The sequence below is a fragment of the Quercus robur genome, chromosome 6 (assembly GCF_932294415.1).
Source record: "Quercus robur chromosome 6, dhQueRobu3.1, whole genome shotgun sequence".
NCBI lineage: Eukaryota > Viridiplantae > Streptophyta > Magnoliopsida > Fagales > Fagaceae > Quercus > Quercus robur.
In genome coordinates this window covers 5,372,735-5,430,993 of record NC_065539.1, presented here as the reverse complement: position 1 = coordinate 5,430,993, position 58,259 = coordinate 5,372,735, and the positions used below count along the sequence as shown (strand labels likewise).

General features: G+C 34.3%; 4 protein-coding genes across 6 annotated transcripts; all 4 read left to right on the top strand.

Annotated features, from left to right (window-relative positions):
• Positions 1-7,593: 7,593 nt before the first annotated feature.
• LOC126732431 (uncharacterized) lies at positions 7,594-13,570 on the top strand. 2 transcript variants are annotated; one of them, XM_050435276.1, is made up of 9 exons: positions 7,598-8,413; positions 9,884-10,090; positions 10,209-10,451; positions 11,044-11,110; positions 11,188-11,373; positions 11,533-11,624; positions 12,159-12,341; positions 12,427-12,563; positions 12,901-13,570. In XM_050435276.1, exons 1-9 carry the CDS (start codon positions 7,913-7,915, stop codon positions 13,085-13,087), a joined length of 1,803 nt encoding a protein of 600 aa, XP_050291233.1. In that variant the 5' UTR covers positions 7,598-7,912; the 3' UTR covers positions 13,088-13,570. The 2 variants fall into 2 exon arrangements, 1 of the variants encoding a protein (XP_050291233.1); XR_007659473.1 differs by lacking the exon at positions 12,901-13,570 and having other exon boundaries at positions 7,594-8,413; positions 11,533-11,628.
• A 6,985-nt stretch (positions 13,571-20,555) lies between these two features.
• Positions 20,556-22,406, top strand: LOC126732430 (histone H3.3). The gene is made up of 5 exons (XM_050435275.1): positions 20,556-20,750; positions 21,305-21,376; positions 21,479-21,555; positions 21,650-21,740; positions 21,833-22,406. The coding sequence occupies exons 2-5, from the start codon at positions 21,305-21,307 to the stop codon at positions 22,001-22,003; spliced, it is 411 nt and encodes a 136-aa protein (XP_050291232.1). The 5' UTR covers positions 20,556-20,750; the 3' UTR covers positions 22,004-22,406.
• A 14,919-nt stretch (positions 22,407-37,325) lies between these two features.
• Positions 37,326-40,325, top strand: LOC126732429 (putative WEB family protein At1g65010, chloroplastic). 2 transcript variants are annotated; one of them, XM_050435274.1, is made up of 3 exons: positions 37,326-37,621; positions 37,807-37,981; positions 38,219-40,325. In XM_050435274.1, exon 3 carries the CDS (start codon positions 38,237-38,239, stop codon positions 40,103-40,105), a length of 1,869 nt encoding a protein of 622 aa, XP_050291231.1. In that variant the 5' UTR covers positions 37,326-37,621; positions 37,807-37,981; positions 38,219-38,236; the 3' UTR covers positions 40,106-40,325. The 2 variants fall into 2 exon arrangements, with proteins under 2 accessions (XP_050291231.1, XP_050291230.1); XM_050435273.1 differs by having other exon boundaries at positions 37,327-37,621; positions 38,214-40,325.
• A 10,154-nt stretch (positions 40,326-50,479) lies between these two features.
• On the top strand, positions 50,480-57,439 carry LOC126732427 (lanC-like protein GCL1). Its single transcript, XM_050435272.1, has 5 exons — positions 50,480-50,928; positions 51,005-51,210; positions 52,972-53,083; positions 55,827-56,297; positions 56,716-57,439. Exons 1-5 carry the CDS (start codon positions 50,773-50,775, stop codon positions 57,055-57,057), a joined length of 1,287 nt encoding a protein of 428 aa, XP_050291229.1. The 5' UTR covers positions 50,480-50,772; the 3' UTR covers positions 57,058-57,439.
• Positions 57,440-58,259: the final 820 nt, after the last annotated feature.

The window sequence follows — 58,259 nt, the reverse complement described above, 5'->3', positions numbered from 1 at the left end:
TTAAAGCTAATATTTTGTCTTATTCTTGTTTTTACTCGTTTTTCTAGTAGCTAGCTATTAGATTGTTTTTCAGTGCAACATGTATCATGACTTTTATATGTAATAAAATCTCAACCTTTATATGTGGATTTTAGTTATTCCAACAAGTAAAATATTTTGTTGTCAAATAAATGACTTGAGATCAAATCTCGTTAATAATAATAATAAAAAATTATTAGTGCATTGAAGTAATGATAAAAAGTAATAATCATGAAATGAATGTCATTATTAAGATCAAATTTTATTATAAATAAAAACTCATGTTTTTTTTCCATTTTTTTTTTTTTTTTTTTTGCTGAATAATGTTTTTTTTCCAATTTAATTCGACAGGATGCACTCTTAATGATTTCGTGATTGGACAAGGGTTTTCAATGTAGATGGTCACTTCTAACTAATATAGGGTCTAACTTCAAAAAATAAACCTCGACTTTAATTTGTGGGGTTAACTTTCATTTAATTGTTCAGGGAACAATATTACTAATTTGGTGATTAATAGGACAAGTTTAAAAAAAAAAAAAAAAATTAATGTAGATGGTCAATTCTGACTAATATCAGGCCTTCTTTTTATATATATATATATATATTTTTTTTTTTGAATTTTAATGGATGCAAAGGACAGTTATATGTGTATAAGTTTGTAACCTGAATTAATAGTTGTGAGATAGCCAGATAGGAGATCATAACTTCCAATAGAATATCAGCGAGTAATAAAATGCTAAAATTAAAACCCCTGGAAATTTCTTAACCCTTTTACTGTTTCGCAAGGATTAATGCCAATTAGCCCAGGTAGAAATTGTTACAATAGATAAAGCCTAATTACTATATCAAAGAAAAAGTGCTAATTTACATTTTCCATGTTCCTAATAGTTCATTTTTTGGTTAATAAATGGTTTACTTTGGATATTCTGAGACAATATAATATGGTCATTTTGTTTCATTCTGTAATCATTATTCAACCAAAAGTCCCAAACCAAGTATAATACCCCTAATACACATCAAGGAGATAGAGTTGATAAAAGGAATTGGGAGATGAGAAACAGGTAATCTACCATGAATCATTGTTAAGCTTGTTACCCAACCAAAAAAAATTGCTTAGCTTGGAGTGTAAAAATAGCTAAAATCGAAGTTTGAGTATCATTTTTGCATTAAACTCTTCCAATGAAAAGCACTGCTATGTTGCATAAGACAGGACCTGTCCCACAGGAAAAGGATGCAGTATTAATAAGTCGGAAAGCGTGTACCTACTAAAGCAAAAGAAAATGACATCCATTGAAATTTGGAAAAGGAGAGATAGAGCCATGCTGGGAGCCTTAAAATAAAGATGAACTTTATCTTTGGACTTTAGGCTTTGCATATTGCTATGAATACAGTATATGTTGCTATTCTAAAGAAAAATTATTCCAATGAAGACAATTAAAATCCAACTACTCCATTAGTTTGTCCAACCAAGGGCTATTCCTTAACTTGTTGCGTGCAGTGAGCCATTGACACAGATTTTTGGCAAAGAAAAATTGCATAACTTCTGAAGATAAAAATTCTCTACAGAAGATTAACCTATTATTTTTTATTAAGTCTTTTCATCAGAGATAAATTTATAGTCCACTTCATGATATAAACACAAGAATTAAGACAACAAAGTGGTTGGATCTATAATCCACTTGACATAAACACAAAGAGTTTTTCATAATTGACCTTTGTGAATTTTTCACATGATATTCGCTTGCTGGTACCTAGTACAATAGTTGTAAACAATTCTAACCCAACAAATTGTTGGGTTAGAATTGTTTACAACTATTGCAATTCTAACCCAATAATTTGTGCTGCTGGGTTATTCTCAGACCCTCCCAAATCTCATCGGGTTAGGTCGGGTGGGTCGGATTCCTGCTCAGCCCTACCAACAATTGCAACATATGTCTGTTAATTTTAAAAGAATATATTCTCCAAATATTCATTTTCCAATCATCCAAAAAAAAAAAAAAAATTCAATCAATTATATAAGAACTTATTCCATTGATTACAACAGGAAGAAGTGCATTATTTTGTGGGAGACAACAATTGTTGTTTGTTTGAATTTTAGGGTGGGAGTGAGTGACACTCTCATGTCTGTCAACTTCATTTTAAGTCTTTTTTGGCCTTTATTAGGGTCAACCCAACAAGGGCCATTTCACTATTTCAGTAAAGTGTGTCATTTTGTTCTAAGGCTTATTTTTGTTTGGTTGCATTTCCATTAGAATATCCATAAGAAAAAACCTTGGTCGTTGAGCATCTTTTACCAAATTTCTTATGTGGGTCTTTTGGCATCCAAAGTCAAAATCGATCAATCAATCGATCAATCGATTCCATCAAAAAAAAAAAAAATCGATCTTTTCTTTCTTATTTTCATGATCAAAGTTTTTTTCTTCTCAAAATCACCAATCCGGTAAAAACTATTTCCTGCGTTACTGTTTAACACGAATTAATATATCACATAAACACACGAGACAGGACTACTCTTATGTATAGATTAATCAGTCCTGCATGATCACATGCCGAAATGATTAAAGGACAAATCAAAATGGGACACAGAATTTCTGACTTTTGGTTAACCTGAACCAATCCATTACTTACAGGTACGTAAGATTTGAAAACTCATCTGGTTCAGTCACTGCCTCACTGGTGCAAAACATGCATGTGAATGTGATGCATATATCAATTTTTTATGCACACTTTAATTCTAACCACTAATTTTAAATTAAAAAGGCTAACGTGATAAAATTCCAATATCATCTTTACACTAATTTTAAACCATATGGTAGGTGATTCTGTACCTTTTTTGGCAACACTGAGGAGAGAATGATGCCCAGCAAATCACATGGCTATAACCAAACTTAGACACAGTACAAGCTAGGATGACCCTGAATGTTAAAATTTGTACCAACTAATTAACTTATACTTAATACAAATTTACTAGCTTGGGATAATTAAGCAATAATCTTCTAGTTTAGTGGCATACTTTGCCCTCCTTTATTAAAGGAACCAACGAGCTTATAAGCTAATTGCCGCTTCAGAACATAGAAACATCACATTAACATGTAAAGTCAATTTCAGGAACCATACTACTATTGTGACAAGAATTAATCAGTATGCCTCTTCTGGTCCTCTATTATAAGGTAAAATTTAGGTATATTATTTGTACTTTATTAGTCAATACAAAAATGCATTTGAATTTAATTAGAGAATCTAATGTATAACAGTTAAGAAATTGTATATATCTATCGCTCTATTTGTTTCACAGTAAAATGCTTGCTAGGCATGTAAACATATTTTCAATGGTTTAACCAAATTTTACAATTAAAAAAAAAAAAAAACCAATAAAAATGGTGAAAAAAATTTACAAACAAAAGGAGTGTAAGTTAATTTTATCCATAATAATAATAAACAAACAAACGAATCAGTGATGACCAAATTTTTAGCCAAAACCAAAGTCAATTTTTTTCTTCATATGTTAATTATAATTTTGCATTATGTGGATTGTGGTGTAATCAATGGGAGAATAGCCGGCCTGTTCGATAATAATTTAAATAAAAGTTTGATAAGTAATAGATTAATTGAAAGTATTATTAGATGGCAAGATCGAGTGTGAAATAGTAATGTATTCTATAGCTACTAAGTGACTGGCAGGGGCTACCAATATTGGAAACTATTAGAGACATAATGAAAATTATTATCCATATGATGATTAAGCACATCATGGAAAAAATTTTATACGCTTATCTGAATAAAATTGTTGTTTAATAATTGCATACTGATTTAGCATAAAATACTTCATATAATTAAGTACCTACTGAATAATAAATGTTTTGCAACTTTTGAAGCTAGCTTTTTAATATTTTATTCATATAAACACAATGTTCTGAATAGAATAATAGGAGTATATGTTCAATATTTAGATATATACTGCAACTTTTTTTTAGCAGAAAAAAAAAATTAAAAAAATTGATTCTGGCTTGCTATATCTAGGTATTGAATCATGACTGTAATTAGAGGTTGATGCGAAATTCTTTAAATCATAATCACATGATTGTGATGCATTTTCCAGATGGGATTTTTAGGGATTTGATTTGATTTGATTTTTTTCATGTGGGTTTTATTATTTTGGAGCTTACTTTTGTTTTTTTCTTGTTTGCCTTGTTGTCTTTACTTGTGAACTTTCTCGCATTGTTTCGTGGTATCGTTCAAGTATTCTACTATTCTCTTCTCCTGGTATTGGTTGAAGGACAACGTGAAGTATGAATCAAATTCTTTATTATTGTTGGTAGTTTGTGCGAAACAATGACAGTTCCCACTTTAGAATACTCAAAAGAATTGAAGGGTTTGAGAATTAAATGTGGGAGAGAATAATCTTACATATATATAGCTTGTTTGTATGGAATTGATGTCCTATATATGCTTCGGTTTTATGGTATTGGAAATTAATTTTCTCAAGCACTTATTAATGGGTTCTAGAATTTTATGAAGAAATTATATAGCCAAACTTAATTTGGTGAATATGTAGTTATGAACATCCCAATGAAAATGTTGTTTTCTTTATCTTTTCTTTTTTTTTGACTTTTTTTTCTTGTAGATGGACTTTTTTTTTTCTTCTTTGAGAAAAAAATGATGCATGGATGGACTTAGAAAGCCAATTTATCTATAAATGTATTTTGCATCATTTCGCACGTTAAAGCATGATAAACGAGAAGCCAATCACAATACCACAGCTCTTAATTAAGTCTACCAATGCACTCATAGATCATGATTAAATTAAGTTATTTGATGTTGAATATGGTTCAAGTCTGACTAAGTTGTTTAAATAATGGAAAACGCGTACGTGAGGTCTCAAGTTTGAAATCCCAGCTCAACCCCGAGAATATATGACAAAGCACTGATCTCCTAATGGACTAGCAAGTTTATATATATCAAAAACTATATTAATAATAATAATAAATAAATAAAAAGAAAAAGTAAAGAAAATTTAGACAGAGAATTGTAGTTCTCATTGTACAACAGTAATGGTCCTCGTACATCAGAAATTACAGATACCAATTTTCTTAGATTCCCTTCATTAATCAAACTATTTTTCGTTAGGTCGAGAGTATTAAAGTTTAACTGTCATTTTCTTGTGTGCCTAATACAGGGTTTAAAAAGTAAAGACCCTTGACTTCAATTATAAATTTGTAACTATTAAATTATAATGTATATATACACACACACATTGTTTAGATTAGAGCCGACCCTATTCTAATCTTCTCAGAAACTTCATTGATTGATTAATTACAACTTCTCCAAGAACCTTATAATTGTACAGGCTTAAACTAAATATTCATCTTCTTCTCGGAAGCCTCCTTGATTGATTACAACTTCTTAATTGTACAAGTAATTTGTTTGCGACAAGAAATTAAGAAGGGCATATACATAAAATTTTGATCTTATTTAAGAAAATACAAGCTTGAAGTTGCATTATAATAAGCTCTTTTTTCCCCAATGCAACAATTGACTGTATGATATATTTTATTGAACTTCTCACCGTCATCTAATTAACTTTTGAGCAAGATTTAGGTACAACATTTATGTGCTGTTTCTTAGGTTCCCCACTTAAGATTTTACCATATGAATACTTTCTTATGAGATGGAAGTATATTTTTTAGTTAAGTAATCACACGGCTAAATATTAAGAGGAGAACCTAAGAAATAACATCTAAAATATTATATTTAAGTTTTGACCTTAACTTTTTGTGTGACATTATCTTTTAAGAATGTGTCTTGTACAAGGAGGACCACATGAGTTTTAGAGCATTTTAGCGAAAACTAATCTTTGTCTTTCTTGTGTTTGTTTCATCACTAGTGAAGTTTCATCTTCAAATTAACTCGAATATAACTTATTTGTATTCCACCCCTCCCCCCCCCCCCCCCCCCCCCCAAATGTCTTCTTTTTATATGACATTTAAAAAGTAGATCGTACTACCTCAGATATTTCATCTTTGTTGGTTACAAAGATTGTTTTGCTCCTAACACTTCTAATTAGACGATATGTTCGAAATTTTAGGTTCGTCAAAAAACAGGTCATTACCAAGTTCTGTTTGGTTTATCAATTGATGTTGTGACACTTGATGGTTTATCCTTTTACTAATCTTTAAAATTATTTTGTAATGAGGAATAATTAGCCATTAGAACTATATATGAAGGTGAAAATAACTTATAAGATGGAATATGAAAATGAAAATTGTTCAATTTGAGGTGGGGGGTGGGATGATTTTCCAAGATATGAAAAATAACATTTTTGCCCAAACTTCTAAAATTGGAATGGTTGATTGAAATTTTTGTTTGTTTGAACGATATAACTTGTTGATTATGTTGTTAATTGGGCGCTCGTTTTACAATAAGACATAATTCTTATAAACATATATTTTTTCAAAATTGTTTAGTATCTTTTGAGATGAAATAAAGAGCACGAGGAAATAGTTTTTATTGTGTGTGTATATATATACACTAAAAACTATTTCTTCTATATTATTTATTTAGTTACTAAATATTTTAGAAGATTCACATATGCATAAATAATTTTAAAAGCTCAAAGAAACAATATTCTGAGAACTTTATTTATATATATATATCGAGGTTATACATATCCGTTACTTTTGGTTGATGCACAAAGCTGGTTGATGCACAAAGCGAACAACTTTTTTTTTTGAGGAAGTACAAAGCGCACAACTTGTTTAAGAAAAAGTGCAAAATTTAGGAAACATTTCTTTAGGTAAATACATTAGGTTTACAAATTAAATTCAAATACATGAATGGACTGACCAATGAAGAACAAACAATGATTTTCTCAAAAAAAAAAAAAAAAAGAACAAACAATGTTCTTCTAAAAAAAAAAGAAAAAAAAACTTATCAAACGAAAAATATATATATATATATATATTCCAAACAATTAAATACAATAAATATATAAAGAATAAATTTTCAAAATACTAGTCATACCCTTAACTTGTGTGTATAATTAGTGTGGAAGGAATGAATCTTTCCTTAATCAGATATTGTCCATTTTGGGAATGGGCCAAAGGCCAATGCCACCCTCACGGATTTGTTCAATGTCACATTAGGGAGAGACGCCTCCCACATCGTGTGACTTTTCTAAAAAAAAAAAAAATTGTGTGACTTAAAGCAGATATAATCTATATGAGTGAGCTTATCGATCATCACATAGTTGGCTGGATGAATTTTTCGTAAAACTGTTTTGGAAGCAAACTTATTTCATTAAAAAAAGCTAAACAGAATAACAAAAAGAGCAGAAAACAACTGCATTTCAAATTGTGACCAAGAATTAGGATTTGGATTTTAACTGATTTATCTTTAAAAAAAAAAAAAAAAAAAATCCTTTAATCCAATTATCCAATGTTCAAAACCCAGACTCTGACTGTTGGATCAACCAGATCTCAAACGCATCCAACGGTGTAAAACCAAGAAATACGTTCCACCTGTTCCACAGTAACCAAAACCCACAAACACTCTTATCTGTCATCGCCACAGGAAAAAATTGCCACCGCATTATCATCATCATCATATCATCCAAAATCTCATGCCACTCCCACTCTCCCATTCCAATATCTCTCTCACGCCGCCACTGTATTTTCAGTAACAAAAACAATTTTCTAAAAAACAAAAACAAAAACAAAAAGTAAAAGTAGTGACGCGACCTTTAACATCACCTTATAAAAGTCCATCTCTCTCTTGCTCTTTCTCTCTCTTTTTTCTCATTTTCCCGATGACCGCGAAACGAAACGATTCTGGTTCGAATTACTAAGAGAAAGAAGAAGAAGAAAAAAAAAACGTTTTTTTTTTTTCTTTTCCGGTAATGGGAGAGAAGAACGACGTCGTTTTGCGAACTTTCAGGGCGTTGGTGGAAGGCGCGGACCGAAAGTTCGCGAGGGTTCGAGACGTTCCGGCGTACGGTCACGTGACGAGCCAGCAGTACTTCCACAAGGTCTTCAAGGCGTACACCAAGCTCTGGAAGTACCAGCAGGATCACCGGTCGGAGCTCGTCGACTCCGGTCTCCACCGCTGGGAAATCGGCGAGATCGCCAGCCGGATCGGCCAGCTCTACTTCGGCCAGTACATGCGGACCAGCGAGGCCAGGTTTCTCGTCGAGGCTTACGTGTTCTACGAGGCGATTCTCAATAGGCGCTACTTCGAAGGATCCAAAGGCTTCGGGAAAGATCTCGGGGTTAGGTTCAAGGAATTGAGGTTTTACGCCAGGTTCTTGCTCGTTTCGTTGATTTTGAACCGGACCGAGATGGTTAAGGGCCTCACGGACTTGTTCAAGGCTCTCGTCGATGAGAGCAAAGCTTGTTTCCGGGTAATTTTTCTCGCGGAATTGGTTTTTGTTTACTCGCATTTCGGTTAATTGAGAAAGTTGTTTGAGTTTCCTTATTGTTTGATTAAATTTCATTGATTCACATCGAATTTTTGGACTTAAATATAGCTAAAAATTGAGCATGGCCACGTTAATTTCATATACTTTCCGTTTGAGATCTTTGAAGAAATGTATTGTTTGTAATTTGAATTTCAGGACACAGAGAAATTGTTTTTTTTTTTTTTTTAGCTGAATTTTCAAGGGTTTTATTTATTTCTGCAAGAACTTCCGATAGGGTTTTCGTTTATGCAATCTGGAATTTACTAATTTCTGAATGCAAATATGTATTATTGATTTGAAATTTTATATATGTTCCAGATCAGAGGTTCCTGAAAGTATATATATATTTTTTGAAATTTAATGGTCAAGGAGTAAGCTCCAAGGTTGTGAAATGGGTATTTGTTTATATAATGTGGTGGTTCCATTATTGGACCAAATGTGGTTGAATGGTGAATTTTATAGTTATATGTATGCATAGCTGGTCTGTCCAGTTTGACTTGCTTGGTTGACAGGGTGACTAATAGATGCAGATGGGGTAATGGGTAGAGTGAGAGAGAAGTAAGGAAACATGAAAAAAAAAAAAAAAAAAAGTAAAGAGAAAGTCTCAACTCTTTTGGCAAGACTCTGGGTGTCACTAATTTGTTGGTTCTTATATGGCAATATAAAACAAATGGTCAGATTCTGTTTCATGGAAAAATCAGCACTCGAATTAGCAATTTTTTTATTTGTAGGACTTGAAAACCTGAAAGGCCAAAGAAACTAAAATGCTGTGGGCTTAAGGGTTTTTTTAGTTATTTTTATTTTTACTTTTTTCCTTTTTCTCTGTAGAGCAATGGAGCACCAACATCAAGAAATTTTGAGCATAAATATCAGTGGTAGTCTAAACTATGAATGCTTAGTTGGCCTGACTGTCTCCTTTAGCATTTATATAATTTTACTGTTGAACTAAGTGTTTACTTGGTCTGATCAATTTTAGAACTTAGAAATTGTGAGGAGAGATCTTTAGTGCTAATCTAATGTTGTGTTGCCTGAATTGCAAATTGAATGAATGAGCGAAAGTAGAACTGTAAGATTGTTTTACTAAATACCAGTGACCTTCTTAGTGGCCACTTATTGATAGGTTTTTCATAAATCAAGCTATTAAATTTATTTACTGAAAGTTAAATGTAACTTTGACGATGTAAAGTGTGGTATCTATAAGAATCAGAAATATCAGTTTAAGCTGTGTTTTTTAAATGTCCAGCTCCCGTTTAAGTTATTTGCATGATTATTAGCATGGGCTTCATTAATTCCTTCTCAATTTGACTGGTTTTTATTTAAAACCTTTATTTGAATTTTTGCTAAGTCATTGATTTAAACTACTATCTGTGGTATACTAACATGATTTAGGACATCTATACTATCTCTTGTTAGGAAACAAACTTTAAAGAATGGAGGCAAGTGGTGCAAGAAATTGTCCGCTTTATGAAAGTTGATACGGCCTTTATGAATGTCAGGCCTTTGCGTTATTGTGCCATGTTTGATTCCCATCAAGCTTCTCTTCCGTATGTGGCTCGCTTCCATGCAAAGAAAGTTCTAAAGTTTCGAGATGCACTGCTGACAAGCTACCACCGGAATGAGGTGAATAACCTTTTCATGTTTAGATGTCTCATTCTTGATTTTAGATCGGCTGGAACAAAAATCAATAATTAAACCCTGCATAAAGGAAAATTTTGACATTATGTATTGTCACTTTCAGGTCAAATTTGCAGAACTTACTTTGGACACTTTTAGAATGCTGCAATGTTTGGAGTGGGAGCCAAGTGGGTCTTTCTATCAAAAGCAGCTAGTTGAATCAAATGGGAACTGCATTTCAACTGATCATTCTGGAGCTTCTGGATTGATTGATATAAATTTGGCTGCAGACATGACTGATCCAACCTTACCACCAAATCCAAGGAAAGCTATTCTCTATCGTCCATCTGTAACACATTTGATAGCGGTGAGTTTTAAAGCCATTACTTAATTGTCTATACTGTGGCCACCTGCTTGGTTTCTTGTAGTCAACTGAGTTGTAGCTTCTGTTAATGGAATCAGAAGAGAATTCGTAAATAAATTCATAATCTCTATCTGTAGGTGGTCCATTTGCTTGCATATATAGGCTCTTTAGTAACTAAGCTCATTTGGAGATCGTATCTTTCCTTGGAGGAATGCATATGATAATGTGATTTCACCCTCCTTTAGACATAAAATATAGATGGTGTGCCCTATAACGCAATATTTGTCGTCGCATTTTTTTCTTTGCTGTGAAGAAATCTTGGATGTGGTTGTCTTTGACATTTTCTTGTAAACAGCTGATGCTATCTAATGCAAAATTTTTGTGTATTAATACTCATATTATCAGTATTTAAGACTAAATAGCTTGGCAATGTCTTAATCAAAACTTCACAGCACTGGCTTATGTAGCATCTGTAGCCAGTTTTACTGCATGATTTGTGAATACATGTACTTTTTATACAGTACATATTTTCTTTATTTATCTCATGGCTTTTTCATTGTTGAGGCTGATTTTTAACTATGTGGTGCATGGGCAGGTTATGGCTACAATTTGTGAGGAGCTCCCTCCAGATAGTGTTATGCTAGTATATCTATCAGCCTCAGGTTTATATCACTTATATATTTCTGGAATAATAATTAACTACTCCGCTTTTTAGTGACCTCAATGATCAATCATGCAGGGAATGCTGGCCATAGTAATAATGTTAGTCAGATGGAAGGATTTCAGAAATCTTCAAAATACAAAGTTTCTTCTCAGTTCTCACAAGAGCAGAGTAGCTCTATGTCTGAATCTAGTTCTAATGATAGGGGAGAGTCAACTGGCTATTATGATAGTTATCTGTGGTTTGGTTCAAGAGGAAACAGTGGTAGGTACCCATACTGAATCCATGCTTGGTCCTGTTTTTATTAGGAGCATTTATGCTTAGAAACTTGTTAATTATTACCTAGTTTCCATGCCATTTATATTTGGGAGAAGTTCCCAAACTATTTGTTTGTTCTAACACATCTTTTGTTGTATTTCTCAGTTTCAAATAATCTTTACCCTGGTGATATAATTCCTTTTACCCGAAGACCTCTTTTCTTGATTATTGATAGTGACAACAGCCATGCATTCAAGGCAGGTTTGTCAAAACTTTTGTATGACTTGATAGGCTATTCTAGAGTGGTATTTCTGTTCTAAATCAGATTTTGCCACTTAAAAAAACATATGTTTTATGGTTACTGTCACATCTAAACTACTTATTTGATATTCGAGTTAAGTTTTGACATGTTATTAATGGAATTCAGATATTAGCAAAGGAGGATCTTAATGTAACAATAACTTCATCATGGCATTTGTAGGGCCCTTTTCACTAAAGGATGTGTTTGGGGATAAGCTTTAAGGAACAAGTACTTGCAATGCCACTAGAATGTTTATAATATTTCACTCATGGATCATATCTTCTAGGATTACAATATTTACCCCTAAATTCAATGTATGCAAGATTAATCATAACGTACATATGTTTTTGAAGCATTATTTGGTCCTTTTAATGATTTAAATATAAGCTTTGGCTATATAAGTTTTGCATTGCAAGATTTACTGTTTATGATTGTATTTGGTTATCATCTCTGTCAAGTTGCTTACATGTGAATGACAAATGATTTGCAGGTTTTACATGGTGCAGAGAGGGGAGAGGCAGCTGCTCTACTCCTTTCACCTATGAGGCCAGCATTCAAGAATTTATCTTATGTTGATATATCAAAAAATGGAAGTCAGTTTACCTTTTTCTTGACCGCTCCCCTACCAGCATTTTGCCAAATGGTTGGCCTCCACTCTTCTGATATTAACGCTGTAAGTTAATTACAATACTTTTTTGAATTCTTTTAAGTTGATTTATTCTGGTTATTCCAATATGTTCATGAGGTTATACTTTTAGGATGTTTACAATGATGCTGAAAACATACTCTCCACTGCGTTCTCTGAGTGGGAGGTAATACTTTGTACATCCACTAGCGTGAATATAGTTTGGGCACAAGTTTTAAATGATCCGTTTATTAGGCGGCTAATTCTAAGGTACTTGTCTTTCATTTTAAGCATACTATCATTTTTTTATTGGTAATTATTGTTGATGCCAAATATGAATATGAATGACCTTGATTGGTCTATTGAGGATCTAGAGCCTGACCTCATTGTTTTGAGAGCTTTCAGCTTTGTTGTTGTAGTTATTGTTCAAGCCTAGCATTGGTCCAATTGGTCTGACAAGAGGACCTAACTGAATTTGAGCTCTAATTGTTGATGGGGCATCCCATATTGAAAAGAAAACAATGACAAATGTCTTCTTTTTTGAATCTTGTTATTTATTGTTTTAGATAATTAGTGAATGGTCATTTGATGTTGGTTTTCTCCACAGATTCATATTCTGCCGATCAGTGCTTTCATTCTTCTGCCTTCCAGAAGATAGTGATCAATATGTACCCGTTTGCCTACCCCATCTACCTAGTTCTATCTCACCAAAATCTGAAGTTGTGCGGTCTTCTGTCCTCCGGCTTGCAAAGCACTTCAGCGTTGCTGACTGTTTTCACTTCAATGACACGTAATCAGGACCAAAGACGTTGAAACAAGCTTGTAAAGTTATGTTACAGCCCTCGGGCGCTTTAATAGTTTCTGCAATTTAATGGGACAGTGAGAATTAGAAGCATACCAGGGGCTTTTCAGGGGAGTTCAGGGGGAATATAATTGGTTAGTGAGGCTTCAGCTGCCAATTTGGAGATTATATGTCCGAGCGTGGTTGCTTCCGCATGTTTTATTGCCTGTGTGCAACCCACAGCTTCATCAGTCTGGTGGTTTGCTGATATTGGTTGGATGGGTGTTTGATTATTTGTAGGGTGTGCTTGAGCATTGCGGGTTAATTGATAGAGTTTCCATTTTAGTGCTAATTGTTTATACCATTGTAAAAGAAAATCAGGTAGTCAAAATGATATAAATTCCACCTTTTTTTTTGGTTGAAGTTGTTACAAATTTTCTGGAAGAAGTTGCTGACCAGGATGTTAACGTATCTAATAATATATTAAATTATTAAAGAGTACCTTCTTCAGAATTTGAGCTACTTTTGTATCCCATTTTATGGGCCTGGCTTTCATCTTCTTGTAATTCCTGATTTATTAATGGGCTCAAGTAGGCTGGTGTAGCCGCGTTGGAGTGTCTTATTCAGACAAAAACGTTTTAGTTCCAAAAAAAACTAATACTGGCAACAACGTTTCTGCAAAGAGTAACATTAGGGCCACAAGTTTTTTCATAATTTGTTCAAATAGCAAGTTGTGAGTGGTGAAGTTATGGACCTACAATTTTTACTCCACCTTCACAACTTGCTAGGTGAGCAAGTTGTGATCTAGAAATTATCCTTACGCAAAGGTTAAAGAAAGGATTCAAAGAAGATGCAACGAGCCCAAGCAATGTGATCTATTAATAAAGTATTCAATAATTCATATGGACTCCTTGATTTCCCTCTCTACCTCTCTCTCCTTCTCTTTTGGGACATTTTTATCTTTTCATTTCTAAATGCAAACTTGTGTGGTTTAGATTTTTAGCTTGATTATTGTATTGAGAAATGATATGTTTACAATATTTTTACAACAAATCATAAGTGGCAGGTTGTTATTGATTGTTATTGTTATGGCAAAAAAGTAATTTTAGTGTTAGTTTCAAATTTGAACTAATAACAACTAACTACTTGTGATTTGTTGTAAAAATGTTGTAGACGTAGCACCTCTCGTATTGTATTTACTATTTTCTCCTCTTTTGTAAAAAAGTTACGGACTCATATGTCTTGGGACATATTGCAACTAAAATCAATGCCATCAACACTCTCAGACTGAGAAAGTAAGAAGCCAATCCTAATTTAAGCCCACCCTGGTTCTTAAACAATTAAAAACTAGAGCAGCCAATGACCAATTATGAATCACATCATCCCTCTTGTCAATTACAACTTGGAAAAAGGGGAGCCATTCTCATTGTGTTGCCCAAATATATGTGCTCTTCTAGGTTTCCAACTATAAAGCCTGTCATATGCCTAACTAAATTTTGAGGAGTGTAGAAGTGTCATTAGTGAGACAATTTTTTCAAAAGAACCAAATCCCTCAAACAATTTCATTAGTTAGCAAGGTTTTGAAACTATTTAGCAATCTAACAAATTGAGTCTGTTAGACTTAATTTTGCTCTTTGAAATCAAGCGAGGTGGAGTCGAGTTTCAATTGGAAATCAAGTGTTTCACACTCGAGTTTCATACTTGAGAGTGAAACACTCAAGTTCCATAGTAGAAACACCAACCCAGTGCAAGGCGGAAACAAACTTCTCAAATCTCCCTACAATAGCAAACCCACGCCCTCTGATCTTCTGCAAAAACAATAAACCCAAACCCAAACCCAGGTGAATCCAAAGGGACACCGTATTTCTGAGAGTTGAGGGAATACCTTTTGGTTTGTGAAGGTTCCGAGAAGCGGCAGCAAGGCTCCTTCTTCCTCATGCATTTGGTTTTCACGTTTGGTTTCCTTCATCTCTATGTTTTTCTTGTCTGGGTCTTTTGATTTGGTTTCCTCCAGCTCTATGTTTTCTTATTCTCTGGTCTGATGAAATTCGTAGTCTGGCAGGGAAATCAAGTCGTGGAGACTTGAGTTCCATGGAACTCGACCTCTTCACACTCAATTTAGCACAACAAAATCGAGTTTTCTACACTCAATTTGTTAGATTGCTAAATAGTTTTAAAACCTTGCTAACTAATGAAATTGTTTGAGGGATTTGGTTGTTTTTTATTTATTTATTTTTTTTAAATCTCATTGGTGAAGCTTCCAAAAAAAAGTAAATATAAAATTTTCGCCTTAAGAATTATAAAATGGAAATAATTTTTAGGGGTGTAGATTATGCAACCAACCATACATGATAATATGATGGAAAATGCTAGAACCACAATTTACTCATATAACAAATTGTGGCAAAAGTTGTAATCCTAACATTACTATAATACGATCACTTTTAACAAATCTGGAGTAGGAGCACCAACATACACCTTTCCACACTCATTTTTACAGGGAAAAAAAATTCAAAACAAACTCCATTTATGGTGCGGCACAAATTTTCCTCATAGTCGTTGAAGGAAAAATATGATCAAAGCCCATTTCCGGAGTTTTTGTGCAATGTCAACTTGGTGGGGGGCCAAATTTAAACTCGGGGCAATCCATGTAACTCATATAAGGCAAAAGTAAAACCCACTCTCTGCGCAGTTGGTTGGTCGAATAAAAACTTCGTAACATGGCATTTAAGCATAGAAAGTCAAACCTGTTGGCTTAATTCGACAGGTTACTTTGACAATCAAATTAGTGGTTAAACTGTCGATAGTTTTTAGTTTAACTGACCTTCGTTTATGTTTCTAACAGAGAATTCCAAGGTAAATTCTCCACTCTCCCAACTATTTAATAAGCTACTAGCCTACTGCAAAGAAGTGGTTAAACTTAAAAGTCCCGTATGTTTTTGAAAAGCAAAGTTATGACAATATTTTTTTATTGTTTTTAATTGCTATTTTTTTTTTTTTTTTACAAAACTATTTTGACATGTGATAATAACATCATATACTATATTAGCTTTATCATACTTGTTTCGTGCAAGCGGTAAGGCTTTTTTTTTTTTTTTTTTAGTGTGATAATTTTTCACTCATTATAAATTAAGGTTTACACATTTTTCTAAAAAAAATTGTACATTTAAAATTACTAATACGACCAAAAGTGTCATAAGACTAACTACAAAAAGAGCATTAAAACAACATTGAAATCATAAGTCATGTGATTTATTTAAATAATATACATGGATAGTTTATAATTTTTAACATAACGAATTAGAAAAGATATTTCCAAACAAGTTTGGAGCCAAATTTTATCCATTTTAGAATTTCAAGTGACTCACTAATTATTAAGATAGTTTTGATGATATTTGTAATTTTTTTTTTTTTTTTGTCTTTTACATTAAAATTTGAAGTAATGTGTGCATCACGTGTATATTACTAGTTCACATGGACATACTATTGCTGGAGTATAAATTGACTACAAGCCGCCAATAGGTTATCAAGGGGTCAATCTCAATGCTCTAGGTTTATATAAAGACCTTTTGATTTCTGTCCAATCTTCACCCATTAAATCCTTTCTTGAACATATTATGGGTCTGTTTGGATATAGCTAAAAAATAAAAATAATGTAACAAAATAATTTTTAAATGTGTGAATAGTACAATGAAACTTATTTTTAATGAAAAAAGTTGTTGAAAAGTGATGATTGTGGGTTCTGTGAATAGTGCACGAGTGCATTGTTCACGGGAAAAGTCAACATTCACGGCTATTAAAAAAAAAAAAAAAAGGAGAGAGAGAGAAAAATGCGACGCGGAAACGTAGGAAACGCGAAATCCAAACCGCACCTATATTCACAAGTAATATTTCATTCATAATGCCCTAGGAGGGGTGGCCCAACGGTGTGGGATCTCGTGTGCATGCTCATGGTCCCATGTTCAAGTCATGGCGGGTACCATGTGGGGGGGGGGATTTTCATGGCATGCATTGCGCCCCACACTCTAGCTCTCTTGGGGTGTTAGGGTGAGGTCTGTGACGCCCCGGTCACAGTAGCTATGACTCAATCCAACATTCCCTAGCGGGGAGTGCCCTTATTAGGTCACGCCTTGGGGGGTAAGTCACATATGTTCGCCCCCACCCCCCCTTTTCGATTATCAAAAAAAAAAAAAAAATTTCATTCATAACAATTTTACAAACAAATCCTAGGTGACAGTTTATTATTGATTTGAATGTGGGTCCACTATTGACATTACCTTTTTACTCACCAGTAATAGCTTGCGGCATAAGATTTGTTGAAAAAATGTTATGAATGTAACATTTTTCTTTATTTACACATGACTAAAAAAACATGCATGTTACATGATGTTTAGTTTTGATAATCAATATTATTATTAGTTTTGGCGTAAGTGTTAATTAGATTATTGCAATCTATTCAAAATTAACTTATAAATATTAGACTTGTGGAAAACAAATGTTCATATTTTCTTTAAAATCTATTAGATATAATCATATTATTATATGTGTGGGGGTAAAATTCACCAGTCAATGTTGGGCCATAGTACTTATACTAGGCCCAACCACAATAAGAAGCGGAGACACGGGCAGAGGACACCTCAGCCCAATCATGTTGGGCTGGGCTTGCTTAGGGGCGTTCGAGGAGGAGTACCTCCTCGGACGCACCAAATGGGAATCCGATTCACACCCTTTACATGGTGAAAGGTTATCCAAGATCAAGGAAGAATGCAGGACGTTCGGGGGGGGGGGGGGGAGGGCAACCACAACTGCCGCATTAAATGCAAGGAAGCTGCTTTTCCAGCCGCATTAATGTGGAAAGGACAGGAGAACAGAATTATCTTGGCCAGTGCAACTCACAGAAAAGAAGGAGAATGTCCTATGGGACAGGCACTCAAGTAGAGGCCCAGATGATTAACAAGTGTAGGGTCATTATCGTAGGAAGGATGCTATATAAGAGAAGAAAACCCCCATGGCCAGGGGATCGGAAAAAGGTGGAAGAAAAGGGGAGAAAAAGAGAAAAGGAGTTGAAGAAACAAAGCATAAGATACAGCCCCACGGACTGTTATCCCAAGAAGCTTAAAGGAATATCCCCACGTCCAAATGGTTGCATGGCTTGCTTATAACTACGTTCACTCTGTCAATACCTAGTTCTGTAACCTACTCTCTATAAATTCATTGTTGAGGGACTTTTGGGCCAGAATCGCTTGCCTATTGGGTCTGAGCCCCAAAAACCGCCCCTACAATATGCATATAGTTTTTTTTAGCATTTCGATCAATAATTTTGAAATGCTATTATCACCTTCTGCATATTATATGATTAAATTTCATTATGCTTTAACAAATGGTATGATTTGTTATAAACCTAATTCTTGAAAGGTTAATTGTTTATATCATAAGGTCATGGATCAAAGTAATACAATTTTTTTTTTTTTTTAGAAAAAGATCAAACTAATACTTATGTCAAAGATGCAGGGTGATATTAAAAAAAAAAAGAAAAAGAAAAAGAAAAAGAAAGAGAATTGCATGCTGCAATGTTTTTTTTATTTTTTTCTTTTAATATTTTTAAAACCACTCTAAAGTGGCTAGCCAAAATTGGAAGCTTAAAAGCATTCGATTGGCCATTCGATTAGTTCAACTAAGACTAGGCTATCCTAATTACCTTACTATCTCAACAAATAAATAAAAAAGGCTATCCTAGCCAACAAAGGGGTTAAGTGTATTGGGCAAGCTTGCAAATAGAAGGGCGGCACATGTTAACCGTTTGATTTGTTTGTGAATAATAATTAAAATAATGAAAATATAGAGAGTCATATACAATTGGAAGTGAAAATTGAATTAATAAAAGGGTAAAACTAATAAAAATTATCGCATTTGATTAAAAAAAAAACACGAAGATGCAATTAAAATACATTGTGTATTTATTTTTTTTAGGGTTTATTTGGATAGATTGTTGCCAAACTTTGTGGTTTTTCAAATTTGTGTCATGAAAATTTACAAATCGTGTGATTATGAAAAAGTATTGAGAAGTTACTTTTTCTAAAATGTGAAAATCTACCATTTAAGAATACAGATTTGACTAAAACACTTAATAAGACTTTTATAGAATAAGAAAAATAATTACATTAACCATTGTTTTTTTTTTTTTTTTTTAATTTATAGGAAGACAATTACATTAACCATTAAATCACAAATATGGTTATTTCTTTTTTCAAATACAAGATAAAAATAGTAAAAACTAGATTTTTGGATTAAATTTTATCCTTTTGGACTGTCCCCTTTTAAATGCTTCAAAGAGAATCCTAGCTTCTATGCACTAAGAGTACAAAAGAAGTCAAATTATCCTTTTTTTAACAATCTCCCATTTTCACCACCGCGTACTTTTGGTGTGGTGGTCACTTTATAAGTTAAGTGCTTATGAGGTATGAGGGGTAAAGGTCATGGTTTAAGTCTTCAGGAGAGAGTTTCATACACATGTACATTTAGATTAAGTTAGAATATAAATTCTATCTTGTATAAAAAAAAAAATAAATAAAAAAAAACCTCCCATTTTCACGTGAGAGAGATTAAAAATATTAACATCCATTGCTATCGTCTAATAATATCTCTATCACCTCCCAATTTAATAAATTCTTAAAAAAAACAAAAAGTTATTGCAAAATAATTTGGGTAAATTACAACTTACCTATTTGTAGTTTGACCAAAATTTAAGTTGCCTACTTGTGATTTGAAATTTGATATTTCACCCACCTGAGGTTTGACTGAAATTTCAATTGCGTTCCAATTTAAGTGTTTCATTGGATTCTTTTTGAACTTTTATAATCTGGTCTTTTTATATTTTTTTTTTTTGTGTTTTTGAGGAGAGAAACATAAAAATGGAGAAAAATTGCATATTTAGCCATATTTTTAACAAAAGTGGATTATAAAACTTTAACTGAGCTAACCTCGGGTGGATAAAGTGTCAAATTTCAAATCACAGGTTTTGGAGGAGAGAAACATAAAAATGGAGCAAAATTGCATATTTAGCCATATTTTTAACAAAAGTGGATTATAAAACTTTAACTAGGCTAACATAGTGTCAAATTTCAAATAACAGGTAGGCAATTTAAATTTTGGCCAAACCACGGGTAGGTAAGTTCACTAAGTTATAATTTGTCCAAATAATTTTTAAAAATTTCTAGCAAGGCCTGGGCCCGGAGGTGCTTCCTGAAATTCCAAACAATCAAAGGGCTAATTAGCAAAATGTAAGCCACGTAGGACCACGTATCAAAAACGCATTAACCTTCCTAATTAAACTCCCAATTAAACCGCAACTAATACCAAATTGATAAAAAAGTTTAAGTTGCTTCCACCAATAGGAATCGAATATTAACATCTCACGATCCGCGACATCAATCCAAAACAGCATCCTCACCGTCCAAACGGGTCGAGAAAACACAACTTGTGGCGCTATCTGCCGTCCGATATTGAACAGAGAAAACACACGGATACTAAATTCCAACCGTCGGATCATAAACTCACACGCTATATATAGTTCCCAACCTCTTGACATTTCAAATCTTTGGTTGTTTCGTAGAGAAAAAGAGAGAGAGAGAGCGAAACGCAGAGAGCCGAAGAGAAAGAGAGGGAAGCTAAGAGAGGTAATTATTATTTTATTTTTTTGTTTTCAATTTTTGAATTTAGGGTTTTAAGTTCTGTGTTTAGTTTGAATGGAAATTTAGGGCAAATTTCTATAGGTTCTGATTCTTTTACGTTTCTTTTCTTGTTTCGCGGTTATTATATTTGAATTCTAGGGTTTTGAAATAGTTTGATTTTGAAAGGTATAGGGCTTTTGATGATTCTTTAATCTGTTGGTGTTTATGAGGTTTTAATCTTGTTGGATTTTTGTTTGATTTGCTTAATTTTTGAGATCTGATTTGCTTTTGGATTTTGTTTGTTTGCCATGAAAATATTCGATAAAGTTTCGTAGATCTGTTTTCTTTGGCTATTTCACTCAATATGGGATTTGTAAGGACTAAATTCTGACCGAAATAAAGAAAATATTATATTGCTTTGTGAGAACTCAGAACGCATGGAAATTATAGAACTTTCTTTCTTTTTTTTCTTGGTTACCAAATGGAGAGAGAGGGGCAACATTTAATTCAAAATTGTGGTTTTGATTTTAAAATTTTTGTTTTTGGTTTGACTTGCACAGATGGCCCGTACCAAGCAAACTGCTCGTAAGTCCACTGGAGGAAAGGCTCCCAGGAAGCAACTCGCTACCAAGGTGTGTAATTTGTTGCTTTTGAAATTAACATTCTTGCTCTTTCTCTGTGATTATTGGTAATCTGAATTGTAATGTTTTTTTTTTTTTTTTTTTGATTCACAGGCTGCCCGTAAGTCTGCCCCCACCACCGGTGGAGTCAAGAAGCCCCATCGTTACCGCCCTGGTACTGTTGCTCTTCGGTGAGTCTCTTAGTTCATCTCTTATGTATAAGAAATTTGCTTTGTTTGTTGTGATATTTTGTTTGCCTAATATGTGTTTGTCAAAATGTCACAGTGAAATCCGTAAGTATCAGAAGAGTACTGAGCTCCTGATCAGGAAGCTGCCCTTCCAGAGGCTTGTTCGTGAAATTGCTCAGGACTTCAAGGTAATGTCTTTATCGAGTTGTGTTGTTGTTTGTGTTGATATGGTATTTTGGTTCTGGGTTCTTACTTCGTATTTTGTTTTGTGTTTTTGCAGACTGATCTGCGTTTCCAGAGTCACGCTGTGTTGGCTCTTCAGGAGGCTGCTGAGGCTTACCTTGTAGGTCTGTTTGAGGACACTAACCTGTGTGCCATCCATGCTAAGCGTGTTACCATTATGCCCAAGGATATCCAGCTGGCTAGGAGGATCAGGGGTGAGCGTGCTTAAGCTCAAAGTCATATGAATGAAAAATTGTGGAGGGGAAGAAATTGTGGCTGCGCACGGTGGACCGAATTGAATATGATGGGGTTTTTTTGGAAAGGGTGGTGTCTTTTGGAATGTTATCTGTTAGGTAGCAGCTAGGTAGGTCTAGAAGAAGTATTTTGAGTTTTTTTTTAGTTGGATATATGGAATTGTTTAACAGGCGAATAGACCTTTATATGTTAATCAATGCCTGGGTTTGGTGGTGTGCTGTCATGGGTTGTTTTGTTTAATGGGAATGGTGGAATCTTAAAGGGGTGTTGTTCTGTCAATCTTATTTTTTGTTTTTGTGGACGTGTGCGGTCACATTGATGGTGTTGTTGAACAAACTTATATTTCATCTAATCGTAGTTTAGTTTGTTAATTCTTATGATTTGGTATTTGCTTTGGTTTCATCTGTTTATTTTTTATATCGTGGATGAAAATTAAAGATGACAATCATCTGTTATGCAACGAAGGATGAGGGTACATGGTTGATTATTATCATTATTATTTTGTTGAATGGTTCAAGTGTTTCCGTTTGTACTTTGTACTCATCTGCGAGCACTGTCGGGAATCAACTAGTGGTCTTCTCTACTGCATGGCCTATGTGAGTAATGGCGGTACTGCTGTTTCGGGCAGGTGTTTGGATTATTATTATGTGCTTGTGGATAAGAACGCTTCTAAAGGTGGAAAAGAAGTGGAAGTCTTTTTTGTTTGGCTTCGTAATGGGTGGTGATCGTGGGTGGAGGTATTGGTCTGTGTCACGATGTGGACAGATAAATGGAGGGTGTAAGAGTAGATAGAAGTGGCTGCGCAATTGTTGCATAGGTTGTCCGATTGAATGTAACTGCTTTTTTAAGGAATCCCTCGAGATCCGACGTTACTTAAAGGTCCGTTACCCCTAAAAATTATTCCCCGTTTACACATAAGTTGGTGGACATCGGCCTGGCCGAATTTGTGTAGGCTTGGGCCAGCTTTTATTCCTACAAATGTGCAGTCCCTTAAGAGTTAAAAACAACGAGTCATTGTGTTACAGGGTCAAATTTTTCACTTAATTTTTTGCTTGTGGATTATACAGGGGCATACACACAGCACATAATATGTTTACAGAGAATCCACCTTTAACTTTTATTACTCAATCTTAAGTATGAAGGAAATCCTTTTACAAGCCTGGAGGAATACACTGAATTTTCTCAAGGTCATATACACAGAAACAACTGTTGTGGTAGTTATTGCCTAGTAATTGTTTGGGTTCTGGACATTCTGTCACTTGGAGTTTGACTTAGGACACCTTCAACTAATGTTGTCTTGGTTTGCTCTCTACGTTTCTAGTCCCTACAAAGTAGGCTTGATCATCAAGAAAGCTAGAAATTACTTGGTCTGCCCAATAACTACTCTTGCACATTAGCACATTCACAGCCCATTTCTTAGCAGGTCATGGGGCTTCTGCCCATCACACAGCAGTCCACACAGCATGTTTCCCACATTTTGAGAGGCTCAGCCCATGCCCAAGTCTTCCCCCATTAGCAATACAGCACACACAACATGTCCATATGCAGCACACCAAGTAATTTCCATCAGTCCACTAGCATTTGTCCATGCATCAACCAATACCCACCAGCCCAATGCCTTGCACATAGCATTTGATCATCATAGTAGCCCAGCCCTGCCTTGCACTCAAGCCACCCATGCCATGCACCACCAAATAGGGTCAACACCACCTGCTGCTGCTCGTCATTAAAACCAACTCTACCCACCATGGTCTTCCTTTGCCATGGCCTTGGGGCATCATGTGGAGTAAGGTGCCTCCACATGCTACCCCTTCATCCTACTCATCGATCCAACTCGAGTAGGGAGACTGGGCATTAGGGGTGCACGCGGTTCAGTCGGCTTGGTTTTTTCTCAAATTTATCACCGAACCGATAGAGATCAGTTTTCTCATAATTAAAACCGATACATACCGCTTAGGGTCGGTTTTCCGACACAGCGGTACAGTTTAATCGGTTTGGTTGGGTTAGAAACATTTTTTTTTTAGACAACACAAACACAAAACTAAAAACTAAAAACAACATCACAAATAATTTTTCACAACCAACCTGCCATACACAAAAACATATTCCAACTCATACTGATACAAATTATACTCAATTAGGAAATCAGTCTAACAATGAGAAAGCCAATACAATGAGAAAACCCCAGATTTAATTTATTAACTAAATAAAATAAATAAATAAATGAAAGCAAGAGTAAAAGGTATAATTCATAGATGCCAAAAATCAAATTGCTGAAAAATGCTAGAAACAAAAAAAACATTAGACAGATCATAGTTCACAGATGGACTTGGACAGTTAGACTCAAAGTGAGAGAGAATCTTTAAAATGGCAAGGTGAGAGATGGAGAGTGGAGACATGGAGTTATCGGCGAAGTGGCTGGCGGCAGCGAGGCGGTGAGCCGATGATTGGTGAGGCAGTGAGAGAGACATGTCAGACAACGATTCAAGGAGAGCCAGCACCCAGCAAAGCCGAGAGGTGAAAGAGAGACTGAGAGAGTTAAGAAGGAAGGTCTGAGAAAATAATGAATTTATACCTAGGGAGTTAGGGTTAGGATTGTGCACAAAACGAAGCCGTTTTCATTTTTTTTTTTTTTTTTTTTAATTTAAAAAAAAACTAAGTGAAATGACACCGTTTTGTTAAAAAAATAAAGAGAAAAACTATGGTAAACGACGCCGTTCTGAGGGATATGTATATATAGCAGATTTATCAATCGGTTCGGTGCAAGAATCGGTTTCAAATTTGCTTTCCGAATTTTGTACCGCACTGGCATCGGAATTGGGGTTCCCCTCTGTTCACCTTACTTGGCTCCATTGGTCGGCTTCAGCGGTGGTGTGGTATTGTCGGCGCTGGTCGGCCATGGTCCAGTTGTGCACACCCCTACTGGGCATGTCCCCCTCAAAGAGCCCTTAGGAGCATTATTAATTTGGCATGGGGAGCTATAAGTGTGTTGAGAAAACATGAAGCCAAGTGACTGGCCCAATGCTACCCAAGCACCCACATTTCTCATATCATCATCAGCAACAAGTAAAGCTCCTAATACATTGGTATCTTTATTGAGTTTATATTGATTATTTTTTTGGGTGTGTAGCTATTGAGTTTATATATATATATATATATATATTATGACATGACAACTGTGTTTTAATTAAAAAAAATTACTAACCCATAACAATATGCCATTGGTCCGTTTTGTTGAGTGGTAAGTTCCAACAAAATTTGCCAAACAGAACAATTCTGGAAAATTATTAGGCAAATGGCATGCGTTCAAACTTAATTAGTAAGTTGGATTCATTTTGGAAGTCGATTTTAACAAACTCGACTTCCAGGCAAAATCAACCCCCCCCCCCCCCCCACGGTAAATATATAAGTCTGACGTGGATTAAAAAAATGAAAAAAGCCAAGTGGAAGCCGAGTTTATTAAACTCAACTTCCAGCTTAGGTTAACAAAGAGGAAAAGTCACGTAGAGCGCCGAAAGTCGAGTATAGTATACTCGACTTCCAGGCTAGTACACCCACCACCTACCCCACCTATCTTAGTTATGCGAGGACGGTAAATTTTTTTTTAAATGTAACTCGAGTATAGCAAACTCGAGTTCCAATTAATTTTACACCAACCTCAACCATCTCAGATATAAACTCTTTGATACACTGGTAACACTTTTCATCTAACTCACTCAACTCTCACTTCCCCCCAGCTCTCCTCCACGCCCAAACTCTCCCTTTCGCACACATTGATCATTTTACAAATTAAAAAGCGTTTCTTCTTCTTCAATTTGTAGGTAAATATTCAAACCTTTTTTTTTTTGGTTAGACCTGGCTAATATATATACTCACTTTTTCATTTGGTAGATATATATATATATATACACATACCACTTTTATATTGTTGAAGAGTAATGTGTTGTCTGTAATAGTAATTTATTATCATCTTCATTATTATTATTGTTTTTTGCAAATGTTATTTGTGCTTTATAATGGGTTGTTATTTGGAATATGCAATGGGTTTTTCTTTGTAATGTGTTGTTATGTATAATGCGAATGAATGGGTAACATGTTATTTATTTGCAATGTGTTGTAATGTGTAATGGTTTGTTAGTTGTAAGGTGTAACGAATATTAATTTTTTAAGGTTAGCGACCATATACAAATTTGTTTGAGTTTAAAAATTTGTTTATAATTGTTTGGTAGACTATACAATGTTATCTTTATATTTGCCTTGAGGCAATATTTTGTAGTTCATATCGAATAAAGGTGTTATATTTGTCACTAACTTTTAGTAAACTTATTTGACTTATAGGCTTGTAATGAGTTCGATTGATTTATACCTATATTATGGTGGGGAGCCCTGCAGTGATGTGACTTATGGAGTGACATATGAAGGGCCTGGTAAAAAGTTAGAGATTATTTAGCTAAAAAAACGGTGGGAGATCAATTTGAAGAAGTTGAAAAAGAAAATTATGAAAGAGCTGGATTTTGACCGTCGGTTGCATGAAATAAAAATTATATATCGTGCTCCTCATGCAGTGTTCAGTGACCGTATTGTCCTTACGCCTATTGAAATAAAAGGAGACAAGTATGTTAAGATTATGTTTGATAGGATAAACTCTATGCCCCAATTAAAAGTTGCCGAGTTGTATATAAGTGTGGAGCCTTTTATAAAAGTTGGCGGTGAAGATGTGTAACAAACAACTTTGGAGGGTGGGGGGGGGGGAATAATTCCAATCATTACATACGGATAGTTATTCGACTCTTACCTCGTGCACGACAGTTGGGGGTTATACACCATCATGCCAAGATATACCAATTCTAATGGAGGTTTGCGGATCTAGTTATCAACAAGAATGTATTCAATCTCTAGGGAGGGAAGACGAAGACGAAGATGATTTTGATCATGGTAGAGATGAGTATGAAGAGATGATTGGGAGAGATGAATTTCACGAGAATATTATAAACTATGAAAATGTTGACAATGTCTGTCATAATGTTGTGGATGATCATGATGATGATGCTATAGAGTTTCAAGATGATTTAGGCGATGATATAGGTGTGCAGCCTGCAGTCACAACTCACAGAAATTTAAGGAAATACACTTGATAAATAAGCAACCCATTTCATAATAATCATCAAGCCATATTCTGATAATGAGCTAATTATTATGTAGAAAAAGCTCAGATTGATTTTTGCACCAAACTCACATTTGTTATACCCATGGAACAAAAGAAAGGTGAAGATGCCAATAGTTATATTGTGCTAGGGTTCAAGATAGAATTCAGTGTAATTTGCTGCATTAAATAAAATTCAACAATACAAATAAAGTCTGCTGCGTTGAAAAAATGCTGCTACATCAAATAAAATTTCTGCTGCAAATTTCTTCAAATATAAATTCTGTTGCATTAATTAAACATATATAATGTTATCATTTGCCAAAAGTAAAGACACTTAATTCTGTCTTTAAGTCACATGCATAGAGGTTTACAACTAAAACCTAACTACTGGTTCACCGCACATCAGACATACACATCTTCCAACCAAACTGTGGGAACCAGTTACATAAACTGTGGCACTTGACCAATTTAAATACTAGTTACATAAACTGTGGGAATCATAACAAAAGCAAAAAAAAAAAAAAAAAAAAATTGATGATCTGCTTCATTTACTATTTTTGGTGCCCTTGTTGGCCTTCTTGCCCTTTCCACTAAGTGGTTGAGTGGCTGGAAACAAAAGAACCATAAACCATCAAGAAAACGTTACAAATATATGTTCATGTTTCACCAACAAAAATGAACTTTTATTTTATCAGTCACTAAATAGTGCACTCAAGTGTCAAACAGCCACTTTACCAAGTATATATGAATGTGTACCATTAATCATAACATCCACTTTACCAAGTATTTGCATGCAGTGCACTGTGAATTAAATAGAGAGAAATGATAGAAACGTGACACACAAGACCACCAATTCATGTATGACAAGTAGCCAACTTATAAGTTTGACTTGCACTAATTTCTCAACTATCTAATCCATAATGGAAGAGATTTCTTTGTGGAAAACCACTAGCTAGTACTATATATCTTAACAATCAAATGCTAGACTCAAAACAAATAAAACTTGGAAGGCACAAGGGATATAGGAGGAAAGATTGAGAGATAAGTTAAATTACCCCCACAAAAAAAGGAGGGGCAGTAAAAATATACAAATCTCATAATTAAAGCACCTGACCAATCAAGTGACCAAACAAATTTCTAACACCTGACCAAACAAGTGACCAAATAGATGATTGTCTCGATAAAGCTGTTAACAAAGCACAAAGTATGTACTTTAAAACAACAATAATTAAAGTAATAACCCTTCAAAGTAGAACACTAAAGCAATATTGCAGAATGTTCAAACCCAAAAAATATAAATTTTCTTTAAAGAAAAAGGAAATTAGTTCATACTTACAATAAGAATCTCAAGACTGCAGCAGCCCTTACAGGATTTCAACATATTAGGCTGCACTTTCCTTGCGTTTACTTCTTTTCTGGTTGCGTCTAGTGTACTGTTTGGCCGGAACATGCTATGTTACTTGCTCATAATGTTATATTTTTAACTTTTTACAAACAAACAAATTCATGCACAAAGAAACCCAAAAAAATATATGAAATTAAAATCAAAATAAAGCACTTGGAATACCAGGTGGGAACCTGTGCCGCACCTCGGCGTGAGTCAATTTCCGTTTGGGTGCAGCGTGAGTGTTTGCATCCTGTGGCTGCTCAGCTTGGTCATGTTGCCCCTGCTCAATGTCACTATCATGTGGATGCATGGCTTGTGGAACATGTATCAAGGTAGAAGAGGTAGGACGTAATTGTGTATGACTTGGGCTGGTAGACATGAGTTGAACGTGGGGTGTTTGAAGGCTAGGGGTGGGTATAACTATTTGGGGAGAGCTATAGGATGAGGCCATGGGTGAGTTGTGGTCAACGGTGGTGGTGTGTGGGGAGGACTGGAATTCAGTATGGGTAAACCGCAAGGGAGATTCGGTGTCAATGGGAGGGATGGGTGGCATGGAAGGCTTGGTTGTGTCCTGAGGGGTGGACACGGGTGGAACAGGGGTTTTAGTGGTTGGAGGAGGGGTGGGGGCAGGTCGACGACGTGTCACTGGAGCAGCTGAGCTCGTACTGGGCCCTACATCTAGTATTTCAGTTTGGTTTGTTGCTTCGTCATTGGCTGGCACATCGATACGATCAACCTCATCCACATCCTCAAGGGCTTTCTTAATGAACTTGTATTCGCAAGATTCTTCACTGAACCACTGGAGGACAGCTAGTTAGGTTGCAAGCTGTCATTAAATCTCCATCATTATCAAGTACTACACATACATAATGTCATACACATCATGCAAAAAAAAAATAAATTTATGCACATTACCAAAATTTCCATCTTAGCGTTAGCGTGGTCGATATACAGTCGAGTGATCCTACGATACCACACCATATATGGATGATAACATGACATCACCTCCTCCATCCTGAATGCATTACAAATGTACTCATCATGATCATTCCACTTTTGAAAATGGACTGCATGTTCCACTGACCAATTTTTCTCTACCTTGCCCCTCACATCTATTTTGTGCAAATCACGATTGATATTAGCATCTCTGGGTTGTTCCTGCTTTAGACCAAACTGTCGTAGGACACGATCAAGTAGGTGGAACTCTACAAGCCAAAAACATATAAGTGGAACGGTCGACCTCCACACGTTACTTCCCTCGATGCGAAAACTAGCAGGAAGGTGGCTCAAGTCATTTCCATATGGCTCCCACTTAACCTATAAAAGCCACCTAGTAAAGCAACCACATTCAAAAAATTTCCCATAATTTGCATAACAGGTAGCATAATAGTGGGCAATGAAAAACTTTTTGAAGGACATAAGATGTTATGGATGTATAAATACAAGTATGATACCTGGTCGGGCCATATTGTGGCAATTTGATTGCGATATGCAGAAAGCACGAGTGTGGGAGCATTCTTTGTACACATTGCCCCTGCCCACCTACAAGTAGGTAACATCGCATGGTCATTAGTCGTTTACGTATAAAAATGTGGTATAATACATGATAGCACACTAATTATGCAATATATACTTCATAGCAAGAGGAATTAGTGGTAGTGGTGGACCATAAACACCCTCGGGTTTGGGCACCATCTATGGGGACATATGTGGGAACTTGACATATATCCACAATTGGACCAAAATCAATGGTTCACCAATTTGCTTTGCCTTCTTGTCGGTTACATTGCATAGCTGTCTGTACAACCGTGATAAGGCTGCACTATCCCAACTATACTTGCGTGGATTACGAAGGTTCTGCATGAACTCTAACCACATGAGATGGACCTTTTCTCCGTACTTGTCGAGAAATACCATATCCCCTAGTAGGGCTAGTATATAGCAGCGAGCGTACTGATGAACTTGAATCTCATTGGCATCTGGAGGTAGTTGTTGTCTGATTCGGTTGACAAGTGCGGGTATCAGAATCCTTTGAGCTTTTAGCACAGTTTGACGGCCATTTGGAATTTGAATTCCAAGCATTTCAGCACACACGTTTGTCCAAGTTCTTTTATTGGGCCCAACCATTACCTCACCCTTGATGGGCAACCCCATGATAACTTCCACATCTTGCAATGTGATCGTTATCTCACCATGTGGTAGGTGGAATGTATGGGTCTCTAGGTACAATCGCTCTACAAATGCAGTGATTAATGCATGGTCAAGCTGTATGGATGGGACCAAGTGTAGACCCTCTAGACCAAGCAACCTCATAATGGCAAGGACACGATCATCTACCATAGGAAATTGAAGTGTCAACTCTTTATGGTGACTTCGACAATCCAGTGTGCTAGGAGGATTTTGCAAATATTATAACAGTAGATAGAAATCTTATGCAAATATTTAGTATTTATGACTAATTAGAGTTGTAACATGAATGCATAGTACAAGAAAACTCAAGCAATTACTTGTCCCCCAAGGTTCCACAGTAACTCGGATTGATGTTTAACTTGTTCCGTCAATACACTACAATCAATGGGTCAAGATCTATCGTTATGCTACAAAAAATTTTTGTGTCACGTCAGCTATAAATAATAGGTTTGTGTAATGTGCAATATTGGTTAGTGACATTGAATAGAGAGAGACTTACACCATATATGGTTTGATATTGTGACATTGAACGAGAACCTCCAACATATAATATTTTATGAAGTAATTGTTTGTAGTTTATCAACTATTGCTCGTGAATATTTGGCTATGTGGTCAACTGGCTCTCTCCCTTTTAAGGATCTAATATTATCAGCCACTGAAAAAAGTCTTGGTTCTGACAACCAAGGTTGGAAATTTTCTAAGTTCTTAGAGGAATATATAAAAGACAATCATAATGAAACCTAACAAGAAGTCATACAGGTAACACACTACTCAAATGATTAAATATGATTATCAATTGCTTGCATTTTTAATATGATTGCTACTACCCTAACATGGTATTGCTTACATGTTGCTTAATATGGATATTTTTGTGATTTATTTGAGTTTAAATAACTCTAGTTCCTAGAGTTTTAACCAAGTATATCTTGTTACTTGTACAACTAAGAGACCAAATCAACATGACAATTTTTTTAGGGTCTTTAAAAAAAAAAAAATACTAAATTCATTCATACAGAAAAACAACATACAAAAAGCTCCAAGATTATGACAAACAGTTAAAACAAAAGGATCATTGTCACCATTTTGCCATTTTTGCTAACTAGTGAAGTGAAGATATGGGGCTTGGTGGTACTTGTAGCCATTTCCAAAGTAGTTGCCAATGATTAGAAGATATATAGAGTGTAAACATATGGTCTATCATACAGGTACTGAGGATACATATCAACAACTCAGGGGTATAATTTAGAAATTGAATAACTTTTTTGCGGAATTTGAACATAGCAATGAAATAAAATCATTTTTTTCCCTTTAAAAATGTGATTGAAATTGGTCCATCTTATCACTCACAGTGTGTTCAAGGTGACACTATATTATGAAAAATATGATTTTATCAATCAATATTTGCGAATCATGTCTTCACTTGTCTCTATTGTGATCTCAATCTCCATCTTGCTTGTGAGGAAGAAAGAGACCCACTGTTTTACCCATTTATCACTGTGCAGATTGTCATTTTGTTGCTGAACTTAAATGCATCATCTTTCAGGTAACCTGATATATATTGAATCTTATTATTGTTTTTGAAGACCCAAAATTTTAAACCATAATCTACTGGCTACTAGCGAAGATCTTTTTTATTTCAAAATTGAAATCACCCTAAGACTTGACTTACATTCTAAATTTCTAAATTATTATCCCTTTACTTTTTATGACTAACACCAAAAAAAGGTTATGATAGGTAAAATTGAAATAGCACAGTAAACAAAAACACAAAAACAAATAAAAACTAAACCCAAATCTCCAAATCACTAACCTAAAAAGCAAATCAAAACCCATTTCAGCCAATAAATAAAGAGAAAGAAATCACATTAGAGAGAGAGAGAGAGAACGGACTTGTTGGTTGAGTCGGATTCCTCACCACAGAGGAAGATGATGGACGGAAAGGGACATCGGAGAGGAAGATGATGGACAGAGAGGAACACCGGAGAGAGAGAGAAGGTTATCGAAGAGAAGGAAACGGTCTGCGATGAATCTCAAAATCGATTATGTGATACTCGGATTCCCCTTTTTACCCCCCATGAAATTTTTTTAACCTAAGCTTGAAGTCGAGTTCACTATAGTCGACTTTCAATAGAAGTTGAGTTCAGTAAACTTGATTTCCACGTGGCTTTTTTCATTTTTTTAATCCACATTTGACTTATATATTTGCCGTGGGGGGGGGGGGTGATTTTGCCTGGAAGTTGAGTTTGTTAAAATCGACTTCCAAAAAGAGTCTAACTTACTAATTAATTTTGAATGCATGCCATCTACCTAATAATTTTTCGAAATTGTACTGTTTGGCAAATTTTGCCGGTAAGTTCCACTTAGTTTAATTGGGAAAATGTCTTAACTATCTATAAACTAATGAGTGTTAAGGTGGTATATTTTTTTAGAATATGAGAGCTATGTTTTAATTTTAAAAATTACTAAGTGGTAATCCTAACCCATATGGTATGTGCTCAAAACAAACTCAATTCAAACCTAATCCACTAAGAATTCATAACAATGAGATTGAGCTCATCTAATTGAGCTATCATAACAATGAGATTGAGCTCATTTAATTCCCAAAATTGTTAAAATGAAACAATGCCTAACTTTTCAAAAAATTGAAAGCCTAAAATATTGTTGATTAGCATACGGTAATGTAGCTTTAGAGCATTCACATTGCAAAATTCTATCCCATCCTATTTTACCATCTCAAAAAGCTACTTTATCAATTATACCATACCATTTTACAAGACACTCAACATTCCAAAATTCTATTTTTTCCCATTTTATTTAAATATTCTATTTTATTCCTTTTTTTTTTTTTTTACTATTTCTCTTTTTCTCTTCCTTTTCCTCTCTTTCTCCCTCAACCTCTAGCACCGGTTTAACACACAGAGCCACACACATACACAGACCCATGATGCATCGATCAACCTATCCAAACTCATCACCACCCACACAAAGCCACACACACACACAAACACAAACCATCAAACCATCAACAGAGCCACACACACACAAACCATCAAACCAATCGGAGCCAACAACGGCCACCACACCCACCACCTGAATCACGCCGCCAAAGAAACCCACGCCAAAATAACCCACACCTCCAAAGAAATCCACCACCAATTCACAACGATCTCCACCACTAACCCACCACAAACCCATTAGATCAAAGAGAGAGGCTGAGAGTTTGGGGTTGGAAAGACCCATCAAACCACACCACGCCATGAGAGACCCATCAGACCACGTCGAGTGAGACAGTGGCCAACGGCGTCTTGGGCTTGGGCGTCATTAGGTGAGACGCGGCTTTAGCTTGGCGTTGCTGTGTGATGGTGGCCAACAATGGCCTGAGGGAGAGCAAAGGGAGAGGGAGAAATCACTGAGAGAGAGAGAGAGAGAGAGCAAAGGGAGAGGGAGAAATTTGAGAGAGAGAGAGACGTGGGAGACAGACCTGAGAGATTGAGAGAGTCAGGGAGACAGAGTGGAGAGAGAAAAAGAATATAATAATGTTTTTGGTTTTACAATAGTGCTACAGTGCGGTTCTACCTTTAGAATTGCATTGTAGCACTATTGCAAATTTTTTTTTTGCAATAGTTGACTTTTACAAGTCCGGATGGAGAGGATTTTTTGTGCTTAAATGGTAAAATAGACTAACATATGGCATATGGCATGCTAGGTGCAAATGCTCATTTTTAAAAGAAAGTGCTTTATTATAGCATTTTCCTTCTTCATTCATCTTTTTCCAAGTTCGAACTTGGAAGTTCCCACTTATGCTTGTCCCCTGCTTTCCCAACCGTTCCCAGACAGCATGCCGAAAATTCAAATTCCTATCCTGAACCTGAAGAACTCCCACTCGTCCTCATCTAATTCCCGCTGTATAGGGGGCCTAAACCTAAAGCCCACTTACCGTGCCACGTCCTCCCTCCACTCGTTAAACTGTTAAAACTTCTCTCAACCAATGATGTATACGCTTGCAAGGTTGAATTAACCCGCCAATTGTTTGATGAAATGCTAACAAAAGACATTGTATTTGGCAATATGGGTGTCTTGAAGCGTAGTTGAAGAGGTTGTTTCAGTTTGATGCCTGTGAGGAATGGTGTCTTCGAATTCCCTGCTATTGCTATGGTAGACTCGTGTGTTGTTGTTGTGATTACCTTGTCATTTTTCTATATTAGACTGATGGGTTTGCTTCAGTTTTTACTGCATGTTCTACTCTTGCATCCCTCAAATAAGGAAGACAAATTCTCGTTCTTCTTATCAAAAATGGTTTTGAATTAAACTAAATGCCTCTGCATGTAGTTAGCTTTTAGTCAAATTCACAGTCCTGACCTTGTTTCTTCCAACACCGTTACTACTTTGCATTTGCACAGCATGGCCTCTATGAGAAAGGCTCTAGTTTTGAACCAAATGGCAAGGTGAATGTGAGTATGAATTTGTTTGACTAAATGGTCAATGGCTATGGTATTATGCTTGCCTTGCCTTGCCTGGTTGATTTATATTGAGTCGGGCAGGTCAGCTGGTGAAGGCCATATGAAGCAGAATCAGGTGTCTGGGGTTCTCTTCTAGTAGCCTACTGTGTCTATTCAAATGTGGAATTAAATCAATTTTCAGTAGCTAAGTAAGGTTATAAGGAAAATCATACAGATAGATTTAACTTTTAACAAAAGATTTGTTTTGTTTTTTTTCAAAGCACATGTTTTGTCAGGATAATCTAGTCTATGTTTTGGCTTTGTAGAAGCGTTAATATAATATAGAAACTATCTTGAGAGTGTATTGATATATTTGTGACATGATGTTAGTGGATCTTTTTTTTGGTACCATGCTAAAAAAGACAGAAAAACAATACTGCATCTTAAAGAACATTATTGGTTGGATTGTTGGAATGCCTTGTTATTAAAGAATGAGTCATGTTAACGGATGTCCTTAGGGCAATTGTTAATAAACCATAATAAGAAAGTTTTAATACCACTTTCATGAAAAATATAATAACATTTATTATTTTGTCATTCTTCCAATATAATGTTTTTAAAAATACTTCATAAACCAATGTCTTTAGGGCATTGGTTAACATTTTCCTTAAAGAATATCATGTATCGATGACATTGACAATACCACTTGAATATTGCATGCATCGTTAAGCCATCTGGAAACCTCTTGCATTGGATACTTCCTGATTAAGAATTTGTTGGTCATACAGCTTCTTTGATTTGAATTAGATTTTGTCAATTATGTTGTAAATTCTATGGTGGTATTTTCTCCAGTGTGGATCCATGAGTTCACATTTTTACATAGAGGTCTTCAAGGTTCAAAATTCAGCGTGTGATATTTATTCATTTCTTGGCAGCCCCTCGGAAGAGTTAAAACTATTATTAGGCAGGTTGAGTAGAGGATTTGTTTAGCCTTAAAAGACGCGTCTCCTTGAGGCTTAATTATTAGAGAAAAAGCAGGCATGATTTTTATATTAACTTTTTTTAGCTAATTTGCTAGTTGTTTATGAGCCTATGAATGCATTGAAAACTTTATATTATTTTATTTTGGTTGACAAAATAAAATTCAACTTTCAGAAGAAGAAATTTCCAGTACGCCAAAAAGTATACAAGAGAGACCTCTCTTGCGTATGTTGAACCTTCAAACCTTCCCAATAGATTCCGGTGGAGTTTATTATAATGATTTTTATCACTGGGGGAACTTTTAGAGAGCTAATCCCTACAAAGTTTTTGCTTCATTGGGCAATATTTGCAGACAATTGTGTTTGTGTACTCACTATTCACCTACTGACGAAAGTATATTGAAGATATTGGTAAAAAAGAACTTAAAAAAAAAAAAAAAAATGGAAGAGTGCGGAGGAAATAAATTGTGTATTCATCTACGACAAAAGAAGAAGAAATTTAAAAGCTTATAGGAGAAATTGGTAAAATATATTCTCTTTAAAATTTGGTAAAAGCTAGAAAAACAATAAATCACAAAAAATTCACAATTTATAGCTGTCAATGCTATATGAGATCTCAATTGGTAATTATAATTGAATAGAGATTTAAGATTCGAATCCACATACACAAAAAAAAAAACTGTGAAAATTTTTGTGTGTATTAGTAAATAAGTCTTAAGGTGATCCAAACCCAAGTATACCACTCTATCCATTTTTGTGTATTGGACAATTTTTTATTAAAAAAGTTTAGAAACAAAAAAAATTAATAAATAATTTGACACCTAATGATGTAGTAGATTGTTAATAGTAGTTAAAAAAGTGATATCACACATGTGAAAACTAATAAAAGCTCGCAAACTCAACTAATGTGCGAAAAATGTTGCCAAATTTTTTGTGTCCGTAGCATTACTCTTTACTTAGTAGTTATTGGAACGGTCTCCGAAAGGACCCAATCAGCGGTTAGAAAGAGAAACAAAACAACGGTAGGAATTCGCACAATGTTGTCAACGTTCAGAATATGGAAGTTTTGGTCCAAAGTTGGCCAAACAAGAAACTACTACTATGTCGATGTCTATCTCTACGTCCGAATTCAAACACCAAAAACTCCCAACCACCTCTCACTTTTTCACTTTTGCCGCTACGTTAGACTTTGGAGCCATTGGTTCCATTAATGGAAAACCCGCCAACTTCGGACTATTCTTCCTAACCATTATTCACTCATCTCTCTTTTAATCCATTCCTCCCAAAAAAGCACTCCAAATTCTAGTTTTTCTCGTCTACTTTTTTTTTTTTTTATTGGTTTACGTATTTTGAATAAACAAATATAAATACACAAAAAACCAACCACCACCAAGTTCATTACGTTGCCTTAACCTTTAGTGCTTTGTTTCCTTCTACTCTGTATTCTCTCGTATGTTCTATGACAATTCATATGCTTTCTTTTATAAGGATATTGTAATCCTTTTCTTAGTTTTTCCGTTCATGCTTAGTTCATTTTTTTGTCCTTTACCTTTGGTGGGTTCAATTCAATTTCAACGCTTTTGTTGTTTATTTGAATATCTCAATCTCTTATTTCATGCATTTCTTGGTTTTTAGATCTGGGGTCTTTTGTGCTTGCTTAGTAAAAAGGAAAAAAAAGGTTCCTTTATTGGACAGCGAGGCTAAGACCATCCCTGCATCACAATATTGACAAGGGAGCCCTATAAGAGTGGAAATTAATCCTTCAGAGTCTCCGCGGCAGGAAGGCCTTGAATTTGCCAATATATCTAAGGTATTGATTTTTTAATTTTGGATTTCTATCTCATTTAAAGTAGGATTTTATTGAATTTTGTATCAATATGATGATTAAGTTTTTGTATTTTGATTTATTGAACGCTTCTCCAAGATTTTCTTTGATAAACAATGAATTTGAATTGTTAGACAAAAAAAAAAAAAAAAAAGAAAAAGATTTACCTTGATTTTGATCATACATGATTGGTAAATTTTATGTTAATTTTTGGTAGAAAAGGATTATAGAAGTTTCAAGATGCAGCAGCATATGGGACAGCTAGAGGAGGGGCTGAAGATGAGGAAGGGGCAATTATATGACATTGAAAAAGAGAGGGATCAAGCACTTGATGAGCTGAAAGAGATGAAAAAGGTGGCTGAGGAGGCCAACATGAAGCTTAGTGATGCATTGTCTACAAATAAGGTGGCACTTATACAAATGGAGCTGAATTCAGTAAAGGACTCATTGTCGATTGTGAGTCAAGAATTAAGCAACAAAGACAAGAATTTCGAGTCTTTGAAAGTTGAACTCGAGAAGGCAAAACAGTTGGAGCTCAATCGGGCAGAGAGAGACCCCTCATCAGATAAGTTCAAAGGGGAATCAAGTATTCTGAAAACCTCTGAGGCTAACACAAAAGCCTTATTGTCCGAAAGTAAGATCAGAATTCAGGAATTGGAGGCAGAAATAAAGAAAGGAAAGGAAATGGAAAAAAAAATATTTGATTCGATGCTGGCACAGACAGAACAACTCGAGCAAAACAAGATTTTGCTTGAAGAGTCAAAGCTTGAGATTGCTTCTCTCCGTGAGCAGGTGGAGAAATTGAAGGGTTCATACGGGCAAAGCAATGCATCCCAAAGTTGCTTGGAGGAAAACCTTTTGTTAAAAAAAGCATTGGAGAATCTCAACTCTGAGGTTCTATTAGCAAACGAAAATTTGGCTCATGCACAGGAGGGTGAGAGGCTTGCTTCTTCAAAGGTCAAGAGTCTCATGGAGGAAATGGAGTTGCTTAAAAATGAATTGATGCTGGCAGCTGAGGCAGAAGAGAATGGCAAGACGGCAATGGATGATTTGGCAGTAGTACTAAAAGAAGTGGCAACAGAAGCTCACGAGGTGAAGGAGAAACTGAGTGTAACACAAGCAGAGCTAGAGTACACAAAAGTGGAGGCAGAGCATTTGAAGGTGCTGTTAAAGATCATGGAAGACAAGCATAAAGAAGTTTTAGATGAATCAAGGAAAGAGGCTGATCTATATAAAAATACTGCAGAAAGGTTGAGATTAGAAGCTGAAGATTCACTCTTGGCATGGAATGGGAAAGAAACTGGCTTTGTTGAATGTATCAAAAGAGCTGAAGAGGAGAGGTTTGCTGCGCAAGAAGAGAACAGTAGACTGCTTGAATTTCTTACAGAAGCCAAGAACATGGTTACAGCATCAAAGGAAGAAAATCAGAAGTTGCGTGATATACTTAAACAGGCCTTAAATGAAGCTAATGTTGCGAAAGAAGCCGCAGGGATTGCTCAGGTTGAAAATTCACAACTTAAGGATAGCCTGGCCGAAAAGGAGGACACCTTGAATTACCTTACTCGAGCGACTGAGAACCTTAGGATTAATGAAGCTGCTGCTTTTGGGAACATCAAAGCGATGAACCGGTTGCTTTCTGAGACATCAAAAACAGAGTTAAAGAAAGACGATAAGGATAAATCATCGAGAAAGGAGTCAAAGAAAGAAGATAAGGAACTAGGAAGGAATTTCAGGACTCAAAATTCAATAGATAAAGAACGTATAGATGGCAACATAAGCAAAACTACTAGTTTTAATCTCAAGGAGATGAAACTTCACAATAAACAGAAGGATGTGAATGAGGGCCCTGAAAATGATGAGGCACTTGGGGGCTCAATATTTGACATTTTAAGTTCACAAGATTTAGCAGCCCATCACAGGATAAAGTCATCTTCTGTATCCATAGATGATGGACAGAAAGTACAATTAGAAGATTTTTATCATCTAGATGCAGCCCTTTCTGATGATTTTGACAATGATAGAAACTCAAGAAAGAAGAAAGCATTACTACGGCGATTTGGAGATCTTATACGAAGAAAAAGTTCCCCCCCAACCGAAACCATCAATTGAATAGACACTTTGGGAGTACACAAATTTTTCTTTCCACCTCAGTTTTGATTCTTGCAGTAGATTAGTCATCTAGATTATTTATACCAAAAAAAAAAAAAAAAAAAAAAACCTTGCCACAGGAAACTTATGATATGAACACGCTCCCCAATCATCTATAATTATGTACAGTCAATTCATCATTTATACAGGGAGAGTGAATATTAGTAATTCATCTTCTTTATGTTGCTTCACTTTTATTTATTTATTATTTACCAAGTCATTCTCCACGGCCACCCAAAACTCAATGCTCTTGTAGTTCTCTCAAAATGTGAATTTTAATCATAGTTAGTCACATTCGATTGGCTAGACAGGCAGATTTTTGTTGATGATTCTGCCCCTTTACTGCGTCCTCTTAGCAGGCAAAGATTTAATAAAGAACAACATTCTCAACTCTCCATCAGTCTTGAGTGATTAGAGTCGGGGTTGTTTTCAAAGCTTTGCCGTGCGTCATATAGAGAGACGAGCTTGCTACTCATGCCAACAGTGGTTGGTCATGAAGTATAGCTGCGTGTCTTGGAAGGGGCTAACTCAAAATCAATTAACAACTACAATTTGCCTTAACATTTCACAAAGAGGTAAATATAGAGCGATGTCATCAGGAAGAGCGTGGGAGAGTTATACTCATGCTGCCAAACACGGAGGAAACTCGTTTGGGAAATGTCTCTTAAACACACCTACACATAAATTATTTTTTGAACTGAAATTGTGATTTGAAGTCACGATTTCAATTAAAAAACTGAAATGTGTGTATTTTGTGTATAATAGAGAAGTGTGTAATCGATATTGTCCACTTTTAGTAGCGAAGTAAATGTTGTCGTTTTTGGTAAGTAAAGATTTTAGTTGATGTTTCCTTTTACTTTTATAGATGCTTAAAGGAATGCAATTTTTGGCAAGTTGTTATGGGTTGTTATTGGTGTGGTAGAAAATTAATTTTAGTAGTTGGTTAAAATTAGAACCAATAACAACTAACCATCTATAATTTGTTGTGAAAATATTATAAATTAGCAGCTCTCTAAAGTTGGAGGGATTTAGTTAGTGGGCATTAACGGTGATGGACAAGAATTTAAGATTGATGGTACTTGGACCGAAAATTAAAATTATAGGCTCCGCATTAGTGTAAATTAAGCTATAGACTTCACAATGTGCTTGACTTGTACAGTACCGTGTATCACTTACGGGTATATTTAAAAACTCTCCTAGCCCACTCGCAGTCTTTTTCTTGAGTCCAAAGATGAATAATGAAAAAACCCACCCTCCAGAGTCCAGACCACACCCCCAAATTCCTCAATCAGCTTTCCAAGTGGGTTTGAAACATATGGACGTAAGAGAGGAAGAAAAAAAGGGGAAAAAAAAAGGGTTATTTGGGCTGTAGCTTGCGATATTGGTTTTTTTTTTTTTTTTTTTTTTTTTTTTTTTTTTTTTTTTTTTTATCGGGTTTAAACTTATATCATCCGCTCTTGATAATAATTCTTCATTATTAAATCAAGACACCAATCAGTTTTAGTGTAGGCGAGGATTAAACTTCAGATCTCATATTCAACTATCAGCGATTTTACTAATTGAACTAACTAAAACCTATTGGGCTTCTATTTTGCTTGTCACTGACTCACTGCAACTAAAAAAAGAAAAAAAAAAAAGTCTACAATATTATTTTGGTTGGAACAGGAGTACTACATGCAGTTTGATCAATCTAGCTGATTTTTCTCAAAAATAGAAAAATAAAAGAAAGATGATTAATCTAGCTGAATGGCTAATTACACCTTATTTATGATTCATTTTTTTCTCGTTACCATTCAAAAATTTTGAATAAAAAAAAAATCCTTTTAAGTGAGCGAATAATATTTAATTTTTCACCAAGTGCATTATGCAAAGCAAAAACAATGAACACAAGCAAAAACAAAGTAATTCTTAGAGAGAATTCTAGAAGCATTAATTCTTTAATTGAATTTCTATCTTGGATAAATATCAATGAGGAAGATACAATGTTTATGTAGATGACAGTAGAGCTTTGGCGCCTAATCTAACCACGTAACAACCTCTTAACCTGACCAATACAGTGCTAACACGTGTAATGCCTTATAACAGATTTTGTCACTATACTGTTATCCTAAACCACCCACATTTTAGAGCACCTACAATAGTGATGCTATTTATTTTAGCTATTTGACACCATAAAAAGTTATTTTATCTATTTTATCTAATCACTTTACAAAACATCCAATATCAGTGGATCTATTTTAGTTTTTAACACAATAAAATAATATAAACATCACAATAAAATAATATATCTAATACAATAAACAACAATCATAACCACCGCAACCGCTACCGCAGCCACTACTACCACCTCCACCATTGCCGCCGCCGCCATCATTGCCATGCTGACACATCAGCACCAATTATAGTAAATCCTAATACTACCACTACATATCAAAAACAAACTGTATCATCATAATTAAATAATTTTATTAAAAATAAAAATAAAAAGCATACCTTCAAATGCACTTCGCCAAAAGGCTTGCATTGCTTAGCGGAGCTATCGAAGCGGTTGCTACTACTGCTACTCCAATTGGCTTTCCTCATGTACCTGATTAAGTCCTCACTGATCACTCTGACTCCTTTCTCTCTCGCCGGACTCGTCAAGATCTTGTTCGGACCGTGAATCTTGTAGTACGAAAGCACATCATCTTCGAGCATGAACCACCTCCCTCTCTATCCTTTCCCGTAGTTCACCCACTTGTAGAAAATCCTAGCCACACTGCTGCCACAGCAGCCGCCATTGTTGCTGCCGCTGCCGCTATACACCACCGAATTTGTGATCGCGTCTTCGCCGTCGTGGTTCGCCAATGTTGCAACGGCAGACGCCGAAGCCGATACTCTGTCCGATTCAGTACCGGCCGATAAGACCTGCATCAAGAGGCTCAGTTTCATGATCTTGACCGAGGTGAGAGTTGTGAGAATAAAAAAGTAATTTTAAATAGAGGGAGAATAAAAAAGTAATTTTTTTTTTTTTTTTTTTTTTTTGCTTTCAGGTATAATACACAGCCATATATAACTAAATACTGTAGTAATATAGGTAAAAAATTTACCTATACCACCACTATTGCAGCACTCTTTTTGTATATGGTGGTGCTAAAAATAGCATTTTAGCACCACTATTGTGGATGCTCTTAGTAGTAATCTTAGATCTTTTCTTTACGATGCTACATGTCGTTTTCTTTTCTTCACTTGTAACAGCTTGACTATCTTCACCTTGCTTTATCAGCTATCTGGTCATTAGTGGAAATGAAATGAACAACCAAATCCTTGTTCATGACATTTTCTATGATGAAATGGTAATCCACTTTAATATGTTTTGTTCTGGCATGAAAAATAGGATTGGATGCCAATGCTAGTGCTGATATGTTGTCACACCAGAGATGAGGAGGAGTATCCAAGTAAATATAAAAAATTGATTAGTATTTTAGTCTGATGATATACCAAAAGTCATAGGTTGAAAAAAAAAATATTCACACACACACATATATATATATATATACATAAATTTTGAAAACTAGGAAAATTTTGTGATGATCCAACCCGAAAGAGACATCCCCTTTATAGACAAAATAAAACACTATTAAACAGTGAATAGTAAACAGTAAAATTGATTTTTTAATTATTCATCGTAGGTCAGCAAGACTGTCAGCATGTGCTGTCCAGAGGGAATCATAGAGATATATATATATATATATATATATACACACACACACTCATTGGTGTGACTTTGTATTTATGGTAAAAATACAATTTACAAATGTTGGTTAAAATTTCCAATAGTCTTGGAATTACACAACTTTCTGCTTCTCTACTCAAATACTAAACGCTTTAGAGAGTCTAGTCTTCAAAACTTCTCGAATCACCAAACCCCAGAAATTTAACAGAAAAGAAACGTTTCAAGTTTTAACATGGGATGCACGGACGCGGCAAAACCCATGCTGCACCCACGTCCAACGCGGCAACACGCGAGGGACGCCGCTGCTCGCATGTCGGTGCCGCGTCCATTTTTTTTTTTACCATGACTTGCATCAACGCGGCTCAGACTCGGGCCGAATCGGGCTGATTCGCGCCAACTCGAGCCGTATCGGGCAAAACCGTCGAAACGGCCAATTCAGGCCAAAATTCAAAAAAAAAAAAAAAAAAAAAGGTGCAAAACGCACCGTTTGAACTTAATAACAAACCCTAAAGGGCCTAAACTCTCTCACACATTCTCACTTCATTCAAACTTCAACTCTCTTTCATTCCTCTCTCTGTGCTGTGTGGTTGTGTGCTCTACTGCTCTCTGCCTCTCTGTGCTGTGTGCTCTGCTCTCTGCCTCTTTGTCTTTGAGACATTTAGCCACTGAGTCACGCCTAAACTCTCACTCTCAACTCACTCTCACACTCACACAATCTCACTCTCAACTCACTCACAACCTCACCGACCCACTCTCAATCTCAAGTCTCAACTCTCAAGCTTGACCCGAACATCATGGAATGTTTTAGTTTCAATCTTGTGGGTTGTATTTAATTTATGAAGATCATGTTTTAGTTATTATCTATTATTGCACTTAAATTTGGTATATGTTTATATAATGTGAAAAAGTATGCTTAACAATATATTAAAAATATAAATAAAAATATTTTTAATAATTTTTTAATCGCTGAGTCCCGCACCTACACCCACACCCGCACCCGAGTCCCGAAATGCAATTGTGCTTCATAGGTTTTAATTATGTCCAAAACTCCAAAGCAAAGCAAAGCCAAACTATCCAACAGACCCAATCAGAGAGTTCTCATTTCTCACCAAATCACAACAAATTAAAAAACCATTCTTTGAAAACCACACCTCTTTGATGCCAATCCAATAGCAATGGCGGGTCAGCGACATTGACCAAAAAGAATAAAAACAAGGAAAGGATGGGCACCAAAATGATGCTGCTATAATCTCATTGAAGTGGTGTCTGGTGAAGCCTTTCAGTCGATATGGGTATTTGCACGGTAAAGTAGAAGGGGGAAAAAAATTACAAGTTAAACTCAATAAACATATTTGGGTGGAACGTGCGAGGCACGTGATGCTCCTTTGAGCAAAAAAAATTAAGATAGAATTTTTATTTGAAAAAGAATAAAACCATATACTTAAACCTCTATTTTCAACCGCTATGGATTCTAATCTAATATTTTATTATCTTATTTTGACATATAAAAAACTTACACCTCAATAGTTGAGAAAAATATTATGATAACAACAAAATGTCACGACATTTTCGCAATACAATACATTTATTTTTAGTTTTGTTAGATCTCAGCCTGATATTTTATTATTATATTTTATTTTAGTTTGACCCATAAAGAATTAATACATGTGTCACAACATTTTCACAATATCTCTATGTTTACATTGTATTTACAATGTAAATTTATATTGTAGATACACAAAAATTAGCATATGTTGTACACATTTGCAAAATTTATACCATATTTATCATTTTTTTTTTTGCAAATATGTATAATATTTGCCATTTTTTGTGTGTGTCTACATTCTACAATGTAAGCTTATATTTTAAGTAAAAAATTAACATATAAAAATTATTAAAAAAAAAAACAAAACAAAAACAAGCTTAAACCAAATTGGCATACTTGAAGAAAAAAGAAAGAAAAGAAAATGAGCGGCTCACCAATTCTCCTTATTTTAAGACTTTTAGGTAATAGTGCTATTAAATAATAAGTGTTACGTCGACAACATTTCTGCAATACTTTTTTAACAAATTTTTAGTGGTAAATTATTAATTATTCTAATTTGAACCCATCACTAAAATTAATTTTTCCTCACTAATAATAGTTAATAATAACTTGCCACTTAGAATTTATTGTGAAAATGTTGTGACCATAACATTTTTTTTAATATTAAAAATTTTTCTTTCTTACTCAAACTCACAATTTTTGCTTGTTACAAAAGACAAAAAAGGTTGAACAAACCAAAATTTATGTTGATAGAGCATTAGCTCTTAGTAGACAAGTAACGTAGCATATTTTTATTTAAAATATGATGCTACTTTTGCAAACATTACCAAGAGGGTGTTTAGCTAGCCTGTCACTACAACTGAAAAAAGAAAAAAGAAAAGAAAAGGTCTACAATATTATTTTAGTCCGAACATGAATATCACATGCAGTTTGATTAATCTAGATTGATAATTTGATTAGGCCCATAGATTCATTTTTATCTAGTTATTGTTCAAGGTTTTTGAATAAAACAAAAATCCTTTAAGTGAGCAAACAATATTTAATTTTTCACATGTTCATTAAAGAACTAGTGGTTTGTAATTATTTTTTTTAAAGGTTGTTTTGCGCAAACATGAAATTGGCGTGGTGAAAAAAAAATATACAAAATTATCAAATTTATTTTTCTCCCTAGGAAAGTTGTAATTTCCCTTTTAATTTTTTTAAAAAGAAAACAAAATGTACCATTTCAATTTCCCCTTTTAATTTAAACGGTAGCAAATGTACCATTTTTTTTTTTTTGGACAGTTTGGGAACAATTTTTTCCCCTAATATTTTTGGTCTCTCTCATTTGAGTTGTGTAAGCAAGGTTTGTATTAAGATATCATACAAATAAAAGATTATGATCAAAGGTGTCGTGCCTTATCAATAGTCAAGTGGATATATATATATATATATATATAACTGAAATCTTTGACATTTTATTAACCTCTCCAGATCTTGCCACATCATTATCATTTTTTTTAAATAAAATTATTTTTGTTTAGTCCAAACTTAATAAGGAGTGAAATTCTATCTTTCTAACAAGTCCAACTTAAACTTAAACTCATTATTACCATTTTTTTAAAATAAATTTTTTTTGGTGTCTCTCATTTGAGTTGTGTAAGCAATGTTTGTATTAAAATATCATATGAATAAAAGATTATGATCAAAGGTGTTGTGCCTTATCAATAGTCAAGTGGATATATATATATATATATATATATATAACCGAAACTTTTGACTTTTTATTAACCTCTCCGGAGCTTGCCACATTATTATCATTTTTTTAAAATAAAATTATTTTTGTTTAGTCCAAACTTAATAAGAAGTGAAATTCTATCTTTCTAACAAGTCCAACTTAAACTTAAACTCACTATTATCATTTTTTTTTAAAATAAAATTATTTTTGTTTAGTCCAAACTTAACAAGGAGTGAAACTATATCTCTCTAACAAGTCCAACTTAAACTCAAACTCAAAAGTTGATAATTTATCTCAAAATTTGCGAAGTTAATCATGAACACTATAAAATTAGTGCAAAGTCCAATATTTTTTTTTTAAAAGCTGAGTAGAGGTATGAGCACTTCTTCTGTTTTTTTCTTCTATTCTACTTTGTTAAAAAAAAAAAAAGATTTTATGGTTTTCATGTATTTTTAAAAAAATAATTTTTGTACATGAACCACTAAACTCTCTTTAGCCTTTTTTTACAAGATAAAAAAGCTTGCAATAATTAAAATTTAAGGTTACTGTTACTGCATATGCCTTTGCTTCACCTCAAAATATGAAAGTATGTTAATTTCTTGGGCAAAAAGCTTATATACGATATATTAAGAGGAGGTATGATATTCATTATTTCAACATGGGCTCCTGCTCAATATTTTTTATCGTGGGCCACATGTTAATAAGGTTCATTTAAAGTTTAGACCCATTAAAATTAATTTAAAACTTATTGCTTTATGGGTTCGTGTACTTTTTTCTTTTTCTTATATTACTCTTTTGAATAGTTGTATATTTTTTAAATTTTTTCAATAATTTATTCTTTAATTGTATATCTTTTTTGGCATTTTGGAAGTTTTAACATCTGAATTTGTGTAGTCACATATACATATATATATATATATATATATATATATTTTTTTTTATCTATAATTTGTAGGCTCTGAATCTTTTGATTCATTTCAATAGTTATAGCCATGGATTATTCTTTTGAATGTAACCCATCTTTCTCTTATATTTATCTATTGTTTAGTCATATATATTTTGTTCTATTTCAATAATTTCTAAGCAGTCAATCATTTGATTCTTTAATATTTTTTGGTCTTTCAGAAGTTTTAATATTTGAATTTTGAGTTTTTTTTTTTTAACAATATATTGCACGTTCAAATAATGGTTTCTTCATCAAATTGTAATATAAATTAAAGTCATACAAGAGTAAATCATGCAATAGTATAGTTTTTTAATTAATTTAAGATTTTATAAAATTATTTTAGTCTACCTCACAAATAGATAGGTTCATGTGCATAGTACGGGTTAGAGACTAGTTAAATATATTGTTAACGAGAGTGGTCTCATGATATGAAGAAAAAACCATACACAACCGCAATAAATTTATGTATGTAAATCAATAAGTATTTTTACTTTCAAAAAATGTGCATCGTCACTCATAATTGATCAATATTATATTTTTTTCTTTCTTTTTCTCTCACTGGTCCACCACTTTGTCCTCTTCTCTCTTCCTTTTTTTTTTTTCCCTAAATAAAATAGAATTCTTTTCATTACTTAAAAAAAAAAATACACGTATCAAACGCATAATTATATCTTTTTTTCTTCATATTTTAAAATAAGTTATTTGAAACATGATAACAAACACATTTTTTGCATTATGAGCACTTTAAACATGTGTTTTCACATAATTTTGAACAACAATACTTGAACACAACTACCAAACAGGACCTTACTGGTTAACAAATAACAATTCCCATTAAATATAACTCTAACCTGTTCATTCATTTTTTTTTTTTTTTTTGGAGAATGTAACCTGTTCATTCATGGATTATATAAGTTGTATATAGTTTAAATGCACTAATCACATATTCCATATATTCCATCTTATTCTTTGACCAGAGAAGAACACAAATCATTACATTTGAAAGTTGAAACTAAAACCGTTGGCTTTGCCATAGCCCACAGGTACTTCTACATTGTCTCCGCCCATAGGCCATAGCTGCTTGTAATTAATCGAACACAAATCATTACATTTGAAACTAAAACCTTTGGCTTTGCCATAGCTGCTTGTAATTATTTGGCTGCATTCGTGGGCGTAGTTGAGCTTGATTTGGATTGGGTGCAATGCTGGTGCAATTACCCCAATCTCTATTCGCAAAATATTTTTACCATTTTTACTTTTTAACATTTTTTCACTTTTTTTATTCAACGGTTGAGATTGTAAATTACTTTTTTTTTTTTTTCAATTCTCAATTTTAGCAATTGAAAGCTATTGCACTTGATCGATCTCAATCCTCGAGCATATCTTTCTTCTTCTTCTTCTTTTTTTTTTTTTTCTTTTTTTTGAGTCCCAACAGTTGAGCACTTATTAGTTATTAGATGACATGAACACCATTGTATTATTATAATACCATCCCCTTTTCATCATGGAAACTTCTAATATAATCTTGACTAAAATGCAAAACTGACTCTCTTACATTCTTCAGATTTCATTTCATTCCTCTAACTTTACTTTCGTTCATTATAGTCCTCTAAGTTTCAGATTTATTCAATTAAGGCATTTCCGTTAACTTTTGTTAAAATTTTTTGAAAAAAAAAATTTGGGAAATATTTTTCAATCATTAATTAATTTTTTTAATTTAAAAAAATTGAAAATTAACCACAACATATAACAAAAGTTGATGGAAAAGCCTTAATTGAATAAACTTGAAAATTAGAGGACTGAAATGAACAAAAACAAAGTTAGAAAACTAAAATAAAATTTGAAAAATGTTAGAGGGTCAGTTTTGCATTTTACCCTATAATCTTTAGCTAAACAGATAAAGTAAAATATAACAATTTTCTGCAATTCTTTTTTGGATTAGGTTTCGTTTATATACAATAATATATATATATATATATATTTTTTTTTTTTTTTCATTGATTATACTATTGTTTACCTTGCTTGTATACATCATCTAGTGGAGACCTTTTGTGGTATAACATTAAGCCCATGGGAACTTCCCACCCACTTGATCATCATTTCCTAATTAAATATTCAAAACCAATTTGAGTGTTTGGTTAACAGACAATCCACCAAATTCCACGTTCCAATCATGTCTTGATTGGAAATTTTTAACCACAAATACCTATCAAAGAAATTATCAACAATTTTTGAGGTTATACCTTGGGGTCTTATCAGATGAGAATGAGAATCAATCAGTCGTTTGGTACACCCCATAAAGCATTACTAACAATTAATCTCAAGTCTTTAAGTCTTTTACTTCTTAGACACTCTGGCCCCGCACCCGCAAATAGCATTATCCGCACTTATCTGTAAAAGCATAGCACATGATTCTCGTGCATCCAACGGTTTTTATAAATAAATCCGTACGGTCCAAAAACTTGCAAACGTGGCACACGTAAACTTGGTCCTTTCCACACTTCACCGACCGTTTCGTACAATTACAGTGCTCCACCTTGCCACACACAAAAGGTTTTTCTAATACTTTTGCCTACATATTCGATCACCTTTGTTTCTTTGTTCCACACTGCCACTTTCAAAAGTTCACAACCTTCACAACCTTATAGCTTTTTTTACACTTACACTTACACACAGAGACTCAGAGAGTATTGTGTCATCGGTGATGGAGTACTTAGCATCTTCTCAGGAGGGACACGATAAGGAGAGCAACAACGAGCGGCTGGATATGATTCAGAACATGGATCCAACGGCGGGCACGAGCTTGTTGTCCCTTCCCATGGAGGCTTTTTTGAAAGCAGCGATCTCTCTTAAAGACCAGGTAGTTATTACGAACTCGGCTGATAAAAGTGTTTTGAGTAAATTGAGGTTTTGGTGCTTCTTTAACAATTTTTTAGGTGGTGCAAATGACGTGGATAAGACAACATCAACATGGTATGGATTCGGGTATGGGTACGAGTATGGACCCGACGGTGTATACGGGTCTGCTTGGGACAGCTTTTACCTGCTTCCGCTCCTACGAGGCCACCGGTAGCCAGCAGGACTTGCTGTTGACCGCCGAGATTGTTGACACGTGTGCCGTCGTCGCACGTGCCTCCACTAGGTAATTTATGTGTATTTATTTTTCACTTTGTGGATCATATTTCTATGTTTAGGAAAGTGTCAATCATTTTCGGTATTTATTATGGTAAGGTGTGTGTAAACTTCGTGGAAACCGACGTGTGTGAGTCTACTATGAATTTAATAAGTGAATCTCACCATAAATGCAAAAGGAAATAACATTATTTTTTGTGCTTCAAGAGTAACTAATAATTACTCATATACAAGACTCGGTTAATGTTGTCCCAAGAATTTTTTCTGCACGAAAATGAGTATATATAGATGTGTGTGTGTGTGTGTCTTGATTTAGATTGGATAGATGTGCAGGAACATCAATAACTCTAATTTCAAAACAGGGTTTTATGTTCATTGCGGAGGATCCCAAATTTCAGTTTTTGAGGTTTGGAATAAAAAAATAAAAAATAAAACCTATTCACGAAAAAATCAAAGAAATATCTTAGACAAATTCAGTGCTTCTCAATTCATTTTAATATTAGCAAAAATGTCGGTCTGCATGCTTGAGATATTTCAATTTAACTATACTAGAACGGTAAAGTTTAATGAGAAATTTTAACCATTTTTTTTTCAATTATTATCATAAAAAAATGTGTCTAGTATTACTATTCTTTTACACACATAAAAGTTAAAATCTAAAATGATATTTTCTTTTGAATTTTATGAACGAATGTCCGGATGGGATAATTTAGAATCAATGAGACAAAATAACCTTCGTTTCATGCATGAGATGCCATATTCCATTTAATGTGCGTTCTAAAAAGAATTATTCTGTCAATAGGCATATGATATGACAATTGATACTTAAGCGAAGTGCTCAAAGAATATTCTACTTATACAATTCTACTACCAATAAAACAAAATTAACCCGTGCAAGTGGCTCAAATGGTAGGCTATAGGCACTTGCATTCAAAGTGTGAGAGTTTGAACTTGATCAACGGTTTTGGAACATTTTCAAAATATCATGTTTGATGCTGCAATATCCCTAGGGAGGAATGTTAATATTTGAAGGGTTTAGTTAGCGGATGCCTTTAGGACATTTGTTAATGAATTATTTGGGGAAAATTTTAATGGGAAATATTAAAATTATTTAAAAAATCAATTGTATTTTTTTTTCTTTTTCTATAAAAAAATTTTAAAAAATATTTTTTAAACGAATGCCCTAAAGCATCGGTTAACGAAATTCATATTTGAAGGGCAAAAGAGATTTAGGTCGACAGTAAAGATATTTACTATTTGTCAATTGTCTTTATAATTGGGCATTATATGATATTTGCTATTTGTTGATTGTCTTTATAATTGAGCATTATATTATAATTGGGCATTATATGATGATCTTGTCTTTTGGTCTTTATAATTGAGCATTATATGACAATCTTGTCTTTTGGTATAGGGCAAGGATTTGCTGTTGTAGCAAGTCTTGCATAATGAGAGAGAGAGAGAGAGAGTAACCGGACAAGTATCATTTTAACATATTGCCACATTCACCTTTATGTAGGACTTACTCCAACCAAAGTTACAGCAAATCCTTGCCCTAAAAAATGGATGCGCATAATATTAAAAGATAACAAGTCTGATACAACGTAGCTCAGCTTTGTCAAAAGCTAATAAATTTCCACCTGGGGCGGTGGTTCATTGAATGATAAAAAAGGATAGCTAGAACTGGTTCCACTGATTTGCATTGCAGAACAAGATTTTTCTTTGTGTGGGGTAAATATATATATTTTTTGTTGTTGATATCAATGGACAGGCACGTGACATTTTTGTGTGGAAGAGGTGGAGTTTACGCTCTTGGTGCTGTGGCCGCTAACTACCGAGGGGACCATCAAAGACGTGACCTGTTTTTAAGTCTCTTTCTTGAGGTATCAACAAATCTTCAACCTTCTTCTCTAACAAACAAAGTCATTGATGTATTGAAAATCTTTTTTCCCCATCACATGGCATTTCATATCTTGGTTTACCAAGAATTACATATCTTGGAAAATATCTGTTTTGGGCCATTAATGATTCATTGTCACGTTTTTTTCTATAGTACTGCCAAACATAGCGTGTACTACCATAATTATCAGGACAAAAACACATATTTTCATATCTTGTTTTAATAGTAGAAAAAGGTTCAACATGTCTTGGAAATTAAATTGTCGTTTGGACCTATATAGGTTGTCACGAATCCTTGTCCTATAACATTCTCTTCTTCCACGTATAGCTAAGTACCTCCAAATATATCTTGGTTTATCGGTTGCATATCTCTTAGTATATTTATTTGCCCAAAAAATAAAGGTTTTCTAGTAGAAAAAAGTGAATAAAAATCTTTTGTTTCATTTTTAATATTCCACTGCTGTATGTCATATTTCATTTATCCAATTGTTGTGTTTTACTTTATGTTTCACCCATCACAATTTTTCATGTATTAAATTTTATTTTATTTTCATTTTAAACTTTAGTTATTTTACAAGGAAAGAAAACAAAATGTGTGGCAAATTGTGCTTAAAGGAACAAAAAGTAAAATACAAAAAGTGGAATAGCATAGATACACTATCACAATATATTCTAACATAAGAGATTTATTCATACTATGATTGATGATTTGAAATTAACTTATGAAATTGATAGCACCTTTACTTTCAAGTGGAATTTATTCCTTGGTTCTTTAAATGTGGACCTGCAACTTATCTTTTATTGTTTATGGAGGTAGGTAGTATTCGAATCCCTTTAGGTGTGGACAAAACCAAAGCCCATGTGGAGATTATCTTGCAGTGAACCCATTCAAAAAAAAAAACTTTTGAATAGTAAAAGATAGCCACAGTGCACTGTTCAGCTATTGTTAAGCATGACAAATCTTGGGTCTCACCCATGAAAATGGTGTCATTTAGCCTAAGGGCCATTCAGGCAATATTGGAAATTCATGTTATGCTTAGTAGATACATACTTACCACTTAAACCAACAGAATAGCATGGCAGGGAACTTATATGCCCCAAAATTTAGGCTCAGATTGCAGGTATTGTGAGATATCTTTAGCTGTAGGATGGGAAACTGAATTATTTGTAATAACACTTTGGTTGCTAGAAATCTAGTCGAGGCACATGATGTATATACTTTAGTAATGCTATACAAATGGAAATCTTTTACAGAATCCTGGATTAGTGAGGATCACAAAAAATGCTTGTTATAACTATGGAGATTTTAATAGATTTTAATACAAAGACACACCACAAAACAAAAACTATAGAGATTTTGATGCTAGTTTGTTGAAATTTGGGGTTTGTGGAAGTACATTTTCACAACCAAAGAGGAAAAGAAAAAAAACATGGACACAAGACTATGATATGTTTAATGTGGTTAGGCTAACTTCTTGCCTAAATACATGATAACGCGAACCAAAATCCACTATTAATGATTTAAATTACAATCACATTACGCCCTCAAAAAAAAAAAAAATTATAATCACATTAATAACTACCACAAAAGAAACTCACAATCTTATAAATAATACTAATAATCATCCCAAACACAAACTAACCCAAATTTCAATACACACATAACAAACTCTCAACACTAATTTACAAACTTAACACTCTCATGGTCCCAAAAATCCAATATATCGAGTGGTGTTCTTTTACTAAAAATAAAAATAAAAACCCAATTCTCAACTCTCTTATGCGTGTATTATTCACCTCAAAATAACTATCAAACCATTTTTCAAAGAATTTCATTCATGTTCTGTTAAAAGTCTTCTCCACTCCCTGTATAGAAGGACTTTTAGGCCAAAACTGCTAAACTCTTTATAATGTACTACAAGTTTACTTGTTCATTGGTGCACAAGGATTACGATATTAAGAGTGATAAGTTCTTTAAGCAAATCTTTATTTTGACTTAAATTTCATCAAGCAAATCTTCTTCTTCTTCTTCTTCTTCTTCCATTTCTTTTCTTGGCAATAACTCCACCATTTTTCAAAGAATTTCATTCATGTTCTGTTAAAAGTCTTCTCCACTCCCTGTATAGAAGGACTTTTAGGCCAAAACTGCTAAACTCTTTATAATGTACTACAAGTTTACTTGTTCATTGGTGCACAAGGATTACGATATTAAGAGTGATAAGTTCTTTAAGCAAATCTTTATTTTGACTTAAATTTCATCAAGCAAATCATCTTCTTCTTCTTCTTCTTCTTCTTCCATTTCTTTTCTTGGCAATAACTCCACCTTAACAAAGTAAGCTTTCATTCTCGAACAAAATGATAATTGTTCCATAATCAAATAAAACTTATTCACGCATCTATCTCAAACCAATTTCATACCTACAACAAACATCACCTTTAACCTAAGATCAACCTTGGACTTTCTGTAACATTAGAGGTCTGATACTAGTTTGTTGTGACAATAAAAGTTTTGGTGCCAATTTGTTGGAATTTGGGACTTGCGAAAATGCATTTATACAAATTAGAAATAAAAACATTCCCACAAAACAAGTCAACTCTAACAAACAAGAATCACAACGGATATTTCGTTAATTGTAAGATATTTGCTTAATTGTTATGAGGCAGTAAATGTCATGTCCACGAAAAGCAACAAGCATGTCTAAAAATTGTCTGCTTAATCATGTACAGGTAGCACAAGAGAGAGCTCTCCCTATTGGACCTGAAGAGGGTGGTTTTGGAATGTCATATGATCTTCTTTATGGGCGAGCCGGATTTTTATGGGCTGCTTTGTTCCTAAACAATCATCTTGGAGAGGAAACAGTACCTAGTAATCTTCTCATGCCTGTTGTTGATGCTGTGTTAGCTGGGGGCAGGGCAGGGGCATCCGATAACACAGCCTGCCCATTGATGTACAGATGGCATGGAACGAGGTACTGGGGCGCAGCCAATGGCCTTGCCGGAATCTTGCAAGTGCTACTTCACTTCCCTCTCTCCAATGAAGATGCTGAGGATGTTAAAGGGACTTTGAGGTACATGATGAGTAAGAGGTTCCCTCATAGTGGAAATTACCCCTCAAGTGAAGGAAACCCAAGGGACAAGTTGGTGCAATGGTCTCATGGTGCAACCGGCATGGCCCTTACCTTGTGCAAGGCATCCAAGGTTAGTAAAGCTCAGAACAATTGCATTGTGTAATCAGTGGATAGTAACACTAACAGAAATAACACTTACAGAAATATTTGACATATATGCATATGTATGGAGACATAAACAGTATTACCATTATAATTATTTTTCCAATGATGCAAATGTTCTGTTTATTTTAGTCCCATTTCAAAAATAAATGAGTCCATTGACAACTTGTGATAAATTTCAGTTATCCCAAAAACTTAAGTTATTAGGAAATATTGAATTTTATCATTTAATTGTAATCCTGAAACTCCTCCTCACGTGTGGGTTTAATACGTTACTTTAATACTATGATAAATTACTAAGTATCTTAAAATCATAAGCTATTAAAAAATTGTGAATTTAATTACTTAACTATTATTCTAACAATTTTTTTCTGTCTTTTAATCAGGTGTTTGTAGGAGATAGAGAATTCCGTGATGCTGCAATAGAAGCAGGAGAAGTGGTATGGAAAAATGGATTGGTGAAGAAGGTGGGACTTGCAGATGGTGTGGCTGGGAATGCCTATGCATTCCTGTCTCTCTATCGTCTCACGGGAGAGAGTATATATGAGGAAAGAGCAAAGGCATTTGCAAGCTTCTTGTATCATAATGCAATGAACCTTGTTACAGACGGGCATGCTAGTGGGGCTGCCCATGCCTCCTCTGTTTTCCAAGGACTCGCTGGAACTGCTTGCCTCTGGTTTGATTTGCTTGCTCCTGAAAAATCTAGGTTCCCAGGATATGAACTGTAGGTGAAAATGAGGAGAGTCAAAACCAAATTCTCCTTATGAGTTTCCAAGTATGACCCTAACACACATTTATAAATGCGTATGATTTGCAAAATGCTCTAATGTGATGATGAGAAATTATTCCGCATATACATGAGGTATAACGATAAGTCTTCTTCCCTATTATATATAGGTGAGTCTTATGTATGAGATTTATAGATGGTACACACATCCTTATGTGAGAGGAATTTCAATGTGAGTACAAGATTAATTAGGATGTCCATGAATTGGATGATCTTGCAATGTATATTATTGAGTTAGGCCTTAATTTATAAGCTTGTATATTATCTCAACTTGTGAGAAAGAGTGCTTATATTAAGGATTAAATTACTATTTTGTTTCCTAACTTTTGTTCTACGTGTCAATTAAGTTATTAACATTTTAAATGTGTCAATTTAAGCCCTAACATTTTGATATCATGTCAAAATAGTTCTTGTCATAAAAGAATGGACGGAATATACAAATGTGATTAGTAGTCAAATATATATAAATATATATATATATATATATATTTTAATGTCTTTTTTTTAATGTCAACTTGGGTTTTGTGTGGAAGAATATTTTTGAGGGAAAAAATAAATAAATAAATAAATAAGGCCATCTAAACTCACATACTTACACATAAGATGCACAATTGGGATTCAAAATCCCTAAATCAAATACATACCCAAAGAGAGAAAACGGTGAAATGACCTTGAAACCCACAATGGTGATGCCAAAACGTCGATGAGGCTAGTGGCAGGTCAAGGCCTGGGCAACTTAGGCTGAGGCTTAAGGCCCCAAATTTTTTAATGATTCCACCCTCTATAAAAAGGTCACTTGTCATTATAAAAATGCCTAAAATTGTTGAGTGATGTTAAAAATATTACAATTTTTGTGATTACTTGAAAAATTAAATATTCATTTATTAGATTGTTGAAATCCACAAATTACATTAATTGCCACATCAATTTATGTGTTTTATGTAAGAAGTAGTAAAATTTGTAATAATTTTAGCATTTTGATGATTCTGAGTTGTTTAATTTTTTTTAAGTTGTGTACTATTTTAGTATTTTTATCACAGTCAAAAAGGTCTCTAAAATATTATACCAACAAAAATTCAATCCAATTGAAAGTCAATATTCTATTAAATAGATTGTCAGGTTGTAAACATTACCTATTTAATC

Excerpts from the sequence above, each read along its gene's own strand:
- LOC126732429 (XM_050435274.1), top strand. The coding sequence starts at position 38,237 with ATGCAGCAGCATATGGGACAGCTAGAGGAGGGGCTGAAGATGAGGAAG.
- LOC126732431 (XM_050435276.1), top strand. The coding sequence starts at position 7,913 with ATGGGAGAGAAGAACGACGTCGTTTTGCGAACTTTCAGGGCGTTGGTG. Across the intron at positions 10,452-11,043 it reads CTGTAACACATTTGATAGCG|GTTATGGCTACAATTTGTGA; the intron begins GTGAGTTTTAAA and ends GTGCATGGGCAG. Across the intron at positions 11,374-11,532 it reads TGGTTCAAGAGGAAACAGTG|TTTCAAATAATCTTTACCCT; the intron begins GTAGGTACCCAT and ends TGTATTTCTCAG.
- LOC126732430 (XM_050435275.1), top strand. The coding sequence starts at position 21,305 with ATGGCCCGTACCAAGCAAACTGCTCGTAAGTCCACTGGAGGAAAGGCT. Across the intron at positions 21,377-21,478 it reads GGAAGCAACTCGCTACCAAG|GCTGCCCGTAAGTCTGCCCC; the intron begins GTGTGTAATTTG and ends TTTGATTCACAG. Across the intron at positions 21,741-21,832 it reads AAATTGCTCAGGACTTCAAG|ACTGATCTGCGTTTCCAGAG; the intron begins GTAATGTCTTTA and ends GTGTTTTTGCAG.
- LOC126732427 (XM_050435272.1), top strand. The coding sequence starts at position 50,773 with ATGGAGTACTTAGCATCTTCTCAGGAGGGACACGATAAGGAGAGCAAC. Across the intron at positions 50,929-51,004 it reads CGATCTCTCTTAAAGACCAG|GTGGTGCAAATGACGTGGAT; the intron begins GTAGTTATTACG and ends ACAATTTTTTAG. Across the intron at positions 51,211-52,971 it reads GTCGCACGTGCCTCCACTAG|GCACGTGACATTTTTGTGTG; the intron begins GTAATTTATGTG and ends ATCAATGGACAG.